General features: G+C 48.2%; 2 protein-coding genes across 2 annotated transcripts; both read right to left on the bottom strand.

The window, feature by feature from the left end:
* Positions 1–12,760: 12,760 nt before the first annotated feature.
* LOC130017869 (gastrula zinc finger protein XlCGF57.1-like) lies at positions 12,761–48,955 on the bottom strand. The gene is made up of 5 exons (XM_056108637.1): positions 48,938–48,955; positions 45,107–45,181; positions 24,625–24,735; positions 15,969–16,095; positions 12,761–13,989 (listed from the first exon to the last, which is right to left on the bottom strand). The coding sequence occupies exons 1-5, from the start codon at positions 48,953–48,955 to the stop codon at positions 12,761–12,763; spliced, it is 1,560 nt and encodes a 519-aa protein (XP_055964612.1).
* Positions 48,956–51,788: 2,833 nt separating this feature from the next.
* On the bottom strand, positions 51,789–52,718 carry LOC130017868 (olfactory receptor 7A17-like). The gene has a single exon (XM_056108636.1). The coding sequence runs from the start codon at positions 52,716–52,718 to the stop codon at positions 51,789–51,791; it is 930 nt and encodes a 309-aa protein (XP_055964611.1).
* Between the last annotated feature and the right edge of the window lie 19,371 nt (positions 52,719–72,089).

The raw sequence follows: 72,089 nt of genomic DNA, 5'->3' as shown, positions 1-72,089 counted from the left end.
TCGGGTCAGAGAATAAACTGGTGAACTGTGTCCGGGTGTCCGTGCTGCCTGGGGCTCACCCCCCTCACTCTCTGCGTGGAGGGACACCCAGTGGGCAGTGCTCCCGAGCCAGCTGCCCAAGAGGGAACAGAGTGACACAGGAGAGGCTGTGTCTTCCCGCAGTACAATGTCTCCAACCAACTCGGTTCTAAAGGTCTCCAACCCCTCAGCCCCACACCCCAGCACCCCACAATGCCGAGGGAGCCATTTTCCTTCCTGAGAGAGTTTTGAGGTTTTCCTAGACACACGAGAAGTCCCAATCCTCTGTTCTCCGTGGAGGAGGGTGGCAGAGGCCAGATTCAACACCAGCATCTCCAGATGTCTGGGGTGAAGGTAACAGCCGTCAGAGGAACTGGGGGTGGGTTAAGAAGAATTTTAATTAACACAGTATCAATGAGCCTAAGACCGGATAATCTCCTTCTGTAGGAATTCTAAATACATCGCTTCTGCCTAGGATTTTTTTGGGGGGGGGGTTTCAGGTCACACCCAGAGTTGCTCAGGGGTTCTCCAGGCTCTTCACTCAGGAATGACTACTTGCGGTGCTTGGGGGACCCTATGGGATGCTGCGGATTAAACCCAAGCGGCTGAGTGCAAGGCCCTATCCGCCGTACCGAGGATTTTTTTTGGGGGGGGGTTGGTGTGGGCTCACAGGGTTCTGGGGACCATTGAGTAGCTGGGATTGAACCTGGTCGGCCACGAGCAGGGTGAGATTATTTTGTTGTCGTTTTCTTCGCTTTGAACAAGAAGAGTTCTGAACCTACTTTGCTCTGTCTGGGACCCAGCCCTTTGGAAAGGTTTCCTGTTACGATCAACCCCACATGCCACTACCCCATGTTTTGAGGGTGCCTCAACCAACGCTCCTTTACGAGGAAGAGGAGGCATGGAGACAGCAGGATAGACCTCAGAACACCCCAAGCTGAGGTGAGGGAATCCTCCATCAAGACTCTGACACTGTTTTGCTTTTATTTGGTTTGCTCATGGTTTGGGGGGGGGGCACAAAACCCAGCAACGTTCAGGGGTTCTCCTGGCTCTGACTCAGGAATCACTCCGGCATGATGGTGGGACTGTATGCAGAGCCAAAGAAAGGACCAGGAGCCTGTGACTGCAGGCAACAGCCCTAACCACTCTGCTCTTCCTGCAGGCGCACCAAGCAGTTTGCCTGATCCTCAATGACCCCATATTGATCATTGAAGCCAAGAAAAGGGCTGGAAATCTTAAACGTGGGAAAGTCGCACCGCGGCATTTCCACTGAAACGCCACGGGATGGCGCTGTGGGGCGTTTCCGTTGCTCCCCAGGACCGTTTCTGGACAAATTTCCTTCCTTGGGTTCGCTTTAATGTTAGGTATAGGGTCATTAAGGATCAAGCCAGCAGCTTCGGCTGGTGCAGTGGTAGCTGAGCGGTTAGAACCCTTGCCTTTTCTTTCATAGGACCGTCATCCGTCCGTTGGATCTCTCCATATGGTGCCCCAGTGGTGTTCTGTGGGATTCCTGAGTGCAGAGCCAGGAGAGTGCCCTGAGCACCTCTGGGTGTGGCCCCAACCATAAACAAACAAGAAAATCAAAACAAAGCAGCCTCAGTCCCTTGATGGCGAATTCCCTCACCCGACTTTGGGGATTCTGAGTTGTATCTTCTTCCATGCCCCCCTCCTCCTTGCAGAAGACAGTTGGGGCACCCTCAGAATGTGGGTGATGGGGTGTGCGTTGCCCATAACAGGAAACATTGCTAAATGGCTTGGTCGCAGACCTAGCAAAGTGGGTTCAAAAGTTTTCTTGCTCAGAGCGAAGAGAACAAAAAAATAAAAGAAAATAACCTTGCCTTGCTCATTCCAGACTGGGACCAACCCCCCACCCCAACCCCCAGAGGAGATTCAGCTATGTACCCCACAAAGGTCTGAAGGCGGGAATCGAACCCCGGTCACCAGCGTGAATGACAAGCACCCACACGGCTCTCCTACCGCTGCACCTGTGGGAGCTGCGTGCTTGATCCTTAATTGCCCCATACTTAACATTGAAGCAAACCCCAGGGTGGAAAATTCTTAGAGAAACGAGCCTGGAGGGGGATGGACACTCCCACAGCGCCGTCTCGTGGCGTGTCACCGCAACTACCGTGGCCCGAATTTTCCCACGCTTAAGCTTTCCAGCCCTTTTCTTTGTTTCAATATTAAGTATAGGGTCATTAAGGATCAAGCAAGTCGCTTGGGCCTTTGCAGTGGGAGCAGAGCTGTTAGTGCTCTTGGCTTGCGGTCACCGGACCCTGGTGCTTTCTTTGACTCTCCAAAGAGACCCACCGTCATACTGGTGTGATTTCTTAGTGCAGAGCCAGGAGAACCCCCTGAGCATATCTGGGTGTGTCCTCAACCATAAACATCAAACAAGCAAAAAAATAAAATCAAAGCAGCTTCAGTTCCTTGCTGGCAGATTCCCTCAACCCGACTTGAGGGGTTCTGAGCTGTATCTTCTTCCATATTCCGCGTCTTTCTAAGGAGGGTTGGGGCACCTCAGAATGTGGGGTGACCTGGTGTGGGTTGCCCCTAACAGGAAACGTTTGTAAATGGCTCAGTCACAGACACCGCAAGGTGGGTTCAGAATTTTCCTGGCTAAGAGTGAAGAGAACAAAGAATGAAAGAAAATAACCTTGACTTGCTCATTCCAGGCAGGTATCAACCCCTGCACCCCTCGTTGTCCATAGACCAAGCTGGGGAAACCCACCCGAACCCCCAGAGGAGATTCAGCTATGAACTCCACAAAGGTCTGGAGGCGGGAATCGAACCCCGGTCACCCGCGTGAAAGACAAGCACCCACACGGCTCTTCTACCGCTGCACCTATGGGAGCTGCGTGCTTGATCCTTAATTGCCCCATACTTAACATTGAAGCAAACCCAAGGGTGGAAAATTCTTAGAGAAACGGGTCTGGGGAGAGACTGAAACCCCCACAGCACCATCTCGTGGCGATTCGCCGGAACTACCGAGACTTGATTTTGCAGCGTTTAAGATTTCCAGCCGGGTAGGGCGTTTGCCTTGCATTCGACTGACCCGGGTTCGATTCCCAGCATCCCATATGGTCCCCTGAGTACTGCCAGAAGTAACTCCTGAGTACTGCCAGGAGTAACTCCTGAGTGCAGATCCAGGAGTAACCCCTGAGCATTGCCGGGTGTGACCCAAAAAAGCAAAAAAAAAAAAAGAAAGATTTCCAGCCCTTTTCTATCCGTGCCTCCTCTTCCTTGTAGAAGAGGGTTGGGTCACTCTCAGAACGTGGGGTGATGATGGCATGTGGGGTTGACCGGAACAGGAAACCTTTTTAAAGGGCTGGGTCAGACAGAGCAAAGTGGGTTCAGAACTCTTCTTGTTCGAAGCGAAGAGAAGAACAACAAAATAATCTTGCCCTGCTTGTGGCCGACCAGGTTCAATCCCAGGGACTCAACGATCGCCAGCACCCTGCGGGCCCACACCAAACTCGCCCCCGCCAAAAAAAAAAATCCTCGGTGCCAGAACTCTAGCAGAGAGGGAGGGTGTTCGCCTTGCACTCAGCTGATCCGGGTTCAATCCCACACATCCCATAGGGTCCCCCAAGCACCGTCAGGAGTCATTACTGAGGGCAGAGCTTGTAGTAACCCCTGAGCATTGCTGCGGGTGACCGAAAAGCAAAAAAAAAAATTGTTGGCAGAAGTGATGTATTTAGAATTTCCACAGAAGGAGATTGCCCGGTCTCAGGCTCATTATTACTGTGTTTATTAAAATTCTCTTTTGTTTTTTTGCTTTTTGGGTCACACCCAGCGATACACAAGGGTTACTCCTGGCTCTGCACTCAGGAATTACCCCTGGCGGTGCTCAGGGGACCATATGGGATGCTGGGAATCGAACCCGGATCGGCCGCGTGCAAGGCAAATGACCTATCCGCTGTGCTATCACTCCAGCCCCTCTCTCTCTTTTTTAAAATGATCACCGCCCCCCCCATGAAATGCTAGACTATATTTATTTATTTAAAAAAATTTTTTTTTTCTGTTTGGGTCACACCCAGCGATGCACAGGGCTTACTCCTGGCTGTGCACTCAGGAATTACCCCTGGCGGTTCTCAGAGGACCACACGGGATGCTGGGAATCAAACCTTGGTTGGCCGTGTGCTATTGTTCCAGCTCCTAAAATCCTTCTTAACCCACCCCCAATCTGGAGATGCCGGAGTTGAATTTGGCCTCTGCCACCGTCCTCCATGGAGAACAGAGAACTTGGAACTTCTCATATTTCTAGGAACCCCCAAAATCTCTCAGGACGGAAGAAGGGCATCCTCAGAAATGTGGGGTTCTGGGGTGTGGGGCTGAGGGGTTGGAGACCTTGTGAACTGGGTTGGTTTGGAGGGACGGTCCTTTGGGAAGGCACAGCCTTTCCTGTGTCACCCTGTTCGCTCTCGGGCAGCTGGCTCGGGAGCACTGCCCACTGGGTGTCCCTCCACGCAGAGAGTGAGTGGGGTGAGCCCCAGGCAGCACAGACACCCGGACACAGTTCACCAGTTTATTCTCTGATCCGAGTCCCTGCAGGGCTGGACGATGCTGGACTCTCTCATTCCTCCAGTCCTTGGCGGGTGTCAGCGAGTCGAATCCACCAGAAGCGGCCTCCTCTTGGCACATGGATCCCTCGAGAATGAAGATAACACCACTGGGTTCAGGGGTCACCCCCCAACCCCCACTCCACCCCACCTGGACCATACCTCCTGATCTTGCCCGATGATTCTGGGGGTGGGGGTGTCAGAGACAGGGGTGAGGTAGCATCCAGAGTGGGGCTGAGGCAGGGTGGGGGACACACAGCTCCACCAGGGGGCCCCAGTTCCTTCTGGAGTCCGACTTTGTTTCTGTCTCTGTCCTAGAAGATAAGGGTTCCCTTTGCACAGGGGACTCCTCACGAAACACCAAGGTCTCTCTTTAGCAGATGCAGGAGCAAATATTGTGGCAATTAGTTCATCTTGGGCTAAGCAGGAGAAAGTCTTTGTCTTTTGATTTGGAGATGGGGGTGGTAGTTGGGCACACCCGGTGATGCCCAGGGCTTACTCTTGGCTCAGCACTCAAGAACAATTCCTGGTGGTGCTTGGGGGACCACATGGGTTGCAGGGATCCAACCCGGGTCACCTCCAAGTAAGGCAAGTGTGTAAGGCCAGCCCCCCGCCCCCCCGCAATGTGCTATCTTTCAGACAGGTCCTTCTTGCCTTCTATCTTTTATGTTTATCCTTTCTCTTTTTGCCTGCTGTTATAATTCTGACTCAGGACTGATGTCTTTCTGCTGTCTGGTCTTGGGAAGAAGATTCAGGCTCCAACCTCCACCTTCCAACCCTGCCCAGTGAAGACCGTCTGCTCAACATTTCCTTCTAGGTGCATTCAAACAGCCAGAGGAGCCTGTATTGAAGAGCCAGAGAGAACAGAAGCCAGAACCTTTCCCTAAGATCATCTGGTGCATTTACCCACCAACTCCATCCGTGTATCATTGCTTGAGGAGTGTGTGCTGGATCGAACTTCTCCTGAAGCCCACAAGCACCCTAGGAGACCCAGATGCCTCTACTTTTCACCTTTTTTTTTTTTTTTTTGCTTTTTGGGTCACACCCGGCGATGCTCAGGGGTTACTCCTGGCTCATGCACTCAGGAATAATCACTCCTGGCAGTGCTCGGGGGACCATATGCTGGGAATCAAACCTGTATGGGCCATGTTGGCTGCGTGCAAGGCAAACGCCCTACCCGCTGTGCTATCACTCCAACCCCTTCAGCCTGTTCTTATGTTGTGTGTTCTGATGCCTGGCTTTTTGTCTCTAGAAATACCATATTGCTTTGGTGCTTAAACAGTACTCATTTATTCCCCCTTGAGGACATCCTTTTGCACTTTATGAATGATTGTGTCAGATTTTTCCTATCAGTACATATGTATGCACTAACATTTAACTTTGGGGTACATTTCCTCCATTGTTCTTTTTTGTTGTTGTTTTTTGTTTTCTTTTTTTGAGTCACACCCGGCAATGCACAGGGGTTTCTCCTGGCTCTGCGCTCAGGAATTACCCCTGGCAGTGCTCAGGGGACTATATGGGATGCTGGGAATTGAACCCGGGTTGGCCGCGTGCAAGGCAAACGCCCTACCCGCTGTGCTATTGCTCCAGTCCCTCCATTGTTCTTCAAAGCAATGAAATTGCTTGTTTTGTCTAGGGAGGAGAGCAGGGGCATACCCGGTGATGCTCAGAGGTTACTCCCAGCTCTGCACTCAGGAATCACTCCTGGAGGTCCTCTGGGTGCCCTTCGACATGCCAGGGATTGAACCCCAGTCGGCTACATGCAATGCCAGCGCCTCATGCCCTGTACTATCTTTCCAGCTCTTAATCTATTATTTTTGTATCTTACTTCTTTTTTCTTTTTTTTTCTTTCTTTTTTTTTGCTTTTTGGGTCACACCTGGCGATGCACAGGGGTTACTCCTGGCTCTGCACTCAGGAATCACCCCTGGCAGTGCTCAGGGGGCCATATGGGATGCTGGGAATCGAACCCGGGTTGGCCGCGTGCAAGGCAAACGCCCTACCCACTGTGTTATTGCTCCAACCCCTATTTTTGTATTTTTTATTTCCAGGTCTTTAACACTTTAAATCTGATGTGTAGATGCATCTCAAGGTGACAGTTCTTGTTTTCACTGCAACATTCACCTGAGTTAACCAACATCCAGGGAAAATTGAAAGAAGTTTATTACAGTTCCCAGGGCTATGAGGAATGGGGTCAGGCAGCAATGTTCAACGTTGTTATCAGCAACGAAGGGATATCCCTAGTGCCCGAGGGAGAGAGATTCTCTTCTTCCATATCCGGAGCAGGAGAATAAACAAAGATGCTTTCCACTGGGAAATAAGAACATGACATTCATTATGAACGGACATTTATTGTAGATTCATTAACGTCTCTAATTATTATTATTATTATTATTATTATTTTTGCTTTTTGGGTCACACCCGGGGATGCTCAGGGGTTACTCCTGGCTCATGCACTCAGGAATTACTCCTGGCAGTGCTCGGGGGACCATATGGGATGCTGGGAATCGAACCTGGGTTGGTCATGTTGGCTGCGTGCAAGGCAAACGCCCTACCCGCTGTGCTATCGCTCCAGCCCAACGTCTCTAATTTTTGACACAGTATCCGATGCACAGGTCTAAGCTGTTAAGAGGATTATTGTCCAATTGACCAGTCACCGATGTTTACCATACTTGCTTAAGATAAAGAGACCCTCTGACATAACGAAGATTCCAAATGAAGGCGCCAGAGCAATAGTACAGTGTGGAGGGCATTTGCCTTGCATGCAGCCAACCCGGCTTCAACCCCTGGCATCCCATATGGTGACTCAAGCACCGCCAGGAGTCATTCCTGAGTGCCGAGCCAGAAGTAACCTCTGAGCATCGACGGGTGTGACCCAGAAACAAAAGCTGTTCACTTCTAGAGGCTCCAAAATCGGTTAAGGCTAGGGGCTGGAGCGATAGCACAGCGGATAGGGCGCTTGCCTTGCACGTGGCCGACCCGGGTTCGATTCCCAGCATCCCATAGGGTCCCCTGAGCACCGCCAGGGATAATTCCTGAGCGCATGAGCCAGGAGTAACCCCTGTGCATCGCCAGGTGTGACCCAAAAATCAAAACAAACAAACAAACAAACACCAAAATGGGTTAAGGCGTGGCGAGTGCCTGAAAGGCCCCTTGTCCTGGAGTTCGGAAAGGCCTATGATGGGTTAAGGTTAAGGTGATTGTCTTGCAGAAAAAATGGCCCGGCTTCCATCCCCAGCACCCCAGTGGGTCTCCACTGTCCTGCCAGGAATGATCCCGGATTACAGAATCAGGGAGAAGCTCTGAGCATTGCTGGGAGTGACCCAAGACAAATAAATAAATAAATAAATAGTTCATTTAGGGGTCGGAGCAATAGGACAGCAGGTAGGGCGCCTTGCAAGTGCCGCAGCCAGGTTCAATCCTCATGGTACCCCAAGCACCGCCAGGAGTCATTCCTGTGTGCAGAGCCAGGAGAAACCACTGAGCATCCCTGGATGTGACCCCCCCCCCCCCAAAAAAAAAGAAAGAAAAAAGAAAGTTTATTAAACAGTTCTGTTGTCAGGTCCTGATGCCTCGGGTATGACGTCACTCAACCCTCCCCCTTCCCCTCCCCCTGCTCCCAGCCTCCACCCTCACCTGGGTCCCCGATGACTCCTTTCTGGCCACCTGGGCGAACTCCTGGCCTGTCCTCGCGCTCCCTGCAGCGCTTCCTGACCTGGAATCTGTCTGGCTTAGCGCCTCTGCCCAGGAGCTGACGGCCCTTCCCGTCCAGCGGCCACGTTGGGCAGAGCTCAGGGCTCAGGGAGCCAAGAGCAGGCTCAGGGCTGGAGCATCCTTCCGCCCCGGGGTTATCTCCCCGCCCCCAGCCTCCCATCCTTTACCTCTGATTGGACGACGGTGAGGGCAGGTGAGATGAAAAGGGCCAATCAGACGCATCCTAGATGACTGGGCGCTCCACCCTCCCGCTCCCACTGGCTCAAGTCCTTCCAAGTCCTTTCTGACCTCAGGTAGCACAAGTCCCTGGAAAGCATCCAAACAGGCTCTCCTGAGACTGGTGAGATCCCACAGCACGCCAAGGCGGCCTTTGCCTTGCACACGGCTGACCTCAGTTCCAGCCCCGGCACCCTCCCCACGAGATGCAATCCAGGAGTGACAGATCCCTGAGCGCAAAACCAGGTTGGGGACCACAAAACCAAAGTTAAACCAAAGAGTTTCTGCTCAGTCAGTGGCTCTGGAAGAATCTAGATGCCCAGCCCCTTAGGGAGAAAATCCCTCCGGCTCCTGGTCTCCGGGTGCAATTCAGAACGTGAAGAATTACAGCTGCCTCAGACATTGTTTTCAGGGTTGGGAGCGGGGCCCAGTGGGAATCTAGGACACTTCTCAGAATTCTCTGGGGGAGAGACGGTCACACCGGGCAGTGACCAAGGGTAACTATAAAGGATTCTATGCATTGAACCCAAGTTCACTGCGTGCAGGGCAAGCACACCCCCAACCCAACTCACTATTCACCAGTTCTGAATTTTTTTTTTTCATTTTTGGGTCACACCCGGCGATGCTCAGGCTTTACTCCTGGCTCTGCACTCAGGAATTATCCCTGACAGTGCTCAGGGGACCCTATGGGATGCTGGGAATCGAACCCGGGTCGGCCGCTTGCAAGGAAAACGCCCTACCCGCTGTGCTATCACTCCAGTCCCTCCGGTTCTGAATTTTAAATAAATGGCAGCAGAGGATTGCTTGCAGAGAATACGGTAGCACACTCTTCACCTTAAACCAACTTGGTAAACATGAATTTATCAGTGATGCCCGAGAGGTAGTGGTACCCGCTCCGGATATGGAAGAAGAGAATCTCTCTCCCTCGGGCACTAGAGAGACCCCTTCGTTGCTGATAACAACGTTGAACATTGCTGCCTGACACCTCATTCCTCATAGCCCTGGGAACTGTAATAAACCTCTTTCAATGTTCCATGGATGTTGGTTAACTCAGGTGAATGTTGCAGTGAAAACAAGAACTGCCACTTTGAGATGCATCTACACATCAGATTTAAAGTGTTAAAGACCTGGAAATGAAAAATACAAAAATGGGGGCTGGGGAGCAACAACACAGCTGATAGGGCACTTGCCTTGCATGCAACTGACTCTGGTTCAATCCCCAGCACCCCCTAAAGTCCCTGAGCAAAGTCAGGAGTGATCTGTGAGCACAAATCCAGGAATACCTGAGCACTGCTGGGTGTAACCTACAACAAAAACAAAAAGTTTGTTACACTGAGTTCCTCTGGCTTTTACCAAATGGCTGCAGATTAGAAAGTGCTGGAAGATCTCACCTGAGCAACCCAGATCCAGCAGAGTCTGGACTCCCCACAGTAAACAGAAACAGCAGCATCAGGACCCAGGTGTGAGATGGGGCAGTTTAAAAACCCAGGGTCAGGGCTGGAGTGATAACACAGCGGGTAGGGCATTTGCCTTGCACGCGGCTGACCCAGGTTCGATTCCCAGCAGCCCATATGGTCCCCTGAGCACCGTCAGGAGTGATTCCTGAGTGCAGAGCCAGGAGGAACCCCTGTGCATCGCCGGGTGTGACCCAAAAAGCCAAAATAATAATAATAATAATAAAAATAAAAACCCAGGATCACCCCTCACTAGGCACAACAGGAATCAGGAAAGAGCAGGGACTGGGTAGGAAGGCCAGTCTCCCATGCAGCTAAGAGAAAGATTATTGTCCAAATGACCAGCCACCAATGTTTACCTTAGTGACCAAACCTAATGTAACAGTGGAGGTGCACTGGCCTTGCAGGAAGCCATTCTAAGCTAGATCTCCGGCACCAGAGGCTTCCCTGAACCACTGTCAGAAGTGACCCCTATGCACCGCCGGGTGTGGGTCCCCTGCAACCCCTTAAAAAAAAACCCTCAAAGTTGTTTTCAGAAACCCCAGGGAGCTGGGATGATAGTAGAGTGGTTAGGGAAGCTGCCCTGCACAAGGCTGACCCCAACTTAATCCCTGGAATCCCATAAAGCCCCCCGATTCCACCACAAGTGGTCCCTGAGCACCGAGGCAGGAGTCAGCCCTGAAAACAGTGGGTGTGAAACCCCCCCCCCCAAAAAAAAAGAAACCCCAGCACTCAATGACTGAGGTCAGGCTGCCCCACCCCAATCAAAGGGTTTCACCGCACAAACCTATGTGTAACTCAATGTGGCCATCATTTCACTTCAACACTCACCTGACTTAACCAACATCCAGGAAAAACTAAAAGGGGTTTATCACAATTCCAAGGGCTACCTGGAATATGGGACAGGCAGCAAGTTCTTTGGTGGAGACCCCCAGAGAACAGAAGCTGGGGGACTCTGCCTTTTGATTTTGGGTCACATCCAGTTGCTCAGGGTGGGTCCTGTGAAATGCCAGGGATCAGAAATGTGGTGGCCGCCTGCCAGACCAGCACCCTCCCCACTCTTCTGAAGAAATCCAATGAAGAAATTCCTACCACACTTGCCAGGAGAGCAAGGTGTCCCCATGGCACAGCGACCCACTCCATTCCTCATATACGGAAACGTCGCTGTGTTTAACATACACAGCGCAATGACGGGGTCTCTCTTGCTCCGGAGAGAGGAAAATTCTCTTCTCCCATATCCAGGATAAACCACGATGCTTCCACTGGGAAATGAAAACACTGACAGTCGATATGAACGGATATTTATTGTAGAGTCACTAAGTTCTCTAAATATTAGCAAAATAGGGTAAGCGGATGCACAGGTCTATGCAGCTAAGAGGATGATTATTGTCCAAATGACCAGCCACCAATGTTTACCTTAGTGACCAAACCTAATGTAACACTCTGACTTGACCAAGATTGGGACAGAAGAAAAACGAGCTTCTTCGAAGCCCAGATATATGAAGAGATCACACCCATCCCCGTCACCTGTCTGTCTTGCCTCCCCTGCAGACAGACCCGTTTCTCCTTGTCCGGGTCCCGGGGCAGAATATTGTCCTGGCCTCTCAAGGCTGCTTTTCGGCTGGCCGCACCTTGGGAGTCTTCACCGTAGTCAGTGCCGGCTTTGCCTCCATCAGTGTCGCCAGAGCAATAAGACAGTGGGCAGAGACCCCAGCTTGCATGCGGCCAAGTTGGGTTTGATACGCAGCACCCTGTAGGGTCCCCAAGCACCACTGGAGTGATCCCTGACTGCAGGACCAGGAGGAAGCCCTGAGGACCAGCCTGTGTCCAGCAATAAAATAAAAATAAAAAAAGAAAAATCTCAGAAATACTTGATGCTTTTTAAACCCTAGCTGAAACAGTCGTGGAAAGCACATGGCAGCTAAAATAAAATAGAATTTCAGAGCCGGAGTCTTGGTAAAGAGGAGGGCGCTGGCCATGCAACAGCTGACCCAGTTGGAACCAGGGACATATCACAGGGCCCCCCGAGGCCCGAAGGACTGATCTCGGAGAGCATAGCCAGGAAGTTGCCTGAAGCACCACCGGGTGTAGGCTTCAAACAAACAAATACAAGAAATATATCGTCACTCGAATATTCCCCACTAGGCTCTCTCCCGAGGCCCCCCCAAGTCACAAATGACTTCGCAGCAGCCGAGATTACGGTATCCGGTGTGTTGTGTGTGTTTGTGTGTATGGGTGGGTGGGGGGGTATCACACAATAGCACAGCACGTAGGGCGCTGGCCTTGCCTGTGGCAGACCCAGGTTCGATTCGGGCATCCCATAGGGTCCCCCGAGAACTTCCAGGACTGATTCCTGGGAGCAGAACCTCGAGTCATTCCTGAGCATCATCAGTGGTAGCCTCAACAGGATTTAAAAAAGAAATGCCTTGGGGCTGGAGAGATAGCACAGCGGGTAGGGCGTTTGCCTTGCACGCCGCCGACCCAGGTTCGATTCCCAGCATCCCATAGGGTCCCCCGAGCACCGCCCGGAGTAACTCCTGAGTGCAGAGCCAGGATGGCCCCCTGTGCATCGCCAGGTGTAACCAACCCCCCCCCCCCCAAAAAAAATAAATGGCTTTACTCTTGAATTTTAGAGAGATAAGAAATCGAGGCACGGGGTTGCACCCCACACGCTCTTGCAACCCCGAGATTCCTTTCCTCGCAGGTTGGCGGAAGATGGATTCAGCACGTCTCCCCGGCCGTGGGTCCGGCGGACGAGTCCGTGCAGGGCTGCAGCCCCGTCCGCCACACCGCTGCCCTCAGGGACACACGAACGGCTGCTCCTCTTGGTGCTTTTTGACGTGCCGGCGGAAGTTCTGGGGGTGGCTGAAGACCCGGCCACACTCCCCGCAGGTGAGGGTCTGGGGCCCCTGGTGGCTCTGCAGGTGGCCGTAGAAGTAGGAGCGGTCGCGGTAGGCCTTGCCGCACTGGGGGCACTGGAAGGGACTCTGGGTCGTGTGCGTTATCAGGTGGCCCTGGAGCTTGTCCAAGAAGCGGAAACATTTCCCGCACTGCGGGCACTTGTAGGGCCGCTCGCCCGTGTGGACCCGCATGTGCTTGGTCCTGGTGCCGCTGTGCCGGAACGCCTTCCCGCACTCGGGGCAGCTGTAGGGCCGCTCCCCGGCGTGGGTCCGGCGGACGTGGCGGTGCAGGGTGGACGCCCGGACAAACCGCTGCCCGCAGTGGCACACGAAGGGCTGCTCTTCCAGATGCTCCCTGATGTGCCGGCGGAAGATCTGGGGGTGGCTGAAGACCCGGCCGCACTCCCCGCAGGTGAGCGACTGGGCCGCCTGGTGCGTCTGCAGGTGGCCGGAGAAGTAGGAGCGGTCGCGGTAGGTCTTGCCGCACTCGGGACACTGGAAGGGACTCTGGGTCGTGTGCGTTATCAGGTGGCCCTGGAGCTTGCTGAGGAAGCGGAAGCCCTTCCCGCACTGCGGGCACGTGTAGGGCCGCTCGCCCGTGTGGACCCGCATGTGCTTGGTCCTGGTGCCGCTATCCCGGAACGCCTTCCCGCACTCGGGGCAGTCGTAAGGCCTCTCCCCGGTGTGCGTCCGGCTGTGCTGGCGCAGGTTCCAGCGACTGCTGAAGCTTTTCCCACACTGCTGGCAGGCGAAAGGCCTGACGCCCGCGTGCACCAGCGCATGGGCGCGCAGCTTACAGGGGATCCTGAACCTCTGGGGGCACTCGGGGCACTTAAAGGGCTTCTCCAGGGCAGCGTGGGTCTCGGCGTGAGCCTGCTGCATGGACATGTGGAAGCGGAAGTCTTTCCTGCAGAGCTCACACACGTAGGGCGTCTCCTGGTGGTGCTCCCTGCCGTCAGGCGTTAGCAGGTTGGTGACATGGAAGGTCTCCCCGCACACTTTGCATTCGTGGGACGTCGGGCTCTGGGTGCCAGCGACCCCCAGAGGGCCATGCCGGAGGGCACCCGGGTTGGGAGAGGGGGTCCCCTGGGCAGCCGGGCAGTAGATGTCCCCCTGAGCCAGGTCGCCTGGAGGAGAGCCACGGGGAGGTGCCGGGGGGTTCTGGGGGAAAGAACATTCCGCAGAAGCAGCAGCCACAGGACTCTGGGGCACAGGGAGGCTTCGAGTCCGCCTCGGGGTTCCAGGAGCTCCGTGACCGTCACCAAGACTGTCCGGCAAGAGGCGTCTGCCAAAAAATGAGACACACTGAGCAGAAAAGCAAGACCAGCCCGATTGTCGGGACCACAGGACAGCGGGAGGGCGGGGACCGTGCATGAGGCTGCCCAGGATCGGTCCCCTGTACCCCACCAGGTCCCCCGAGCCCCTCCAGGGGAGATCCCTGAGCACAGAACCGAGAGTCAGGGCTAGGCAATGCGCAAACACAAAATCGAAAAAAGTGAATATCAACAAGCAATCGCCACCCTTGATCATGAGTGATCTTTCTGTTTTGGTCTTTTGGTTTGGGGTTAATTTTTTTTTTCCCCTCCTACTTGGGGCCACACGCTGCAGTGCTCAGGGTTTACTCCTGGCTGTGGACTCGGGAACCACTCAGAAGTGTTGCAGGCCCAAAACCGTGCTGGAGATTAAATCCTAACACTGTGCTATAATTTCTGGACTGACTCTAGGGTTTTTTGAATATTCCTCTTAATTCATCATTCATGAAAGCCTTCCATGCAGGCCCCTGTTTTAACCCCACAAAGGGTGTGGTGGCATGGGGGGAGTTGGAGAAGGGACTTCTCACCGAGAAGGGTCCTGAGTGGAAACCACGTAAGAAGCCAGCGGGGGCTGCCAGCCTTGTCCGCAGGACCCTCCCCTTGCATGACGCCGACTGACAGTCAATCCCTGGCACCCCAAGGCCGGCAGGGAGGGATTCCCGAGCACAGAGCCAGGAGTCAGCCCTGCACATCATGGGTGTGGTAAATGAAGGAGGCTCACAGGGAGAGTGTGAAGGCAACACTACTTAGTCCTGTACTAGTTTGAGACCCTAGTTTTCATTCTGAAGATATGGGACACTCCCGCCATGTCCTCTCCATCCCCCACCAACGCCACCCTCCTCCCGCCCTCCCCTGGCCAATCCACTCACTTCTGTCGCCGCTTCTGGGTTTGCTGCTGGTCCCTGGCAGCAGGGAACATCCGCTTCTCTCCAAAACCATTCCAGGAATCGCTGCTCATGAACCCCACGGTGCTGTCTTCACCGAACAACTCGTTCCTGAAGAGACCTCCAAAAGCACCACTGGCTTTTCCTGGAAAGAAACCCTCTGGAACAAGCAGGGAGACAATTCAGTCCCAGAGGGAGACTCGGGAGGGGCAGATCGGTAGGATGGTGGGGATGGCGTTTGCCTGGGACACAGTTAACCCTAGTTACTCCCCAGCACCCAATAGGCTCCTCCAAGCAATGTCAGGCATCAGCCCTGAGCCTCGCCAGGTCTGTTAACCAGAGAAAAAAGATTCTCTGTGGGAACAAAAAAGAACTGGAAAAGGCCTGATGCCACTGGTTTACTTCAAAAGAAGAGGAAGCAGCTGCCTTGAACCAGGCGGGTCAGATCCCCGTACCCCGTGGCATGCCCTGAGCACAGAGTCAGGGGTCAGCCCCACAAACATCCAGGTGTGAGCCCCGTGTCCCCATGAAGAACCTGCAAGGCAACACAGTGACTGGCATGCTCGTGGCCCAGAATATAATCCTGGGCACCACCTCCCTCACCCAGCACTGCCAAGGGCGGCCTGGAGCCTCGAACACTGGGGGGACCAGCCAGCACTGTTAAGGTCACACCAAGAGCCAGAGGTGCTGGCAGTGGCCCTGACACCCCGCTCCATCCCGGTGTGGCCCTGAATCCGAGAAAAGGCAGTTAAGGCGTGAACCCAGCTGCCTGCCCGGGAAAGTCCCATGCCTGGGCCAGGGTACCCAGAGACAGGCCCCTCCTTCCCGCCCGTTCCGTGGCCCTGTCCGAAGCGCGAGCAGCTGGCTCTGTGCCCTGAACTGCGGGGAGGGGTCGCGCCTCAGCCTCACCCACGAAGGCCAGGTGCCTGCAGGCCTCCAGCATCACTTCTCTGTACAGGCGCCTCTGGGCCGGATCCAGCAAAGCCCACTCGGCCTGGGTGAAGGTCACGGCCACGTCCTCAAAGGATACCGACTCCTGAAACACACACAGTTTCCCATCAGCCCAGAACCCTCTGCATCCCCAGGGGAGACGGGGGACTCAGGAGGCAACTTTACGGTCCTGGGTTTTACTTTAATCTACTTTAAACCCTCAGGGTCCCCACGGGAAGACCCAGGATGTGTGCAGAAGGCAGAGCTCGGTGCCAAGTGCTGGGAGAGCCACGAACCATGACAGCACCCGGCACAGACACGTACGGACAACTCTGAGGGGGTCTGTCGAAAAGAGTGACAGAAGGACGTGGCTGAAGCAAAAGGACATCAGGGACAACACCTGCACTGTACGGGGCGGACTCGGATTTGAACTCCGGCATCCCTTAAGGTCCCAGCTAGGCGTGATCCCTGAACGCAGAGCAAGGAGTAAGCCCTGCGCGTCTCTGCGTGTGACCCCAAAAACAAAAGCGGGGAGTGACAAAGGAAATCTTGGTTCGAAGAATGTGGAAACTGTCAGCGGCCTGGAGACCAGCCTCTCTCCTTCACCCCCCAAAATTGGTGTGTGTGACCTCACTGCATCACGTGGGGAAACCCACTTCACACTGCGAAGACCAAGACCAAGGTTCCTGTGATATGCTGATGCCTAGGAGAAGCTTACGGGGGCTGGAGAGACAGCCCAGCGGGCAGGATGCTTGCATTGCATGGGGCCGGCCCGGGTTCGATTCCCAGTAAGTATCCCATATGGTCCCTCCCATATGGTTCCCGGAGAACTGCCAGGAGTAATTTCACAGTGCAAAAGCAGGAGTAACCCCTGTTGTATCGCTGGGTGTGATCCAAAAAGCAAATAAATAGGGGGCTGGAGCAATAGCACTGCGGGGAGGGCGTTTGCCTTGCACGCGGCCGACCCGGGTTCGATTTCCAGCATCCCATATGGTCTCCTGAGCACCGCCTGGAGTGATTCCTGAGTGCAGAGCCAGGAGTAACCCCTGAGCATGGGCTGGGTGTCACCTCCCCCCGCCAAAAAAAAGCAAATAAATAAATAAGAATTAAAAAAAAAAAAAGACGAACAAGTTTCTGGGCCACTCTTCAGATCCCAGGAGACTTGCTGCTCTGACAGCTGCACCAGGCCATCTGCAGGACTCCCTCAGGCCCGGGAGAGATCCTACTGTCTGTCTGTGCAGCATCAAGGTGCCTAAGGAAGGCCTCCAGGAAGATCTGCCTATGGGGCAGGAGCAATGGTACAGTGGCAAGGGCGCTGGCATTGCCTGCTTCCCTTGGCTCCCCGACATCCCAAAGGGTCCCCCGAGGACCCCTAGACTAGACATGAACCCTGAACTCAGAGCCATTCTTTTTTTTTTTGGGGGGGGGGTCACACCCAGCGATGTTCAGGGTCACTCCCGGTTCTGCACTCAGGAATGACTCCTGCCGGTGCTGGCGGGATGCCGAGGATGGAATCCGGGTCGGGTGGGCGGCATGCAAGGCAAAGACGCTGGCAGGCCCCCAATCAGGAGTCATTCTGATGTGGGGTGGGGGGGGGGACAGGCAGGAAGTCTACCCCCCTGGCGATGACAGTAAATTTCCTGGGGAGTAATAGCTCTGAAGTTGCAAAGGCCAACCTTGCAAAAAAAAAAAAAACACAGAAGTAAGGCCTTACAAGACCCTCACCTATCTACAGCAACAGACCCCAGAGGAGCTCCTGCGGAAACAAAAGGCCGGGAGAGGAATTTCAAAGAAGACCACCACCACTCCCAACCTGCCTAGGCAACCTCCTTAGCGACGGACTTTTACCTAGGTAGAAGCCCTGTATGGGGGCAGGTGGTAGAAACCCCATAATGGCCACCTTGAACAAAGGAGGTGCCCATGCTGCTGCCTGCACCCACGTGGCCAAGCAAATGCAGTGCCCGAGCACAGGTGTCGCCCGCCCGACTCCCCTCTTGAGATGTGGACGTTCAGACTTTTCTGACTAACTCTGGGATGTGTGTAGGGGCTCTCTCGGCCCTTGGAGTCTCTCTCTCTCTTTTTTTTTTTTTTTTTGCTTTTTGGGTCACACCCGGCGATGCTCAGGGGTTAATCCTGGCTCATGCACTCAGGAATTGCTCCTGGCGGTGCTCGGGGGACCCTATGGGATGCTGGGAATCGAACCTGTGCTGGCCATGTTGGCTGCGTGCAAGGCAAACGCCCTACCCGCTGTGCTATCACTCCAGCCCCGGATTCTCTCTTGAGTGCATTACTCTGCCCGCCCTCACACTCTCTCTCCCTACTCCCCCTTCAAAACCACAAATAGAAACTGTGTAATTTCACTGCCCGTCAACTCCTGAAATTCTTTTCTGCGAGAGGAGACAAGAACCCCATAACTCTGGGTCTCGGGTGGCGGAGGTGGATGGGGAGAAAGTGACTTGTCTTTCTCCTCCCTGTTCACATGAGCCAGGTGTGGAGCCCACGGACATCAAGCCCTCAAAACTGCTGGATGTGGCCCCCAAAACAGATACAAATAAACTGTGAGGGACAGACCCAAAATGGACCACCACCAGAATTAATTTGGCTTAGCTTAATAGGAACCTGCATTACAAAATAACTGTTTTTTTTTTTTTTCTTTTTGGGTCACACCTGGCAATGCACAGGGGTTCCTCCTGGCTCTGCGCTCAGGAATTATCCCTGGCGGTGCTCAGGGGACCATATGGGATGCTGGGAATTGAACCCGGGTTGGCCGCATGCAAGGCAAATGCCCTACCCGCTGTGCTATTGCTCCAGCCCCCAAAATAACTGGTTTTCTTGCCCCTGAGCAAGGAATTCAGAGACAGGTACTCGAAGGGTGGGGATCAGACCAGATAAATGGATGTCTCTCACAAGACCCATGTTGCAAGACCCAGGACTGCCCTAAAAACCAGGACGTTCCTAAGCACTGACGCAAATGCTGATCTTTAAACTATAGGCACCGACCTGAGTTCGATTCCTCCGCCCCTCTCGGAAAGCCTGGCAAGCTACCGAGAGTATCTCGCCCGCACGGCAGAGCCTGGCAAGCCACCCTTGATGTATTCGATATGCCAAAGACAATAACAACAAAATCTCCAATGGAGACGTTACTGGGCCCGCTCGAGCAAATCAATGAACAACGGGAGAGCCTTTACTTTTTACTTTACTTAAACTATAGGCTAAGAAGTGATGTACCCTTAATCGGATTGGTTAGGAAAGTATTTGTTATTACAAATCTATTGGCTATGAAATGCGCGGGCTCTGCTGTAACGGTCGGTGAAGGCCTATCTAAGATCTCCTTTGGAGAAGCTCAAGGTCTTGCCCAACCTGCTGGACCTGCATGTCTGTGTGGGCGGTGGGACCCTGGCTAGCCAGTCTTACAATAAGCTCTGCTTGCTGTTTGCAGTCTCTGGAGTCTCTTTGTCGTTAGAGGGAGATCTTGATCCGCGCCCTAACATAAACCACAAAGTGCCAATGATTCATCCTTCCTGTCTGCATCATGAAAGCCCCCATAAGAACCCCCAAAGGCAGGGCAGGGAACAATTTCCCAGCAAAACATCTGGACTTAACCCTGAGCACTGACTCCACCCATTCTCCTCAGGCAAGTCCTCTCTGCCTCCCTTCTCCTCATCTGGCTGCCATCAGAGCTCGGCATCAGAATCTGGAACCAATGACGTGGAAGGGCACCACAGACCTTCCACAAAACCCACCCACAGGCTGACTGGCATAGAAATCTCAGCCACTAACCGTAGTACAGAAGCTTGCAAATGAGGGGAAGGGCAGATAGGACAGTGGGGAGGCACTTGCCTTACACGTCACCAACCAAGTTCCATTGTCACCATCCCATATGGGCCCCCGGCACAGCCAGGGGTGATCCCTGATCACAGAGCCTAGGATCAGCCCTGAGCAGCGCTGCGTGAAGCCAACAACACACAATTATTAGAATATTATTAATAAATGAGCCCCAACTCACCATCTTTCTGAGCAGGTCAGAGTCAGGGCGCAGCGGATCTGGGGATATGAAGAAGCTATTTGGAGAAGCTTCCAGACTCACTGCAAGAAAAATAACAAGCACGATAGTACCACGGCAGATTCACTCCCGAGAGTTCTTCAGAACTGATCTGCAGACAAAGTTCAGATGCTTAAACAGCGAGGAGGGTGTGGCTACCGATCCATTCCCACATACTCTAAGGTGCTCAGGTGACCTATAATTACCAGGAGTAATTCCTGAGTGCAGAGCCAGGAGTAACCCCTGAGCATTACCGCTGTGGCCAAAAGCAAAACAATAGTTGTTCACTTTTAGGGGTCCTTAAGTGGGTTTTTGTTTTTTTGCCTGTTTGGGTCACACCCGGCAATGCACAGGGGTTACTCCTGGCTCGGTGCTCAGGGGACCCTATGGGATGCTGGGAATCGAACCCGGGTTGGCCACGTGCAAGGCAAACGCCCTACCCGCTGTGCTATTGCTCCAGCCCCCCTTAAGTGGGTGAAGGTGCTTGTATGCTGACAAATCACCCGGGTTCAATCCCCAGCACCCCAGTGGGTCCCCACTGCTTTGCCAGGAGTGATCCCGGACTCCAGAGCCAGGGACAAGCTCTGAGCATCGCCTGCTGTGACCAAGATAATAAAAATAAAAGTTCATTAAACACTTCAGTTGTTAGGTCCAGATGCTTCGGGTATGACGTCACACATCCCTCGCCCTCCTCCTTCCCCAACTCCCCAAGCCTCCACCGTCACCTGGTCCCGATGACTTCTTCCTGGCCGCCTGGTCTAATTCCTGGTCTTCGCGCTCCCTGCAGTGCTTCCTGACCTGGAATCTGTCTGGCTTAGCGCCTCTGCCCAGGAGCTGACGGCCCCCTGGGTCCAGCAGCCACGCTGGGCAGAGCTTAGGGAGCCCAGAGCAGGTTCGGGGCGGGGCCTCCTTCCACCCGCGGTTATCTCCCCGCCCCCAGCCACCCATCCTCTACCTCTGATTGGATGACGGTGAGGGCGGGTGGGATGAAAAGGGCCAATCAGATGCATCCTAGAGGACCGGGCGCTCCACCCTTCCACTCTCATTGGCTTACATCCTATAAGGCCCAGGAACACACCCAAACAGGCTCTCAGATGAGATCCCAGAGCAAGGCACACGGCTGACCTGGGTTCGACCCCCGGCACCCTCCCCATGAGATCGACGCCAGGAGTGATCCGATCCCTGAGCGCAGAACCAGGTGTGACTCAAAAAAAAAAAAAAAAAAAAAAAAGAAAATCAAAGAATCCCTGCTCACTTAATCGGCGGTGCCTGGAAGAATCTAGAAGCCCAGCCCAATAGGGAGAAAATCCCTCCAGCTGCTGGTCTCCAGGCGCGAATCAGAACGTGAAGAATCACAGCTCCCTCATACATTCTCTGGGGAAGAGGGGGTCACACTGGGCAGTGTTCAGGGCTTATTCCTAGCTCTGCTCTCAAGAGTCACTCTTGGAGGGGACCAAGGGACTATAAGGGATTCCACGCATCGAACCCAGGGCCACTGTGTGCAGGGCAAGCACCCCCCACCCCCCATACCACCACCATTCACTATGGCTCTAGCCCTGAATTTTAAATAACTGGGAGCAGAGGGTTGCTTGCAGAATATACGATGGTACACTGCTCTGTACCATAAACGAACTCGGTACACAGGAATTCTTCTGTGGTGTCCAGGAGAAGTGCAGCTGATAGGGCCTCGCATAAAACTGATTTTGTTTAATCCCCAGCACCCGCTCAGGTCCCCAGAGCAAGTCCAGGCATAGTGCCTGAGCTCTGCTGGGTGGAAATAACCTACAACAAAACAAAAAGTTTATCCAACTAAGAGTGCTTGTGGCTTTTACGAAACGGCTGCAGATTAGAAAGTGCTGGAAGGTCTGACCTCCAGCAACCCAGACCCAGCAGAGAGTCTGGACTCCTGACAAGCACCGGAAACAGCAGCACCGGGACTAAGATGTGAGATGGGGCCTTTTAACAGACCCAGAGTCGCCTCTCACCAGGCACAATGCCAATCGGGAAAGAGGTGACGCGGAGAGCAAGGCCAGAGCAGGACGAGGACTCGCCTTGCAGGCGGTCATTCCGGAGTTAGACCCCAGGTACCCATAGGGTTGCCTGACCACTGTCAGGAGTGACCCCTGAGCATCACCAGGTGTGGGTCCCCCACCCCCACCCTGAAAACGTTGTTTTCAGAAACCCCAGGGAGCAGGGACGATAGTGGTTAGGTAACCTGCCCAGTCTGTATGTGGCTGACCCCAATTTAATGCCCATCATCCTATAGGGCTGCAGATCCCACCAGGAGTGATCGATGAGCACAGGGCCAGGAGTCAGTCCTGAAAACAGCAGGTGTGCAAACCCCCCCCCCCCCCCTCCCACACACACACAAAAACAAGAAACCCCGGCACTCAATGACTGTGGTCAGGCCAACCCACCCTAATAGGCAAATCTGGGTCAGGTTTTCCCAGGGACTCCCTCCCTACAAACCTATGTGTAACTCAATGTGGCCCTCATTTCACTGCAACTCACTGGAGTTAGCCAACATCCAGGAAATACTGAAAGAGGTTTATTATAGTTCCGAAGGCTACATGAAATGGGGTGGACAGGCTGCAAGTTCTTTGGAGAAATTCAGAGAACAGAGGCTGGAAACTCTGCCTTTTGGTTTTGGGGTCACCATTCATTTGCTTAAAAGGGGCCTATGAGACTGAAAACTGCAGTTAATGGGGGGTATGGTGCCGCCAGCAGGTCAATCTGTACCTGTGAGGCGAGTGCATCAGCAGCCTGATGGCGCCTTCAGACTTCCAGATACCCCCCAAATTGCTGCTGTGCCTTTGGCCAGACCCCAAAAACTTGGAGCAAAGTTTCCAAAGAAAGTAAATGGCCACAAGTTAGGTATGTGGGAGTCACACCCACAAACCACCTCGGCACAGCTATATAATTGGAGGCATGGCCTCTCTGGTTCCTGATCAGACTGCCTAATGGACGTGATCCCAGAGACTCAGAAACAAATCTTGAAACTCAATGGCTTTTGGTAGAAATGCATCCAGTCCCTGCGGTAGGTTACTGGCTCTGGGCCACCCCAGATGGGAATAGGTTTCGTGCCTTGGCCTGTTCCCCCTGGCGACCGGGTAGCCATCATCCTCCAGAGGCCACTGGACAGTCAGGTTTGGGCCTGCAGTGATGAGACACGTGGGGCCTCACGGGATGGGGGTGGAGCCGGCCCTTTCCTCCCCATCCCTATGAGACCCTGAGTCACCGCCCACGAATAGCCTCTCTGGCTCCTGATCAAGCTGCTTAATGGCCATGATCCAAGAGACTCAAAAACAAATTTCAAAACCCAGCGGCTTTTGGCAGAAATGCATCCAGACCCCGCAGTAGGTTACTGTCGCCAGGCCACCCCCGGGAGAAAAGGGTGCTGTCCCTCTGCCTGCTCCCCCTTGACGGCTTGCTGGCTGCCATCCTCCCAGAGGCCACTGAACAAAGATTTAGGTTTATTCTCCCAACCCCATGAACATAGAATATCTTTCATTTGGTCTTCTAAGAAAAAAAGAAAACTGGGACTGGAGAGATAGCACAGCAGATAGGACGTTTGCCTTGCACATGGGCGACCCGGGTTCGATTCTCAGCATCCCATATGGTCCCCTGAGCACCGCCAGGAGTAACCCCTGTGCATCGACAGGTGTGACCCAAAAAGAAAAAAAAAAAGAGTTTTTATAAGCAAGGCCCTCCGTATGCAGGTTCTAGGACTAAATCTCCAGGGTACATGGCAGCAAAGGACCCTGCCCGCCCACAGACTGCCTGTCATGCCCACAATTTGCCTCGGGTGACATCTTAGCGCACCAACAGCCCTGGCTCCAAGACTCTCAATGGAATCCCCAAACGGATTAGTGCCATTTACACAGAGATGTCTGGGCAACCCGACCATTTACAACCTACAAATTTACACTTTACAATTGTGGCTGCCACGAGCTCTCCTGATAATTCAAAATGGGCAATGGAAAATAAATGATCGAGCATCTGCCAGCGAAAATTTGAGCAAAACACAGCGCCCAAAATGAGAGAGAGGGAGTATTGAAGAAATTGTGTGCCATCGAGGCAGGGTCAGGACTCAGATTGGGGGGCCAGGGGAGGGATACTTGGGACATCAGTGGTGGAAAAAGCGCACTGGTGGAGGGATGGGTGTTCCATCATCTGGGTGTTCCATCATCGTAGGGCTTTGTACAGTTACAAAGCAGGAAAGCTTTGTAACTGTATCTCATGTTGATACAACAAAGTAACAGTGGAGTTCATGCCCAATTCCATCAGCTAATGCCTGAACAAACCGCAGTACGTTATTTTTTTAAAAAAAAAAGAGAGACTAGGGGCTGGAGCGAGAGCTCAGCAAGTAGGGCGTTTGCCTTGCCCGCGGCCGACCCGGGTTCGAGTCCCAGCATCCCATACGGTTCCCTGAGCACCGCCAGGAGTAATTTCTGAGTGCATGAGCCAGGAGTAAGCCCTGTGCATCGCTGGGTGTGACCCACAAAAATAAATAAATAAATAAACAAATAAATAAATAAAAAGAGACAAGCAAGGGCCCCGCCTTAGGCCTCCGCTGCACCCGCCCCAGCCCACGCTGGCCGGCTGCCTCGACTTACCGTCTCGGGCCGTGCCCACGAGCTGTTCCCGCAGGGTCCCCATCTGCACCTGGGCGGACATGGTGGCCGATGGTGACAGCAGGGACGGCTGCAGTTGCAGGAGCGGGCGAGAACAGATCGCGACGGCCTGCAGCGAGCTGGGTTCCCTCCTGCCGCGGGGAACGCCGGCCGGAAGTGCGTCAGCGCTGACGCGAGGGCTGCTGGGAAATGTAGTTTCCGGGCGGGGATAGACTCTGCTCGGGGCCACTGTGGTCCACAAGCCAGCGTGCAGTGAAATCTGGGGCCAGAGAGAAAGTACGGGGGGAGGGGGGGGTTTCCTTGGTCTTCACACAATACAGTGTTAGGGTGCGGAGTCGGCCACGCCTCAAGGACAGAGAACAGAGCCAATTAGTACCAGGAATTTTGCCCCATGGCTTGGAGGCCAGCCACACACGCTAGGGGAGAAAAGGCAGCTCCGATAGAGAAGGGAGCACCAAGTAAAGGGTGTTGGGAGGATCCTCCCAGGGTGGGAGAAGCATGCTGAAAGTAGACTCTGGACCGAACGTGATTGCCACTAAATGCTTCTTTTGCAAACCACAACAGCCGAAAGGAGAGAGAGAGAACAAAAGGGAATGCCCTGCCACAGAGGCAGGGTGGGATGGGGGAATGGACGGGGGGGTGGAGGGATGCTGGGATCCGTGGTGGTGGAAAATGGGCACTGGTGGAAGGATGGGTGCTTGATCATTGTATAATTGAAACCCAAGCACAAAAATCTGTAAGTCTACAACTGTTATCTCATGGTGTTTCACTAATAAAAATAAATAAATAAAAATTAAAAAATAATTAAAAAAATGCAAATCACATAGCGAAGTTTATTGCTTCCAGCTAGCCAGGGTCCAAGTATCCACCCGAAGAAGCGGGTTTCAACAAGGACCCCGAGCACTAGGTTCAGCAAGTTCTTATACTTTCATTTTGGCAAGTCAGTGTTACTCAGCAATTTTCTATTACCTAGCCCAGCAAGCTACCGAGAGTATCTCGCCCGCACGACAACGCCTGGCAAACTACCCATGACGCACTCGATATGCCAAACACAGTAACAACAAGTCTCACAATGGAGACATTACTGGTGCCCACTTGAGCAAATCGATGAACAATGGGAGGACAGTGCTACAGTGCTACACTGTATATTTTGTTGTGGTTGTTGTTTTGGACCACAACATCCAGCCCACCGCCCTGACAGTTACATTCTGGAGACCTAATCTTATTCCGGAGATGTAATCTTTGACAAAAGCATCTGGTTTTTCTGCTTTTCTTGTTCCTGGAAGAGACCTAAGTCACTCAGAGCCTGTCATGGCAGCTCTCCGGCTAAGTGGGTCCTAACATTCCCCCCTTTACTTATTCATAATGAGGAATCTTCCTCATTCTGAACCCTCAAGTGTCGGCTCCCAGGTTTGGGAGTTTCTGGTATACTCCTGCTTGAGAACCATCAACTGTACCGTGTTTTTCCTACCTTTAACAAAAGATTTCATGTGTGCGGAGAGTGGTCTCAGCATGGTGGTGGCTGGTCCTGGAGGTCTTCGGCTGCCGGAGCCCTGGTCGGGGCGGGGAGGAAAGCTCAACCCGCTCCCCTCCAAGGGCCTCGGCGAGGAACAGCCAGGCGCGGGGGCAGAAGACTTCTTATCAGGACATCTTTTTATGACATCTTATTATCTCATTCCTACTTTGGACAAACTTGCAGGCTATCGAATGTAGCCTGCCCACAGGGCAGAGTCTGGCAAACTCCCCGTGGCGTACCCAATATGCCAAATACCAGTAACAATGATGGGTCTCATTCTCCTAAAGAGCCTTGAATATAATCTCAGGGCTAGGATGAAAGAGACGTTACTGGGGCCTGCTCGAGGCAATCGACGAATAACAGGATGATGAAATGAAAATGAAATGAAACAAAAGATTTAGGGGCTGGAGTGATAGCACAGCGGGTAGGGCGTTTGCCTTGCATACGGCCGACCCAGGTTCGATTCCCAGCATCCCATATGGTCCCCTGAGCACCGCCAGGGGTGACTCCTGAGTGCAGAGCCAGGAGTAACCCCTGTGCATCGCCAGGTGTGACCCAAAAAGCAAAAAAAAAAAAAAGATTCAGGATGCAGAAGTCCATGGTCAGAAGCAAAAATAGAAGTACTAGGGGCCTCTGGGTGGGATGGAATCAGGGTGACAAGTTGACTTTCCCAGCTCTCTTTCTATAACAGTATTCCTGTAGCACAATCTTTACCATTAAACACAATTCAGGGGCACTGGAGTTGGCGAAGTAGGAAGGGGACAAACAAGGGATTACATGCAAGACAATAGGATCAGTAGGTCCCTGAACAAACACACGTCCCAGCGTGGGGCATAACTGGCACAGATCAAGGCTAATTCTATTTCTTGTTTCAGAATCAGAGGGTACCCAGTGACAAAACTGGGCCATGTAAAGAGCTCGCTCTGCAGCTGTCACTACGAGCATACAGAAACAGAGAATAACCCGTGCCCTTCCCATAGTTCCTTTCAGCCACTTTCTTCAGTCTTATCTTGAGAAGGCTCTGCTGGGGTTGGGGGGGGAGAAACTCAACCGTCCCCCTCCAAGGGGCCCCTCGGTGAGGACAGCCAGGTGCGGGGGCAGGAGACTCTCCGGAGCCAGTCACGGCCATGCTGGGACCACTCTCCAAATGTTCGGATGGGCCCCATGCATGAAAGAACTGGCAGAGGAACCCAGGCATGCGGGTCCCGGGGCTGAGGTCTCCAAGCCTACTTGGATTGGGACTGGGCCTTCTCCACCCAGATCCCCCATCTTCCAGTATGTAGGCGTCACACCCACCAGCTGCAGCCAGCACCAGGTTGGTCCCATCAACGGCCAAGACGCAGAGACTATAAAATCCAGCTCCTGGAAGCACGCGGCAGCATTTGCGGCCGCATGACATCTTATTATCTTATTTTTCCTTTAGAGAACCTGGCAGGCTACCAAAAGTATCCTGCCCACACGGCAGAGTCTGGCAAACTTCCCGTGTCGTACTCAATATGCCAAATACCAGTAACAATGATGGGTCTCATTCTCCTAATCCTGAAAGAGCATTGAAATGGCTCTTGTAAAATTTAGGGCTAGGAAGAAGAAGACGTTACTGGTGCCTGCTTGAGGAAATCAATGAACAACAGGATGATCATGATTGTGATCGTGATCTTGAGTAGGGTCGTCTCCCGTTGTCTGGACATGCCACTGGTCGGTGTTATTCTGTCTCCAAAGGGGAGGCAGCTTTTACATGTGAAGCATAGACCCAACTATCCACCTTCAGAGCAGTTGGTCTGGTCAGGATCGTGGTGTAAGGACCTCGCAGGTGGCGGTCTCACGTCGCCTAATTCAGGCCAGATCTCCCGATGTGTATGGATGAGGAGATCACTCTGGTAATGTGCTCCAAGCCCCGCATGGAGCTGGACCTTGATACCTGTAGGGCCAGTAAGGACTGGAGGAGAGAGAGATCATAAACTCTAGCCTACACTTTCTTTCTCAAGGCTGAGTTGTTGGAGTAGTGGCAGTCAACCAAAAGAATTTGAAAGGGAGCAGAGTTCCTCCATAAAGCAGGTTCGCACTCACAACAGGCAATTGGAATTTTCGGGGAGCTTCCTTAATCTATGTACCTACATTCCCCAAATGCTAGGGTATTTGAGGAACTTCCTTTCATGGGGAGGGTTCCAATCTCTTCAGGGTCTCTTCAAAATCTTATCTGTATCCACAGGTGGATCAATCTTAGAGCTTTCCTTCCCAGGAAACTTGTTGACCTAGATTCATTACTTAGGGCCTTTTCCTGTCTACCTGCCTACAACATCATATCCCCCCTCCCCCCCAGAGCTTTCACCACCTTGAATCTTCAAGGGAAAATGGCCGAAGTTCTGTCTTCTGGAACTGCTTCCTGGTGACACAGGGACACTGATCCTGTCTGCAGAAGGCGTGAAATCTCAAGCTACTTTAGTATTTATTTATTTATTTATTTATTTATTTTGCTTTTGGGGTCACACCTGGCGATGCACAGGGTTCCTCCTGGTTCATGCACTCAGGAGTCACTCCTGGCAGTGTTCAGGGGACCACATGGGATGCTGGGAATCGAACCTGGGTCTGCCGCGTGCAAGGCAAATACCCTACCCGCTGTGCTATTGCTCCAGCCCCAAGCTACCTTAGTTTTAATGGGTCCCAGGCAATGAATTGGTTAGGTCCTGAAGATATCTGAAAGAGAAGATCACTTTGATAATGGTTAGACCCTGGAGGAAAAGGTCTTTTCTGATCCAGCAAGGACACAACCGTTTGCTGTCTTAGAAAACATAGGAGTTAGCATAAAAATTTGTAAGTCTACAACTGTACCTCATGGTGTTTCACTAATAAAAATAAAAAAACAGGGGCTGGAGAGATAGCACAGTGGGGAGGGTGTTTGCCTTGCACGCGGGCGACCCAGGTTTGATTCTCAGCATCCTATATGGTCCCCTGAGCACCGCCAGGAGTAACTCCTGAGTGCAGAGTCAGGAGTAACCCCTGTGCATTGCCGGGTGTGACCCAAAAAGAAAAAAAATTAAAAAAGAAAAAAGAGAAAAAATAGGAGTTAAAGTAACAGTATACCCATTCCTATTATTATAAAGTGGAAAGGAAAGAGAGGACCGGAGCGATAGTACAGCGGGTGGGGCGTTTGCCTTGCACGCGACTGACCTGGGTTCGATCCCCGGCATCCCATATGGTTCCCCCAAGCACTGCCAGGAGTAATTCCTGAGTATATGAGCCAGGAGTAACTCCTGAGCATAGCTGGGTGTGACCCAAAAAAGAAAAAAAAATTGGAAAGGAAAGGAATAAAAATGAAAAGGACATAGAAACAACAAGCCACATCTCTGGCTTTCTCAGTACAGTTTGGAAAAGCTTCTGCCCATCCACTGAAGCTATCAATAAGAACCAATAGATATTTATACCTTGAACATTTGAGCATTTGGTCATTTGCATGAGGTCAAGCTGCCAGTCCTCCCCTGGATAAGTCCCTGATATTGAACAGATGGTGTTAGGAGGGGAAACCCAAGATTTCCACTAGGTTCATTAATGGCACAGAAAGCACAGTTCCCTGACTGTCATATTTCTTTTTTTTTTTAAATAATTTTTATTTATTTATTTAATTCATTTATTTTTTTGCTTTTTAGGTCACACCCGGCGATGCACAGGGGTTCCTCCTGGCTCTGCACTCAGGAGTTACTCCTGGCGGTGCTCAGGGGACCCTAATGGGATGCTGGGAATCGAACCCGGATCGGCTGCGTGCAAGGCAAACGCCCTCCCCGCTGTGCTATCTCTCCAGCCCCATGTCATATTTCAACTTCTCTTGGGAAACCTCATTCCAATGCCCAACTATTACCTTCTGCAGAGTGTCTGGCTTAGAGGAAATATTCTCTAAATGAGGAGTTAATCCTGTGATGGACCAAGAATTGAGAGCTGTTAAAAAAATCTATTCTAGGGGCTGGAGCAATAGCACAGCGGGTAGGGCGTCTGCCTTGCACGTGGCCGACCCTGGTTCGATTCCCAGCATCCCATATGGTCCCCCTGAGCACCGCCAGGAGTAATTCCTGAGTGCAGAGCCAGGAGTAGCCCCTGTGCATCTCCGGTTGTGACCCAAAAAGAAAAAAAAATCTATTCTATCATTGTATAATCGAAACCCAAGCACAAAAATTTGTATGTCTACAACTGTACCTCATGGCGTTTCACTAATAAAAATTAATTTAAAAAATCTGTCCTTTCCAAATGACTATATATATTAGCTAAGAATGAATACATAGAACCAGGTTAGATGTCCACTCTCAGAACTTTAGCCAATTGCCTGGCTGGGGGAAGCAATTGATTCTGCATTTTAAGCTGAGGTTTCCTCTGGCTTCCGATACCTTGGTCAGGCTAGTGACAACATGTACAACATTGAATTCCTTTATAGGCTAGGCTTCTTTTCTAAAGGAGGTACCTTTTTTTTTTTTTTTTTTGCTTTTTGGGTCACACCTAGCGATGCACAGGGGTTACTCCTGGCTCTGCACTCAGGACTTACTCCTGCCAGCGCTCAGGAGACCATATGGGATACTGGGAATCGAACCCGGGTCGGCCGCATGCAAGGCAAACATCCTACCCGCTGTGTTATCTCTCTAGCCCCAACCTAAAGGAGGTACCTTTTAAACCAAGACTAGAATACATTTATTCAATCACCTTTGTAGAATTAGAATCTGATTCTTACAAAAAGAAGCTACAGAAACAAGGTTTTCTCTCCACCTTCCTTTTAAATTTGCCAGATGGTTTAACAAACCTGGCTAGTTCTTTTGCATAAACACAGCAAGATTAGAAAGCTCCCCATTTGGGGTACCCCATTATTTAATGAGTAGTCCTGGGAGTTGGCTGACGATAGGAGATACACCAATAACGGCATTGATCTAATCTGGCGCGTCAGAGTTACTCAGACCTGGCTATAAGATGTCCCATGATGAACTGGAAGTGCCTTGAGCCTTCAGGTTGAACTGGACGTGAGTGACCTTGGGCCTCATTTTCCACAGAGATTACCTGGCAGAAAGGAGTCCATCTCATCCCTTCTTCAGGTCTGGGAGAGGTCCTGGTTTCCAGGCTTTTACAAGGCCCATGCCGAGTCAGTCATTGCAGAGTCCCAGATTCCTCATTCTTCACTGCAGAGATCATTTCCAGTCTTTCCTTGATCTGGCCTGCCTCTAGGGTCCCTCTGAGGTTTGTAGGTACTTGGAACAGTGCCTGTTGAATACCTGTTCCTGTCATTTATACCAATCCCTTGACTCTTTCCCTGGAAGAGGGCTTTGGGGGCCCATAACTGGTTTTTCCTGTCTGCATGAGGGGTAGACCCTAATACAGAGAGGAAAGACTTTTATTTGGATTTATGCAAACCAACATAGTGCCATGAAGCTTTAAAAACATACTGAAGGTATAAAGAAGAGAAAAGCAAGCCTCTCACTTGACTCACAATGAGATGTAATACAACCGTTTGTTGTGGGTCCTTGTCAAAAGAAGCTAAAATCTGTAGAGATAAAGGATACAATTTAGCATCATGTTTAAATCTTGACTTCCCATTTTTAAGAGCACTGTACCAGGAGCCCAGTGTAGAGCTTAACCTGTCTAATTCCTTTAATCTCGTGTTGAAAAACCCCTGATTTCCTGCAACCTTTTGAAGAATCCAATTATCTAAGAGCACTGTAACAGGAGTCTGGACAATCTGTCCAATATCTTTTCCAAAGAGCTTACCAAAAAGGCACTAGAACAATTCTGCAGATGTAATTTAAAGAGTTTCTTGTAACAATACAGTTTGATCAGTTCCTTTTCTTAAAATACAACCTCAAACCTTCTACACATTCCTTAACATTCATTCTCTCCTGTAACTTTCCTTCATCTGGTTTCAAAACCATCTTCACTTTAACAGGACTCCTTTCCTTTTTCCCACTGATGATATCTCCATCCCTTATCTTTCTGACTTATAACATACATCTCTATTAGAACAACACGATCTCCCAGGTTTAGACACAATTTACCGACCATCTCACTTAACATGACAAAACTGTACTCTGCAGTGCTGTTTCAAAAGCATTCGATCAGTTCTATAGACATTCAAAAGGCCTTAAAATGCTCACAATTAAAGTTCTTACAAGGTATATTCACTGGGCATAAGATCAGCTCACATTAGAAATTAACTAGGAGACCTATTTAGAATTCTGATCTTTAGGAAAACACAGATATAAAAGGATTAAAACACTCATAGACTATCATGAATCAGTAAGTATTTCACACTTGTCTGAAGGTGAGGAATCGGTTGATACCCGGTGACAAAGCTTTGCATGAAATATAGTTATCATAATAATAGCATTTAGTTTCACATACTGGACAGACTGATTAACAATATAGTCAGGAAAAGTTGACTAGTTATTTTCCCATTTTCCATGAAATATTTCATTCTCAGAAACTATTGAGGCCAAAGGGGCTGTTCTTAGTTGCTTGGTTTTTTTTTTTTTTTTACACTTTTACAAAGGCTGACATCTGAGATTAACCCACTTTGTAACTCTTTGCTTAGTAGTTCTAGAAGTTTTAGTTACCAAAAGTCTCAGAGATCAGATAGAGCACTGGTAGGACAAGTTTTGCAAACAATTTTATAACTCTAGAGACTCATGTTTAAACTAAACCATTACTTTTTGAACCTGCTTTCATGTGTCATAATTACTTCAACTCACAAGATTTTCTAGGTCAAATGCAATCTAATCCAATGCAGATGCAAATATGTACATTGCCATAACAGCATAAGACCTTTGAGCCATCAATTTTTAGGAAACACAAGAAAACTTTTTTTTTACTTAATTTCAATATTTCTTGCACCTTAGTTATTTCAAATCATGAGCTTTCTACACCAGATACTTTTTTTTTTTGCTTATTTTTTGGGGGGGGGGGGGTTGGGTCACACCTGGCGATGCACAGGGGTTATTCCTGGCTCTGCACTCAGGAGTTACTCCTGGCGGTGCTCAGGGGACCATATGGGATGCTGGGGATCGAACCCGGGTCGTCCGCGTGCAAGGCAAACGCCCTCCCCGCTGTGCTATCTCTCCAGCCCCCTACTCATATTACTTTTTATTCTAACTTTTAGCCCTTGCATACTAAGTAAGCTTATTGCTTTTATTAAAGACAGGGTATCTTTAATATTGCTAAATGGCTTGGTCGCAGACATAGCAAAGTGGGTTCAGAAGTTTTCTTGGTCAGAGCGAAGAGAACAAAATATAAAAGAAAATAATCTCGCCCTGCTCACTCCAGACCAGGATCAAACCCCTGCACCCTCCATTGTCCAGAGACTAAGCGCTGGAGCGACCCACCCCAACCCCTAAAGGAGATTCGACCAAGTCCCCCCACAAAGCGCTGAAGGCGGGAATCGAACCCTGGTCACCGCAGGAATGACAAGCACCCACACGGCTCTCCTACCGCTGCACCTGTGAAAGCTGCGCACTTGATTCTTAATTACCCCACAATTAACACTGTAGCAAACCCAAGGGTGGAAAATTCTTAAGGAAACTGTCCTGAGGAGGGACGGAAACTCCCACAGCGCCATCTGGTGGCGTTTCTCGCAACTACCACGGCCCGAATTTTCCCACGCTTAAGCTTTCCAGTCCCTTTTCTTGCTTCAATGTTAAGTACAAGGTCATTAAGGATCAAGCAAGTCGCTTGGGCCTATGCAGCGGGAGCAGAGCGGTTAGGGCTCTTGACTTGCATTCATTAGGAATCGGGTCCATTCGTAGGCTCCCCACAGGGTCCTCCAGTCATGCATGCCCTAGTGAATCCTGAGTGCAGAGCCAGGAGAACCCCCTGAACATATCCGGGTGTGTCCCCAACCCATAAATAAACAAACAAGCAAGAAAATTCAAACAAAGCAGCTTCAGTTCCTTGAAGGCGGATTCCCTCACCCCGGCTTGAGGGGTTCTGAGCTGTATCTTTTTCCGTCCACCACGTCTTTCTAGAAGAGGGTTGGAACACCCCCAGAATGTGGGGTGACCAGGTGTGGATTGCCCCTGACAGGAAACGTTTGTAAATGGCTCAGTCACAGACATCGCAAGGTGGGTTCAGAAGTTTCCTGGCTAAGAGTGAAGAGAACAAAAAACTTAAAAAAAAAAACAACCTTTTGTCTATCTCTGTTTTCACTTGCTTGGCCAGCGGTGTGACATCTTTGAAGACACCATTAGCTTCTATGTCATGGAGGGTTTTGCCAACTTTTTCCTCAATGTACCTTATAGATTCCGGTCTGATGTTGAGGTCTTTAATCCACTTAGATCTTACTTTTGTACATGGTGTTAGGCAGAGATCTGAGCCCATATTTTTTTTTTTTGCATGTAGCCCTCCAGTTTTTTTTTATTAGTGAAACACCATGAGGTACAGTTGTAGATTTACAAATTTTTGTGCTTGGGTTTCGGTTATACAATGATCAGATACCCATCCCTCCACCAGTGCCCATTTTCCACCACCATGGATAATATCCCTCCCACCCCCATCCCCCCATCCCCCCTGTCTCTGTGGCAGGGCAATCCCCTGTGTTCTCTCTCTCCTTTTGGGTGTTGTGGTCTGCAAAAGAGGCATTGAGTGGCAAACATGTTCAGTCCATAGTCTACTTTCGACATGCATCTCCCCTCCTGGGAGGATCCTCCAAACACCCTTTATTTGGTGCTCCCTTCTCTATCTGAACTGCCCTTTCCCCTAGAATGCCCGGCTGGCCTCTAAGCTATGGAGTAATCCTCCTGGTGCTGATCTCAGCTATTCTTGGGTATTAATCTCATATTTTGTTACTTTATATCCCCCAGATGAATGCAATCTTTCTATGTCTATCCCTCTCTTTCTAACTCATTTCACTTAGCATGATACTTTCCATGTTGTACCACTTGTATGTAAATTTCATGACTTCATCTTTTCTGACAGCTACATAGTACTCCATTGTGTAGGTGTACCAAAGTTTCTTTAACCAGTCATCTGTTCTTGGGCACTCAGGTTTCTTCCAGTTTCTGGCTATTGTAAAGAGTGCTGCAATGAACAAACAAGTGCAGATGTCACTTCGACTATACGTTTTTGCCTCTCTGGGATATATTCCCAGGAGTGATATTGCTGGGTCAAATGGGAGCTCAATTTCTAATTTTTTGAGAAACGTCCATACTGTTTTCCAAAAGGGTAGCCCTCCAGTTTTGCTAGCATAATTTGTTAAAGAGGCTTTCCCTGTTCCACTTCACTTTTCTTGCCCCCTTATCGAAGATTAGATGATCATATGCGTGGGAGGAGATTTCAGTATATTCAACTCTGTTCCATTGGTCTACAGTTCTGCCTTTGTTCCAGTACCATGCTGTTTTAATTATTACTGCCTTGTAGTAGAGTTTGAAGTTTGGGAGGTTGATTCCTCCCATTTTCCTTTTCCCAAGAATTGCCTTAGCTATTCGTGGGGGCTTATTGTTCCATATAAATTTCAGAGGTGTTTGCTCCACTTCTTTGAAGAATGTCATGGGTATCCTAATAAGGATTGCGTTGAATTTATACAGTGCTTTGGGAAGTATTGCCATTTTGACAATGTTAATTCTCCCGATCCATGGGCAGGGGATATTTTTCCATAAAGAAGGGAACACCAAATAAAGGTGTTGGGAGGATCCTCCCAGGATGGGAGAAGCATGCGGAAAGTAGACTCTAGACCAAACATGATTGTCACCCATGGCCTCTTTTGCAAAGCACAACACCCAATAAGAGAGAGAGAACAAAAGGGAATGCCCTGCCACAGAGGCAGGGTGGGACGGGTGGGATGGGAGGGTGGGTGGGAGGGATACTGGGATCCGTGGTGGTGGGAAATGGGCACGGTGGAGGGATGGGTATTTGATCATTGTATAATTGAAACTCAAGCACAAAAATGTGTAAGTCTGCAACTGTATGATGTCTCACTATTAAAAAATTAAAAAAAAAATAACCTCGCTTTGCTGGTTCCAGATCGAGATCAAAGCCCTACACACATCCTTGTCCAAGAGACCAAGGAGGGGCAACCCACCAGAACCCCCAAGAGGAGATTCAGCTATGACACCACAAAGGTCTGAAGGCGGAATCGAACCCTGGCCACCTGCGTGAAAGACAAGCACCCACACGGCTCCCCTACCGCTGCACCTGTGGGAGCTGCCTGCTTGATCCTTAATTGCCCCATACTTAACATTGAAGCAAACCCCAGGGTGGAAAATTCTTGAGAAATGGGCTGGGGAGGGACGGAAACGCCCACAGCGTCATCTCGTGGAGTCTCACCGGAACTACAGCGGCTCAATTTTCCCACGCTTAAAATTTCCAGCCCTTTCTCACCACATCGGCACCAACACCTGTTGCTTTTGCTCTTTGGGATGTGGGCCAGTCTCTGTGGTATGAAATGATATCTCATTGTTGTTTTGATCTGCATCTCCCTGATGATTAATGATGCAGAGCATTTTCTCACGTGCCTTTTTGCCATTCGGATTTCTTCTTTGAGAAAGTTTCTGTTCATTTCCTCGCCCCATTTTTTGATGGGGTTGGGTGATTTCTCCTTGTGGAGTTCAATCAGTACCTTGTATATCCTTGATATCAATCCCTTGTCGGATGGGTATTGGGCGAATATCCTTTCCCATTCTGTGGACTGTCTTTGTATTTTGATCACTGTTTCTTTTTCTTTTCTTTTCTTTTTTTTATTTATTAAATCACTGTGGGAAGAGTTACAAAGCTTTCAGGTTTAAGTCTCGGCCATGCAATGATCAAACACATTTCTCTTCAACAGTACTTATTTTTCACCACCAAGAACCCCAATATACCCCCTCTCACCCCTCCCAATGCCTGTGAAGCAGATGAATTCTAATTAACACTCTATCTACTTTGATTAGATTCATTGTTTCGACAAAAGATGCACCATTATTGTTTAGAGTTTACACCCCAAAATCGGACCTGCTGAAAAGGCATTGTGAAATAATTTGTTTTCTACAGCTGGTTAAAAGAACCAAATGAGGGGCTGGAGCAATAGCTCAGCGGGTAGGGCGTTTGCCATGCACGCGGCCGACCCGGGTTTGATTCCCAGCATCCCATATGGTCCCCTGAGCACCGCCAGGGGTAATTCCTGAGAGCAGAGCCAGGAGTAACCCCTGTATATTGCCGGGTGTGACCCAAAAAGCAAATAATAATAATAAAAGAACCAAATGATTTTGGATTTCTGATATTTTACTTATTAAGCCTGGAAGTATTTCTGCCGAGAAGTCACTGTTTCTTTTGAGGTGCAGAAGCTTCTTAGTTTAAGATAGTCCCATTTGTCTATCTCTGTTTTCACTTGCTTGGCCAGTGGCGTGACATATTTGAAGACACTGTTAGCTTCAATGTCGTGGAGGGTTTTGACAACCTTGTCTTCAATGTACCTTATGGATTCCGGTCTGATGTTGAGGTCTTTAATCCATTTTGATCTTACTTTTGTACATGGTGTTAGGCAGAGATCTGAACAGGGCTTTCTTCTTGACTCTATGCTCAGGGGGACTTTATGGGTTGCCGGGGATCAAACCTGTGTCAGCCCCATCTAAGGCAAGAGCGCTACCTGCTGTACTATCACTTCAACCTGGTTTCTGTTCTGATTTTGACTTAAGTTTTCTTTCTTTGGACCCGTAGTGGGAACCCTGTTCTACGGGTGTCATTGTACAATTTCCCTGACTTATTTTCAAACTTACACCTCCCAAACAGTAGGCACATTTGAGCCCTTTAAATGTCTAGTGGATTAATTTGGTACAGTACCAATAAGTAGGGTTTGCCAGGAGTCAGCCTGAACACTGCCAGATATGGACCCCCAAAATACATTCATTCTACATCACTGAAAATAATTTGGCATTTGAAAATAATGAGATCTCAAATGACAACTTGGAACTGGTGAGTAAGAAAGTCATAACTGTGTAAAACTATTGAAAGCCAGGAAATGTGGTACCGGAGTTCATCTCAAAGAAACAGTTATTCTTCTTGTAAAAGAACAGAGTCTGCGTTTCTGGGGATACCAGGACTGTGTCCATCATAAATCAGTGCTTTGAAGACCCACAGGTGTCCTCTACATTTGGAAGAAAAGGGGAGGGGTGGAGACTAGGGAAGGGATTGGCACTGGAACATTGTATGCCTGAAACTCCATCAATAATAACTTGGGGCTGGAGTGATAGCACAGGGGTAGGGCGTTTGCCTTGCACACAGCCAACCTGGCCGACCCGAGTTCGATTCCTCCGTCCCTCTCGGAGAGCCCGGCAAGCGACCGAGAGTATTCAATATGCCAGACACAGTAACAACAAAGTCTCCAATGGAGACGTTACTGGGCCCGCTCGAGCAAATCGACGATCAACGGGAGGGCCTTTATTTTATTTATATTTTAAATTTATAATTCGAGTTGGTTCAACTTTTTTTTTCTCTTTAAGTCACACCTGGCGATGCACAGGATTTAATACTAGCTCTGCAGTCAGGAATGACTCTTGGTGGTGCTAAGAGGACCATATGGGATGCTGGGAAATGAACTCAGGTTGGTTGCATGCAAGGCACAAGTCATACCCGCTGTGCTATCGCTCCAGCCCCGTGATTCAACATTTTAAAAAAATTATTGACTCATTGTGATATAGTTACAAGCTTTCATGTTTGGGTTACAATCACACGATGATCAAACACCCATCCCTCCACCAGTGCACATTCCCCACCATCAATATCCCTGGTGGACCCCCCCTTTCCCACCCTCTGCTTGCTTTCATGGCAGACATGATTCCCCCAAAATCTCTCTCTACTTTGGGGCACTATGGTCTGCAACACAGACACTGAGAGGTTATCATGTTTGGTCCTTTATCTACTTTCTGCACACATCTCCCTTCCCGACCGATTCCTCCAGCCATCTTTTTCTTAAGTGATCCCTTCTCTATTCCAGCTGCCTTCTCCCCTTTGCTCATGAGGCAGGCTTCCAGCTATGGAGCAATCTATCTGTCCTGTGTATCTACTGTCCTTAGGTGTCAGCCTCGTGTTATGTTGTTTTATACTCCACAAATGAGTGCAGTCCTTCTATGTCTGTCCCTCTCTTTCTGACTCATTTCACTTAGCATGATACTCTCCATGTCTATCCACTTATAAGCAAAGTTAATGACTTCATCTCTCTTGACGACTGCATAGAATTCCATTCTGTAGATGTACCAAAGTTTCTTTAACCAGTCATCTGTTCTAGGGCACTTGGTTTGTTTCCAGATTTTGGCTATTGTGAACAGTGCTGCAATGAACATATAGGTACAAATTTATTGCGCTTTTCTACTTTTCTACTATGCTTTTTTGCATCGTAGGGATATATTCCCAGTAGTTGTATTGCGGGGTCATATGGAAGCTCAATTTCTAGTTTTTGAAGGACTGTCCATATTGTTTACCAGAAAGGCTGGACTACTGGGAATTCCCACCTACAGTGAAAGAATGTCCCTTTTTCCCCACATCCATGCCATGCGATTCAACTTTTAAAAAATTTCGGTTTTTTTTTAATCGAGCCACACCTGGAGATGCTCAGGGGTAGGTTATGTAAGGATCTGCTCTCGGGAATTACTCCTGGCAGTGCTCAGAGAACACTATGGGACCTTGGGGATCAAACTCTGAGTGGGAACATGCAAGGCACTACCCACTTCTCTATCACTCCGACCCCCCGAAAAAACATAATTTGAAGACAAGGGGAGGGATGAGTTAGTAATTTAAAAGTCTGGCAGGAGAGAAAGAGCACAGAGCAGGATTGAAGAATTTCTGTATGTAGACCCACTTCAGTTCTTATCCCCTGGGACTTGAGATCATTAAGAAAACAAAAATGATCCTCCCTTTCTCACTAGGCTAATTTCCCCAGGTAATCCCGTCCTTAGAGGCTGGAGTAACCAGTGGGAAATGAGTGTCATGAGCAGATGTAAATGTTACAGGGAGATGTAAATATTTCTCTGCCTCAGTCTCTCAACATGCCCCACGCTGGGTGAACAGTCTTTGGCTTCCTAAGTCTGGCTCAGAAACAGACCAGCAGCTCACGCCTGCCTGCCTGCCTGCCTGCCTGCCTTCCTTCCTTCCTTCCTTCCTTCCTTCCTTCCTTCCTTCCTTCCTTCCTAATCAGAGCATCTGGGCTCAGGTTTTCCAGGACCTCCCACCCCCACAAACCTATGTGTAACTCAATGTGGTCATCACTTCACTGCAACACGCACCTGAATCAGCAAATATCCAGGAAAAACTGAAAGGGGTTTATCACAGTCCCAAGGGCTACATGGAATATGGGACAGGCAGCAAATTATTTGGTGGAGACCCACAGAGAACAGAAGTGGGGGACTCTGCCTTTTGATTCCGGGTCACATCAAGTTGCTCAGGGTGGGTCCTGTGAACGTGGTGGCCGGGAGCCAGGCCAGCACCATCCCCACTCTCCTGGAATTGTGCTCAGGTTTCCCCAGGGCGTCCCATCCTACAAACTATGTGTAACTCATTGTGGCAATCATTTCACTGCAACTCATCTGAATTAGCCAACATCCAGGAAAAACTGAAAGAGATTCATTACAGTTCCGTGGGCTACGAGGAATGGGGTGGACAGGCAGCAAGTTCTTTGGAGAAGCTCAGAGAACAGAGGCTGGGAACTCTGCCTTTTGGTTTTGGGGTCACATCCATTTACTCAAGAGAGGCCCGTGAGATGCCAGTGATCGAACCTGAGGTGGCCCTGTGACAGGCCAGCACCCTCCCCGATGCACTGTGTCTCCAACAAAGAAACTCCTACCAGGCTTGCTGAGAGAGCAAGCCATCCCCATGGCACAGCAACCAACTCCATTTCTCACATATGGAACCTTTGCAGAGCTCAACACAGAGAGCAGCAATAAAGGAGTCTCTAGCTCTGGAGGGAGGGAGATTCTCTTCTCCCATATCCAGGGGCAGGAGAATAAACAAAGATGCTGTCACTGGGAAAACACTGACATTCATTATGAATGGACATTTATGCTAGAGTCAGTAACGGCCCTAAACTTTGCCACTGTAGGGTAAGTAGATGCACAGGTCTGAACTGCTAAGAGGATCGGGGGTCCAACAGACCAGCCACCAATGTTTACCGTAGTGACCAAACTAACGTGACACTCTGATGTAATGAAGATTCTGCATGAAGAAAAAGGAGCTTCTTCGAAGACTAGATCTGCAAAGAGATCTGAACTCGGTGCGTTGATCAAGACCAAACCCCACCACCACTGTCTCTGCCTCCACTGCCAGTCTTTCTCCACATCCAGATTCGTTGGCAGAGTGTCAGCCTGGCCTTTCAGGGCCACTTTGAGGTCGGCTATGCCGCAGGCATGGTCACCGTGGTCAGTGCCGGTTTTACCTCTATCAGTGTCGCCAGAGGAATAAGACAGTGGGCAGGGAGCCAGCTTGCAAGTGGCTAACCCGGGTTCGATCTGCAGCACCCCGTAGGTTCCCAAAGCACCATCAGAATGATCCCTGACTATAGGACCAGGAGGAAGCTCTGACTGAGTACCAACCTGATGAAGAAAGGAAGAAGAGGAAGGAGCAGGAAGGAGGAGGAAGGAGGAGGAAGGAAGAGGAAGGAGGAGGAGGAGGAAGAGGAGGAAGAGGAAGAAGAAGAAGAAGAAGAAGAAGAAGAAGAAGAAGAAGAAGAAGAAGAAGAAGAAGAAGAAGAAGATGATCTCTGAAATATTTTATGCTTGTAAACCCTACCCAGAACAGTAGTGGAAATCACACAGCTGCTAAAAAAAAAATAGAACTACAGAGCCAGAGGGCTGGAGCGATAGCACAGCGGGTAGGGCGTTTGCCTTACACTCAGCCAACACAGCCGACCGGAGTTCGATTCATCCGCCCCTCTTGGAGAGCCCGGCAAGCTACCGAGAGTATCTCGCCCGCACAGCAAAGCTTGGCAAGCTCCCCGTGACGTATTCGATAAGCCAAACACAGTAACAAGTTTCACAATGTTACTGGGCCCTCTCGAGCAAATCGATGAACAACGAGAGAACCGGACCGTGACCGTGACCGTGACAGAGCCAGATGACGCTGACCATGCAGCGGCTGACTCAAGTTGGACCCGGGACATATCACAGGGTTCCTTATGCCCACAGGATTGATCCTTGAGAGCAAAGCCAGGAAGATGCTTGGAGCAGCAAGGGTGTGACCCCCAAACAAAGATACAAGAAACATAATGTCACCTGAATATAATTCCCCAATAGACTCCCTCTAAAGAATAGCCTCTTCTCAAGGCACAAATGACTTCACAGCAGCGAGATTAAGGGCCCTGGCCTAGCATGTGACTGACCTAGGTTCGATTCCGGCATCCCATAGATTCCCCTGAGCACCGCCCAGAGTGGTTCCTGGAAGCAGTACCTGGAGTCACTCCTGAGCACCGTATGATGTGGCACCAACAGGATTTTTTAAAAAATGGCTTTACCTGTGAGTTGTCAAAGAAGGTGTGGGCTCGAGGGACTCGAGCATTTGGCTGTCGAGTCATTCTGTCTGTCCAGTGGGGACGGATGGATGATCTCTCCCCTTACGGCACAACCGTAATCGTAGTTTTGGTTGTAGTCCCGGTCAACATAGTTCCATCACTCTAGTTCCCATTGTAGAACCTCAAATTCCTCTAACCCTCTCACCCCTTGCAGCATAGTTACATAGAAATCATGAAGGGTGGGTTACACATAGGTGGGATTGAACATTGTCATAACAACAGAGATAAAGCCACTCCTTCAGGGGAAGTTCTAGGATATTAACTCAAGGACAAATCTTTTTTTTTTTCCCTTTATTTTATTTTATTTTTTTTAAAGTTGTAGATTTACAATTTTTTGTGCTTTGGTTTCAATTATACAATGATCAGATACCCATCCCTCCACCAGTGCCCATTTTCCACCACCATGGATAATATCCCTCCCACCCCCATCCCCCCATCCCCCCTGTCTCTGTGGCAGGGCAATCCCCTGTGTTCTCTCTCTCCTTTTGGGTGTTGTGGTCTGCAAAAGAGGCATTGAGTGGCAAACATGTTCAGTCCATAGTCTACTTTCGACATGCATCTCCCCTCCTGGGAGGATCCTCCAAACATCTCAAGGACAAATCTTATCTGAGGGTCCAGCACTCCAGATTACTAGGAGATCTGCTCAAGGGTGGGATTCCCCCTAGGGTGTTTTGCTTTCTCCTTTCCTCAGCTAGTTATCCCTTTAACCAATCAAAGTATATTTACTTCTTATAATATTTCTAGTCATTTTGTATGAACACAGTAGAGACTACTCCCTCGAAAAAGCAGGGGTGGCTATACTAGTATCCGACAACATAGATTCCAGGTTGAAGAAGATTAGAAGGGATAGCAAAAGCCATTTTTTCATAATCAAGGGATATGTACAGCAGGAAGAAATCACACTCCTAAACATATATGCACCCAACAAAGGACCAGCTAGATACTTAAAACAACTGCTAATAGAATTTAAGGAGGACATTGGGAGCAACACAATAGTAGTTGGAGACTTCAGCACCGCCTTGGCACCTCTGGATAGATCAACAAGAATAAAACTCAGCAAGGAAACACTGGCTTTGAAGGAAGAAATAGAAGAGAAAGGGCTAATAGATCTATACAGACTCTACATACCCCCCCCCCCCAAAGAATACACATTCTTTTCCAGTGCACACGGAAGATTTTCCAAAATAGACCATGTTGTGCACCAAAAAACATACCTCAATAGATCCAGGGGGTTGGAGTGATAGCACAGCGGGTAGGGCGTTTGCCTTGCACGTAGCCGACCTGGTCGACCTGAGTTCGATTCCTCCACCCCTCTCGGAGAGCCCAGCAAGCTACCGAGAGTATCTTGCCCGCACGGCAGAGCCTGGCAAGCTACCCGTGATGTACTCGATATGCCAAACACAGTAACAACAAAGTCTCCAATGGAGACGTTACTGGGCCCGCTAGAACAAATCGAATCGATGAACAACCGGAGGACAGTGACAGTGACAATAGGACTGTGGAGCCAGGGCCCTTAATCTCGCTGCTGTGAAGTCATTTGTGCCTTGAGAAGAGGCTCTTCTTTAGAGGGAGTCTATTGGGGAATTATATTCAGGAGACATTATGTTTCTTGTATCTTTGTTTGTTTTAGGGCACATCCCTGCTGCTCCAAGCATCTTCCTGGCTTTGCTCTCAAGGATCAATCCTGTGGGTATAGGGGACCCTGTGATATGTCCCGGGTCCAACTCGAGTCAGCTGCTGCATAGTCAGCGTCATCTGGCTCTGTAGTTCTATTTTATTTTAGCAGCTGTGTGATTGCCACTACTGTTCCAGGTAGGGTTTACAAGCATAAAATATTTCAGACATCTTCTTCTTCTTCTTCTTCTTCTTCTTCTTCTTCTTCTTCTTCTTCTTCTTCTTCTTCTTCTTCTTCTTCTTCTTCTTCTTCTTCTTCTTCTTCTCTTCTTCTTCCTCTTCTTCCTCCTCTTCCTCCTCTTCTTCCTTTTCTTCCTCTTCCTCCTTTTCTTCCTCTTCTTCCTCTTCCTCCTCTTCTTCCTCTTCTTCTTCCTCTTCTTTCTCTTCTTATTCCTCCTCTTCCTCCTCCTCCTTCCTCCTCCTTCCTTCTTCCTTCCTTCTTTCTTTCTTTCTTTCTTTCTTTCTTTCTTTCTTTCTTTCTTTCTTTCTTTTTTTCTTTCTTTTCTTCCTCCTCCTCCTTCCTCCTTCCTCCTCCTTCTTCCTCCTTCTTCCTCCTTATTCCTCCTTCTTCTTCTTCCTTTCTTCGACAGGTTGGTACTTACTTAGTCAGGGCTTCCTCCTGGTCCTATAGTCAGGGATCATTCTGATGGTGCTTTGGGAACCTATGGGGTGCTGCAGATAGAACCCGGGTTGGCCACATGCAAGCTTGCTCCCTTCCTACTGTCTTATTGCTCTGGCGACACTGATGGAGGTAAAACTGGCACTGACCATGGTGACCGTGCTTGCGGCATAGCCGATCTCAAAGTGGACCTTAAAGGCCAGGCTGACACTCTGCCAACGAACCTGGATGTGGAGAAAGACCGGCAGTGGAGGCAGGGACAGTGGTGGCGGGGTTTGGTCTTGATCAATGCACTGAGTTCAGATCTCTTCGCAGATCTAGTCTTCGAAGAAGCTCCTTTTTCTTCATGCAGAATCTTTGTTACATCAGAGTGTCACGTTAGCTTGGTCACTGTGGTAAACATTGGTGGCTGGTCATTGGTGGACAGTAATCCTCTTAGCAGCTCAGACCTGTGCATCTGCTTACCCTACAGTGGCAACGTTTAGGGCCGTTACTGACTCCTTCTTCCTCCTTCTTCCTCCTCCTCCGTCCTCCTCCTTCCTCCTCCTCTATGAAATAAAAGAGGACACGAGGAAATGGAAACATCCCCTGCTCATGGATCAGGAGAATTAACATTGTCAAAATGGCAATACTCCCCAAAGCATTGTATAAATTCAATGCGATCCCTATAAAGATACTCATGAAATTCTTCAAAGAAATCGATCAAGCACTCCTGAAATTCCTCCATGTGCACTTGGCAGCAACACACGGGCACGGGCAGCACATGGGTTTGGGCAGCATCTGTGCGTCTGGATATTGGAATTTTCTCTTTCTAGTTCTTTCTTGGGATTAAGATCTCCTTGACCCCAACTTCCAACAATGCATGCAATTCTTCTTACTTATCTTCAATAGTTTATTTAATTTTATTTAATTTGCTTTTTGGGCTGGAGCGATAGCACAGCAGTAGGGCGTTTGCCTTGCACGCAGCCAACACGGCCGACCCGAGTTCGATTCCTCCGCCCCTCTCGGAGAGCCCGGCAAGCTACCGAGAGTATCTCGCCCGCACAGCAGAGCCTGGCAAGCTCCCCGTGACGTACCCGATATGCCAGACACAGTAACAACAAAGTCTCCAATGGAGACGTTACTGGGCCCGCTCGAGCAAATCGACGAACAACGGGAGGGCCTTTATTTATTTGCTTTTTGGGTCACACCTGGTGATGCTCAGGAGTTACTCCTGGCTCTGCATTCAGAAATTAGTCCTGGCAGTGATCAGGAGACCCTCTGGGATGCCAGGAATCGAACCCGGGGTTGGCTGCATCAAGGTAAACGCCTTGCCTGTTGCACTATTGCTTTGGTAGTCTTGTCTGATGGTTGTTTCTTTTTTGCTTACCTCCTTGATTTTCAACCACAAACAAACAAACAACAAAAAAAGGAAATTCCAATAGAGACAGCATGTACTTAAAAGCATTTATGATACTACTTTTTTTTTTACAGTCTTTTAAGATCACTGGGTCTTATTTTCCTTATTGAGAGCTTATCTTTTGGTTTGTTGTCTAGAAGCAAAACCAAGTGGCTAGAAAAAGTAATAATCAAATATGTGTCTTAAAGGGAAGCCTTCTTTGCACTGGAGGGACTGAAATGACCTCGGAGACATAGATGACCTTAACTGTAAGGAAGTTAAATTTTAAATCATTTATTGAATTAATATGCAGGGAAACTCTTTTTCATATTGTAAAGCCTACTCCTTGGAGAATTAAAGCCCACACATAAGGAAATTGAAATACATTGATAAAGTATTTATTAACACTTTCAATAACTGATGCTTTTATTAATTTGATACTCAATAACTTTTCTTGAATTTTCTTCATTTTTATTGCTGTCCAAATTCTAGATTTCCTGTAGTTTTGGTGTGATTTGTTTTGCTTGCTTTTTGGGTTACAACCAACATTGCTCAGGGGTTACTCCTGACTCTTTACTCAGGAATTACTCCTGGCAGTGCTGGGGGACCATATGGGATGCAAGGATAGAAGCGGGGTTGGCCACGTGCAAGGCAAATGCCATCCTCACTACCCCCTAATTTTGTTCTTTCTATTGCTCTAATGAAAGTATCTCCACTTGCCTCGTTTTCTCTTGATCAGCAATAGGTTTTGAATAAACGTCATACCACTAAAGTGTTGTGGATAAACATAATCCAGTTCACCTCTCCTGTTACCTGGTTTACATTCTGGAGTCTTTCATCTTTGGGTCAAAGAAAACTTGAGTTCTTATCCCATCTGATAAATCTTTGTCACGAGTTTTCCTACACAAAAATGCATGTTCTTCTAATCTCTCCTGACCTGGTGAGGAATATGATGACACATTTTTAAAAACAAGCAAACAAAGAAAAATCCCTGAACAAACACTAACAAGAAATTACTGAACCAAAGTGTGGAAGCAGAAAATGATTCTTAATGTTAAGAAGTAGAAAACCCCAGACAAATGCTCCGGATCAGGGAACCACCTTCAGTTCATCCATCTGCTATTTCCTGAGCCATCTCAACAGCAAATGACTGGATCCCATTGCTGCTGATCGGAGGAGACACAGAGTGCTCTGGGCTCTGTTGGTGCTCTCCGGGGTCTATAATAGACCTTGGATAGGAGTCTCTAGAGAGAACTCATGATGTTCCTCCACATTGCAATGCTTGCCACAGTGCTCTCTCGAGTCTGCATGCAAACTGTTTATTTATTTATGATTTTTATCTTCTATTTTACATAAAACATATTAAAAGTGAATCACTTCAATTCACTTCTACAATTGCACCATTTTTGACACACTTATACTTTCCTCCTAGTCCAAGAATCCTCTCCTGTGGCCAGGGAGATAGGATAGCAGGGAGGACATTTGCCTTGCATGTAGCCAACCTAGGTTCAATCCCTGGCACCCCATAGGGTTTCCCAAGTATCACCAGGGGTGATATCTGAATGCAGAGCCAGGAGCTCTGAACATCACTGGGTATGCTCCCCATAAAAAGAGAGACCCAGAGATCTTCCTATCACCTTCAATGACTACCTGCCACTAGTTATTTTTGCCTTTCTAGTAATTTACTCAGAAGATTATCACTCAGCGATAACTCCCAAACAATTGCATTTCAAAATGTACAAATTGATGAATTAGAGGAGAGATATAAAAACTGACAGCAGGGTTCATTAATGAATCATTCAAGGGGGAAAATGTGATGAATTAATTCCTTCTTTGGGGTGACTCTTAAACAGTGCTCAGGGATCATAGTGTAGACCTTGTGATTCTTAGTCTGACTGCATGGGCAGATGGGTTGATGCTCCGGCTTGGCTATGCATGCCCCTTCAGTTCAACAATGCTAGACATTGCCAGGGTTTCCATCCCAGGTTCTGGGGTACCTGCGGGGCCAGGGATCAAAGTCAGGGTCCTGGCTATGCTGAGCATGTGCTCCATCCCATTAAGCTTTGTCCCAAGGTGACAGTTACTGTCTGCTGTAAGTGATTGTTCAGATACCACTTCTGAAAATATCTTTGGGGGCCCAAAACACAGCAGAATTACCATCTCTACCCCTATGTTCATTGCAGCATTATTCACAATAGTCAGAATCTGGAAACAACATGAGTGCCTAAGAATAGAAGACAAATGGATAAAGAAACTGATATATCTACACCATGGAATATGCAACTGTTAGGGAAAATAAAGTCATGAAATTCGTCTATAAATGGATGGACATGGAGATTATCATGCCGAGTGAAATGAGTCAGAAGGAGAGGGACAGATATAGAATGACTGCCTTCATTTGTGGCATATAAAACTAATCGAAGAATAATACCCAAGACCAGAGAAAAGAGGGGCTAGGAGGACTTGTCAGAGGTTGAAATCTCCCACAAGTGAGTGTGGGACGAAGAGTAGGTAAGATAGAGAAGGGACCAGTATGACAATAATAGTTGGAAATGATCACGCTGGACAAGACCTGAGTGTTAAAAGTGGGAAAAGGTATCACGATCACGATCACGATCATCCTGTTGTTCGTCGATTTCCTCGAGCAGGCACCAGTAACGTCTCCTTCTTCCTAGCCCTGAGATTTTAAAGGAGACATTTCAATGCTCTTTCAGGATTAGGAGAATGAGACCCATCATTGTTACTGGTATTTGGCATATTGAGTACGACACGGGAAGCTTGCCAGACTCTGCCGTGAAGGCAGGATACTTTTGGTAGCCTGCCAGGTTCTCCAAAGGAGAAATAAGAGAATAAGATGTCTTCCAGGAGCTGGGTTTTATAGTCTCTGCGTCTTGTCCGTTGATGGGACCAACCTGGCGCTGGCGGCAGCTGGTGGGTGTGATGCCTACCTACTGGAAGATGGAGGGTCTGGGTGGAGAAGGGCCAGTCCCAATTCGAGTAGGCTTGGGTAAAGGTATATATATGATAATATATATACCTAGGGTAAAGGTATATATATATGATAATCTTTTAGTATCTGCATTGCAAACTACAATACCCAAAAGAAGAGAGAGAAAAAGAGAGAGACAGAGACAGAGAGACAAAGAGAAGAAAAGAGCTTGCTATAGAGTCAGGCTGGGGAAGGAAGTGGGTGGGGTGATGGGAGGGAACCTGGGAACATTGGTGCTGGAAACTGTACACTGAAGGAGGGATGGGTGTTGGAACACTGTATGACTGAAACCTAATCATGAACAACTTCATAAGAGTCTATCTCACAGTAATTCAATTCAAAAATCACGATCACGACCATCCTGTTGTTCGTCGATTGCCTCGAGCAGGCCCCAGTAACGTCTCCTTCGTCCTAGCCCTGACAGTTTTTAAAAAGTGCCATATTCAAGGCTCTTTCAGGGTTGGGAGAATGAGACCCATCATTGTTACTGGTATTTGGCATATTGGGTGCGCCACGGGGAGTTTGCCAGACTCTGCCATGTGGGCAGGTTACATTCGGTAGCCTTCCAGTTTGTCCAAAGTAGGAATGAGATCATAAGATGTCGCATGGCCGCAAATGCGGCCACGTGCTTTCAGGAGCTGGGTTTTTATGGTCTCTGAGTCTTGGCCGTTGATGGGATTACACGGAGCCAGGGGGCCAGTTGGTGGGTGTGGAATCTGGAGGATCTGGGTGGAGGATGCTCAGCCCCAATCCGAGTAGGCTTGGAGATCTCAGCCCCGGGACCCGCATGCCTTTGTTCCTCTGCCGGTACCTTCATGTGTGTGGAGAGTGGTCTCAGCATGGTGGTGGCTGGTTCTGGAGGTCTTTGGCTGCTGGACCCCTGGTCAGGGTGGGGAGGGAAACTCAACCCGCTCCCCTCCAAGGGGCCCCGGAGAGGACAGCCAGGCGCGGGGGCAGGAGATAATTCAATTCAAAAATATATTGAAAAAATAATGCAATCTGGGGGCCTAGATTGATTTCATAAGACAATATTTAAAATCATGCTAGTTGCTGCTCCCTGGAGGAATCTAAGGGTACTATGCTGAGTAATGGAGAGGGACAGGTACAGACTGATCTCCCTCATCCATGGGATATAAAGAAACATAGTAGCACTGTAGCACTGTCCCCCTCATTGTTCATCGATTTGCTCGAGCGGGCACCAGTAACGTCTCCATTGTGAGACTTGCTGTTACTGTTTTTGGCGTATCAAATACACCACGGGGAGCTTTCCAGGCTCTGCCGTGTGGGCAGGATACTCTCGGTAGCTTGCCGGGCTCTCCGAGAGGGATGGAGGAATCGAACCCAGATAGGCTGTGTGCAAGACAAATGCCTTACCTGCTGTGGTATCTCTCCAGCCAGGACAGTGCTACAAAGAAGCATAATAAGGAGATAAATGGGGAGTGAGGGTGGGAGATAGGGAGACATTGGGGAGGGAACAGACAGGCTGGTGGAGGAAGTGGTGGTAAAGGGTTGTGTGCATTAAACTCTGTCATTGATAGAATCATAAATCATGATGAATAAAATTAAATTAAGAAAGAAGAGTCTGGGCTGGAGTGAAAGCACAGCAGGAAGGGTACTTGCCTTGCACACTGCCAACCCGGGTTCAATCCCCAGCATCCTATAGGGTCCCCAAGCACCTCCAGAAGTACTTCTGAGGGCAGAGCCAGGACTAACCGCTGAACATTACCAGGCAAGAATTGCCCCCAAAATATTTTTTAAGGAAGAGAGTGTTAGACATAAAATGATAAACTTTTGTCAGATTTTGATTGTATAAAATGGTATAATTAGTGTGGTTGGTGAGCAAAGGTGCTTTTTCCCGAGACAACTGTTACAAACTATGGTTATTTTATAAAACAATTTTTATTTGTTGTTACCTACAAAACTATCATCATCTAACATTTTCAGGTCACATATGAAAGTCCGTAAAATAAAGTTCTCAAATATTGACCCAAATGTTGGGATCAGGGGAATGAGAGATTTTAAAGTGAATAAACAAAATAATCCCTGAAGTCCAAAAAGGTTTATAAAGAGAAAAATAGAAATATATATTAATAGAGTTGAAATAAAAATTATATTTGAAATTTAAGGGAACTCTAGGGCCAGTGTGACAGCACAGAGACCTTGGACATGGCCCCATGTTTGATCCACAAGCACCTCATTTGGTCAGTCCTCTGGGCCTGCCAGGAGTGACACCTGAGCGCAGAGCCACAAGTAAGCCCTGACAACTGTCAGGCGTTTCTACCTCCAGTCCCCTCAAACACACACACACACACACACACACACACACACACACACACACACGAAATTCTAGAATTAAAGTCACATCATAGGTACATTTACCCAGCTCTGGGGTGGGCAGAAATTGTGTATTCATGGTGTTTAACCTGAAATCCAAGAATCTTCACCCCCAAGGACAACTCAACTTTCATTGTTTCTTCCCAAAGAATGTTTTCAGGGCCCTTTTCAAGTCTTTGTTCCTGAGGCTGTAGATGAAAGGGTTCAGCATGGGGGTGACCACGGTGTACATCACCGAGGCAGTGGCGCTGGAGTGCGAACTGTGGGACCCTGAAGAGCTCAGGTACACGCCAACGCTGGTGCAATAAAACAAGAAAACCACGAAGAGGTGAGACACACAGGTGGAAAAGGCTTTATACTTGCCCTGAGCTGATGTGATGCGGCGGATGGAAGAGACGATCTTCGAGTAAGAGTAAAGGATGTAAACCACTGGGCCTCCTCCCAGAAACACCGCCTCCAGATATATGACCAGGTTGTTCAAAAACGTGTCAGAACAGGACAGCTGGACCATCTGGTTGAGTTCACAGAAAAAGTGGGGGATTTCTGTGTCTGCACGATAGGACAGCCGAAACACCATCAAACTCTCTAATAACGAATGCAGGGCACTGGTGACCAAGCACATGAGAACCAGCAGCACACAGAGCCGAGGGTTCATGATGACCGTGTAGTGTAGGGGATGGCAGATGGCCACCAAGCGGTCATAGGCCATTGCGGTCACCAGAAAGCCATCCATTGCTGAAAACAGCAAGAAAAAATACAGCTGAATGAGACAACCCTCGTAGGAGATGGCCTTGCTGTGCGTCTGCATGTTGGCCAGCATCTTGGGTATGGTGGTGGAAGTGAAGCAGATATCCACCAAGGACAGATTGGAGAGGAAGAAGTACATGGGCGTGTGGAGGTGGGGGTCGGAGATGGTGGCCAGGATGATGAGCAGGTTCCCCAGCACTGTGACCAGGTACATAGAGAAGAAAATCCCAAAAATGATGGGCTGCAGTTCAGGCTCCTTTGAAATGCCCAGAAGTAAAAATCCCAGAATTTCAGTCAAGTTTTCTGGTTCCATGTGGCACGTGGGGTCTAGGAGAAATGAGAAGATATTGGAACTGAACTTCTGGTGGTGTCACAGCCCAAATATTGAAGAGATGGAATAACAATCCTAGACTATGTGAATAATCTCAAAATTAAAAAAATAGGCACGTGTGAGAAGAGATGAATAGATTTCTCATAGGCATGTATAAAACGCGTAACAATCCTACACTTCACAGCCTGTTGTCAAGAAATTAATTTCAGGGGCTAGAGAGATTGTACAGAGGGTAAGAAGCTTTCCTTGCTTGATCTGATCCAGGATGAATCGCTCACATCCCATAAGACCACCGAGCACCACCAGTAGTGATTCCTGAGCCATTTATTAAGAGTTGATCATGGACAAATGCTGTCATGATCCAAAAGTAACAACAAGACTAGGACCCTGCTAGGGATCGGAAAGACTAATCTGGCCTGAGCACTGTAGTCTGAGATCGGGATGACCCCAGGAGAACAATTCTATGAGCTTAATGCATCTCTTATCGTGTCCATACAAAATGATTAATATTATGAATGCTTTATGTTTGGACAAGGTGAGGAGAAACACACCCATGGGATTCCACCCTTGGGTGGGTGGTCCTGCTGAAAGAGAATCTGTCCTAGAAGCAGCATCCCCTGAGGGAAAGAACCTTACCCCTATTGATTGTGACCACACCTTTGTGTAGGCCCAACCCCTCATGGTTTTGGGATTTAATGAAACTGTAAGAGTGGGCTGCAGGATCAAGAGCAGCCAGAGCCAGGAAAGAGGGGTTCCAGATTGGGGCCCGGGAGAGAAGGAAAGAGAGAGAGAGAGAGAGAGAGAGAGAGAGAGAGAGAGAGAGAGAGAGAGAGACAGGAGTGAATGGGGATAAGAATGGAATAAACAGCATCTGATCAATCAATCTGCTCGACCCTCGCTTCCTCTGCCATCTGCCCCATGGCCTGGGCGGCCCCAGCTGGAGGAGAGGCCCGGGCCCCCCAAAACCTGGGCGGCTAGGGGAAAAGCCTTTGGGGCCACACCCTGGCCACCCTCCAAGATTTTATACAACTGGCATCCCTGGAGTGAGAATGAGCTACCAACTAAAGGTAAGAATATCATTTGGAGCACCCTCATTCTAGAAAGTGAGTGGGATGATGGGATTTTTTAGTGTGCTGGGAGCTAGAATCCTAACAGCAATCCCCCACTAAGATGGGGCAGATTTTGGGCCTTCTCAAGTTCTTTCATAGTTTCTCGAGCCAGACTGAATGGGCCAAGGCAAACGCCAAATCAAATGGATTTGATTCAGTATCTCTCCCGCAGAACAGGGGACCCAGAACACTGCATTTCCAGAGATCAACTCCGGTTCTGCTTTAAAGTAGTTTATGAGGTAAACCCTGCCAGTTTGGACAAACTGGCAGGCTACCGAATGTAACCTGCCCACAGAGCAGAGTCTGGCAAACTCCCCGTGGCGTACCCAATATGCCAAATACCAGTAACAATGAAGGGTCTCATTCTCCTAACTCTGAAAGAGCCTTGAATATGGCACTTTTTAAAAAAAAATCTCAGGGCTAGGATGAAGGAGACGTTACTGGGGCCTGCTCGAGGCAGTCGATGAATAACAGGATGGTTTTGATTTGTGATTTGATGAGGTAAACCCATGGTTCCCGGATGAAGGGACTCTAGAGACCAAGATTTGGAAAGAAGCTAAGAAAAATGTCTATAAGGGACCTAAGGAAGGGACTAAGATCCCCATGGAATTGTGAGTTACTTGGGATATTGTTAATTCTATTCTCCTGTTTTGGAAAAAACACAGTTGAGGAGAAAGAAGATATTAGGGATAATGAGACCTCAGTTCCTCACGTGCCTAAGTTTCTAAAGGGTTTTCATAATAAAAATATTTCTGAGGCTGGTGAATATAGCTCTACTTCCAGTCCATCAGATAAAAGTGATGCGGATTTTGAGTCTGCTGGCACTTACTCGAATTATGAGTCCAAGAATAGCTCAGCAAAGCAGCCTCTAGACCACTTGGGACTTGCTCCCAATCGTCCAGTCCAGCCTGAGAAGAAGCAGCCTCCATCTTATCGCAGGTTAAGAATGGATTCTCTCAGTCATTTCAAAAAGGCCTGTGCCTGCCCCCTCCCCACCTAAACTCGCGACCCTGAATGCCAGCTGCCGCCACTGGGACACGGGGCCTGGAGCACCTGCCTCCACTCCTGCAGACAGCACCAGCCCAACTAGTCACCCACCACCCCACCCCGCCCCAGGTCTGTGGACTAGCATCTGGACTGGATGGGGGCGTGGCCTCCACTGTAGGGGCGTGGTCTCCTCAAAGTGGGCGTGGCTTTCTGTGTGGCAGGCGGCCACCCACGCGGCCGTAGTTCTATTTCCCACTCCTAGCACTCTCGACTCACATCCAAACCTTCATCACCTACTTCTGTGGAAAACATCCTGGCTGCCTCAAACACAATAGGACAATAATCCGCTGGCCTACTCCCATTCCAACAAAAAAACAGTGTACCCCACAAGCTTTTCTAGCCCAATATAAAGGAGCGTCTCCTCCAATGCTTCACTCATTGCCTATCATAAACCACAGAATAATGTCTGAGAGGAAGGACATATTCTAGAAGGGGAGAAGGGTGACCACCATCGACCGACCTTATTCAGAATCCTTTCCTACAATAAGAGGGAACACTGCTAGTGAACTTCAAGGTTTTGCCACTATACAACCACAACAGCATGAAGAAACAGCGCAAATCACTATGAGGAGAGGAAGAAGAAAAGAGTCCTGAATCCTCAACAGGGGCTAACCACAAATATGAGCTCTCCAATAAAGAATTCCATGATGAAATGCTGAGGATGTTCATGAAATTCAAAGAATCAATGGCGCAGACATCCAGCAAATTAAAGGAAGAAATGAAAGAAACAGTGGAACGGAGAGCCAAGAAAATACAGGAAGAAATGAGAGCAGAAATAAGAAAGCTACAAAAAGAAATGTCACAAATAAAGGATTCGGTAGATGAAATTAAGAACTCACTGGGTGCCCTCAGCAGTAGAATGACTACACCCGAAGACAGATCAGCGAGCTTGAAGATGAGCAACAGAAATCGCATAGGGAACAACAAACAATGGGAAAAGACCTCAAAATAGCTGTAAGGCGAATCAGAGATCTAGGGGATGACACCAAGAGGAACAACATTAGAACCATCGGAATACCAGAAGGACAGGGAGGCAACCCCAATGAAAAGCCACAGTCAAATAAATCATTGCTGAAAAGTTCCCATATTTAAAGAATGCAGACATCCACATCCTAGGAGCCAGAAGGGTGTCAGCTAAAAGAGACCCTAATAAAAACACTCCAAGACATACCATAGTCAGAATGATGGATGCCGTGGATAGAGACATAATACTGCAAGCAGAAAGGTCAAAGAAGGAAATCACATACAAAGGAGCACACCTTAGATTTACAGCAGACCTATCAGAGGAAACTCTCCAAGCCCAAAGACAATGGTGGGATATAGTGAAAAAACTCAATGAACTGAACTCCTCACCAAGAATACCTTATCCAGCTAAACTCTCACTCAAATTCGATGGAACAATACACCATTTTATAGATAAACAACAGCTCAGGAACTTCACAGACTCAAAACCAAACCTAAAAGGATTAAAGGGGCTCCTGTAAGATAAGAAGGAAAACACTTATAAGCACAACCAACTTGTACAGAAAGATGGCACAAAACCCCATGACAATAATCTCTCTCAATGTCAACAGTCTAAATGCACCAATAAAGGACATAGAGTAGCAAAATGGATCCAGAAGCTGAAGCCAACATTCTTCTGTCTACAAGAAACTCATCTGAACAGTCAGAGCAAACACAGACTCAAAGTTAAAGGATGGAAAACAATCCTGCAAGCAAACAGCTCCCTCAAAAAGGCTGGGGTGGCCATACTAGTATCCGACAACATAGATGTCAGGTTGAAAAAGATTAGAAGGAATAATGAAGGCCATTTTCTATTTATCAAGGGATATGTACAACAGGAAGAAATCACACTCTTAAATGTATACGCACCTAATGAGGAACCAGCTAAATACTTAAAACAACTGCTAGCAGATTTTAAGGAGGACATTACTAGCAACACAATAGTGGTCAGAGACTTCAACATCACTTTATCACTTCTGGATAGATCAAAAAGAACAAAAATCAGCAAGGAAACATTGGCTTTGAAGAAAGAAATAGAAGAGAGAGGGTTTATACAGGGCTTTACACCCCCAAAAGAAAGACTACGCATTCTTCTCCAGTGCACATGGAACATTTTCCAAAATAGACCACATGCTAGGCCACAAAACATACCTCAATAGAATCAGGAAGATAGAATGGTATCAATAATCTTTTCAGACCACGATGTGCTGAAGATAGAAGCGAATCACACAAAGACACCGAGAAACAAATCAAACAGCTGGAAAGAGAACAACTCAATGTTAAGCAATGAGTGGGTCAGGAGGGAAGTCAAGAACAAAATCAAAAGATATCTGGAAACAAATGAGAATGAAGACATGAGCTACCAGAACCTGTGGGACGCAGCTAGAGCCGTGTTAAGAGGAAAATTTATAGCTTTGCAAGCATTCCTAAGAAAGGAAGAAAGGGCCTACATATAAACCTGACCTCACAGCTCAAGATCTTAGAAAAAAACAACAAAAAGAACCCAAACCTGGCCGAAGGAAAGAAATAATAAAATCTAGAGCAGAAATTAATGACATGGAAACCCAAAAAACAATCCAAAAGGTCAATGAAATCAAGAGCTGGTTCTTTGAGGAAATAAACAAGATTGATAAACCACTAGCAAGACTCACAAAGAAAGAGAGAGAGAGAGAGAGGACCCTAATAAACTGAATCAAAATGAAAAAGGGGACATCACAACAGAAACCAATGAAATTCAAAAGATCATCAGAGACGACTTTGAAAGTCTGTATGTCACAAAACAAGAGAACCTAGAAGAAATGGATAAATTCCTGGATTCCTATAATCTCCCAAGATTGAACTAAGAAGACTTGGGATACCTGAATAGACCCACTCACATCAATGAAATTGAAACTGTAATCAGAAGTCTTCCCAAAAACAAAAGCCCAGAGCCAGATAGATTCAATAGTGAATTCTTCCAAATATTCATTTATTTATTTTTTACTTAGGAGTACTGCTATTTATTCAGCCACTGATTAGCTGATTGAATTGGGCATGAACTCCACCTTAATTTTTTTCTATTTTTTATAATTTTATTTATTGAATCACCGTGAGAGCAGTTACAAAGCTTTCGGGTCTAAGTCTCGGGCATACAATGAAACACCCGTACCTTCACCAGTGCCCATTCTCCATCCCCAACAGCCCTAGTATACTCCCATCCCACACCCTCCCCCTACCTGTGGGGCAGATGATTTCCACATTACTCTCTCTCTACTTTGATCACATTCAATATTTTGACACCAGACCCACCATTATTATTTGAGATTTTATCCCAACACTCAGATATGCTGAAAAGGCAACAGTAGATAATTTGTTTTCTATTGCTGGTTATGAATAATATACGATGTCACGTGACTGAAGTAGTGGCCATGCAATTTTTAAATTCCGAAATTTTAACACTTAAATCTGGAGGTATTTCTACTAAGATCTGCTGGGTTCCGAGATTTGCTCCTGATTCTCCAGGATCATGGCCATTAAGCAGCTTGATCAGGAGTCAGGCTGTTCGTGGACGGAGACTCAGGGTCTCATTGGGATGGGGAGGAAAAGGCCGGCTCCACCCACATCCCCTGAGGCCCAAATGTCTCATCACTGCGGCCCAAACTTGACTGTCCAATGGCCTGTGGAAGATGATGACCACCGAGCCACCAAGGGGGAGCAGGTGGAGGGACAACACCCTTTCCCCCATGGGGTGGCCCGGCAACAGTAACCTACTGCGCAGTCCAGACCCATTTCTGCCAAAAGCTTCTGGGTTTTGAGATTTGTTTCTGAGTCTCTTGGATCATGGCCATAAAGCAGCTTGATCAGGAGCCAAGAGAGGCCATTCGTGGGCAATGACTTGGGGTCTCATTGGGGTGGGGAGGAAAGAACTGGCTCCACCCCCATCCTGTGAGGCCCAACATGTCTCGTCACTGTGGGCCCAAACCTGACTGTCCAATTGCCTCTGGAGGATGGCGGCCACCAAGCCACCAAGGGGGAGCAGGTGGAGGGACATCACCCTTTCCCCCCTGGGGTGGCCCGGCGACAGTAACCTACTGTGGGGTCCCGATGCATTTCTGCCAAAAGCCACTGGGTTTCGAGATTTGTTTCTGAGTCTCTGGGATAATGGCCATTAAGCAGCTTGATCAGGAGCCAGAGAGCCTGTTCGTGGGTGATGACTTGGGGGTCTCATTGGGGTGGGGAGGAAATGACTGGCTCCACCCCCATCCCGTGAGGCCCTGCGTGTCTCATCACTGCGGGCCCAAACCTGACTGTCCAGTGGCATCTGGAGGATGATGGCCACCGGGCTGCCAGGGGGAATAGGCCAAGGCAACAAACCTATTCCCACCTGGGTTGGCCCAGCACCGGTAACCTACTGCAGGTACTGGACGCATTTCTGCCAAAAGCCACTGGGTTTTGAGATTTGTTTCTGAGTCCCTGGGATCATGGCCATTAAGCAGTTCAATCAGGATCCAGAGAGGCCATGCCTCCAATTATATAGCTGAGCCCGAGGTTGTTTGTGGGTGTGTCTCCCACATACCTAACTTTTGGCTGTTACTTTCTTGGTAAACTTTGCCCCAGTTTTTGGGGTCTGGCCAAAGGCACAGTAGCAATTTTGGGGTATCTGGCAGTCTGAAGGCACCGTAAGGCTGCTGATGCACTCACCTCACAGGTACAGATTGACCTGCTATATGCGGCACCATACCCCCTCTTCCAAACACTTAAAGAAGACCTGTTGCCAGTTCTCCTCAAGCTTTTCCAGCAAATTGGAAAAAAAAAAAACCAGGAACTCTCCCAAACAGCTTGTATGAAGCACATATCTCCCTAATATCAAAAGCAAACAAAGACACCACCAACAAAGAAAACTGTAGGCCAACATCTCTGATGAACACGGATGCGAAGATCCTCAACAAAATATTAGCAAATAGAATCCAACAACTCATCAAAAAGATCATACACCATGACCAAGTGGGATTCATCCCGGTTGTGCAAGAATGGTTTAACATTTGGAAATCAATCAATATAATCCATCATATGAGCGATAGCACAGCGGTAGGGCGTTTGCCTTGCACGCAGCCAACATGGCCAACCTGAGTTCGATTCCTCTGCCCCTCTTGGAGAGCCCGACAAGCTACCGAGATTATCTCCCCTGCACGGCAGAGCCTGGCAAGCTCCCCGAGACGTATTCAATATGTCAAACACAGTAACAACAAAGTCTCCAATGGAGACGTTACTGGGCCTGCTCGAGCAAATTGATGATCAACGGGAAGGCCTTTACTTTACTTTATCAACAAAAGTAAAGATAAAAAACCATATGATCATATCAATAGATGCAGAGAAAGCTTTTGAGAAGATTCAGCACCCATTTATGATGAAAACTCTCACCAAAATGGGTTTTGAAGGACTTTCCTCAAGATGGTCAAAGCCATCTATGACAAGCCCATGGCAAGCATTTCCTCTAAGATCAACGACAAGAAAAGGATGCCCACTATCACCACTTCTGTTCAATATAGTACTGGTAGTACTTGCAATAATCATTAGGCAAGAAAAAGACATTAAAGGCATCCAGATAAGAAAGGAAGAAATCAAGCTCTCACTATTCACACATGCACAGCGGGTAGGGCGTTCGCCTTACAAGCGGCCAACATGGCCGACCCGAGTTCGATTCCTCCGCCCCTCTCGGAGAGCCCGGCAAGCTACCGAGAGTATTCGATATGCCAGACACAGTAACAACAAAGTCTCCAATGGAGACGTTACTGGGCCCGCTCGAGCAAATCGACGATCAACGGGAGGGCCTTTACCTTTTACCTTTATGATACTATATCTCAAGAATCCTAAGTCCTCTACCAAAAAAATCCTAGGAACAATAAACTTGAATAGTAAAGTCGCAGGCTATAACATTAATACCCCAAAATCGATGGTTTTCCTATACGCAAATAATGAGAGAGAGGAAAGTGACATGAAAAATACAATACCATTCACAATTGTGCCCCAGAAAATCAAATACCTCTGAATCAGCCTAACTAAAGAGGTAAAGAACCTCTACAATGAAAACTACAAACCGCTACTCCATGAAATAAAAGAGGACATGAGGAAATGGAAACATCCCCTGCTCATGGATTGGGAGAATTAACATTGTCAAAATGGCAATACTCCCCAAAGCATTGTACAAATTCAATGCGATCCCTATAAAGATACCCATAAAATTCTTCAAAGAAATGGATCAAGCACTCCTGAAAATCATATGGAACAACAAATGCCCACAAATATCTAAAACAATTCTTGGGGAAAAGATGTGGGGAGAAATTACCCTCCCCAACCTCAAACTCTACTACAAAGCGGTAATAATTAAAGCAGCATGATACTGGAACAAAGGCAGAACCTTTGTTGGGTGGAATATCCGTACACACAACCCCAAATGTATGAACATCTAATCTTTGATAAGGGAGCAAGAAATGTGAAGTGGAACAAGGAAAGCCTCTTCAACAAATGGTGCTGGCACAACTGGACAACCACATGCACAAAAAATGGGCTTAGACCTTGACCTAACACTATGCACAAAAGTCAGATCAAAATGGATTAAAGATCTCAATATCAGGCCAAAATCCACAAGGTACATTGAAGACAAGGTCGGCAAAATCCTCCACGATATTGAGGCTAATGGTATCTTCCAAGACAGCACTCCACTGAGCAACCAAGTGGAAACAGAGATAAACAAATGGACCTATCTTAAATTAAGAAGCTTCTGCACCTCAAAGGATACAGTGACCAAAATACAAAGACAGTTTACAGAATGGGAAAGGATATTCGCCCAATATCCATCTGATAAGGAGTTGATATCAAGGATATACAAAGAACTGGTTGAACTCCACAAGAAGAAAACATCCAACCCCATCTAAAAATGGGGTGATGAAATGAACAGAAACTTTCTCAAACAAGAAATCCGAATGGCTAAAAGGCACATGGTAAAATGCTCTACATCACTAATCATCAGGGAGATGCAGATAAAAACAACAATGAGATATCATCTCACACCACAGAGACTGGCCCACATCCAAAAGAACAAAAGAAATCAGTGTTGGCATGGTGAGAAAGGGATTCTCCTTCACTGCTGGTGGGAATGCCGACTGGTTCAGCCCTTTTGGAAATCAGTATGGATGATTCTCAAAAAATTAGAAATTGAGCTCCCATTTGACTCAGCAATTCCACTCCTGGGAATATATCACAGAGACACAAAATGTATAGTCGAAGTGACATCTGCACTTGTTTGTTCATTGCAGCACTGTTCATAATAGTCAAAATCTGGAAAAAAAACCCAAGTGACTGAGAACAGGTTAAAGAAACTTTGGTACATCTACACAATGGAGTACTATGCAGCTGTTAGAAAAGATGAAGTCATGATATTTACATACCAGTGGTACTACATGGAAAGTATCATGCTAGGTGAAATGAGTCAGAAAGAGAGGGAAAGACATGAAAGATTGCATTCATCTGGGGAATATAAAGTAATAAATTAGGAAAGTAACACCCAAGAATAGCCGAGATAAGTACCAGGAGGTTCACTCCATGGCTGGGAGGCCAGCTGCTCATGCTAGGGGAAAGGGCAGCTCAGATAGAGAAGGTATCATCAAGTAAAGAGTGTTGGGAGGATCCTCCCAGGATGAAAGATGCATGCTGAAAGTAGACTATAGACTATAGACCGAACATGATTGTCACTCAATGGAGGTTGAGGTGGCGTTGGTGGCTGAGGTGGTGGCAGGGGAGGTCGAGGAGGTTTTGGAGGCCAAGGAGGCTTCTGAGGAGGCAGAAGAGAGGAGGAGATCAGAAGCCACAAGGAAAGAAGACGAAATTTGAAGAGTTTATTCTATCCTTCACTTTTTCCTTCCATTTGAAAGGACTCTGAGGATTTTACTCTGTTACCTGATCAATGACAGAGCCTTCAGAGGACATTCCAAGACAGTATACAGTCCTGTGGTCTACTTGGAAGTCGGTATAGATAACATTTCAAGGGAGAATACTGTTGGTTTTGACTGGATATTCGTATAAACTTTTTTTTTCCCCACCCAGCTCTGCCACTCGGGACACAGGGTTGCTGGGTTCTTGTCTCGCCTCGTGGAAAGGAATTTCAGGAGTAGACAAGCAGTGAAGTAAATAGATTTTATTTGGAGGATTTTTAGGTATGGAGGGAGGGAGGGAGAGTGAGAGAGTAAAGTTAGACACGAAAGCATGAAAGTACACATCTCAAGAGGGGAGATGCGGGCGACACATGTGCTCGGGAACCACATGTGCTCGGCCACGTGGGCGCAAGCAGCACATGGGCTCGGGCAGCAAATGCGCCTCGTATAAACTTTTTAAAGAGATGAGTGATAGAGCTAACCCTTATCTGTAAGTTTTAAATTTATAGTGTTTCTAGCCATGTACAAAACCATTTTTTCCTACAAATAGTCCTGAACTCTGTGCCTGAGAACAGATGACTGGTTAAAGGAACTTTGGTACATTTACACACTGGAGTACTATGTAGCTGTTAGAAAAAGATGAAGTCATGAAATTTACATACAAGTGGTACTACATGGAAAGTATCATGTTAAGCGAAATGAGTCAGAAAGAGCGGGATAGACACAGAAAGATTGCATTCATCTGGGGAACATAAAGTAGCAAAATGGGAGACTAACAGCCAGGAGTGGCCGAGATTACTACCAGGAATTTTGCTCCATGACTTGAAGGCTAGGCACACGTGCTAGGGGAAAAGGAAGCTCAGATAGACAAGGGAGCACCAAATAAAGGGAGTTGGGGGGATCCTCCCAGGATGGGAGATGCATGCTGAAAGTACACTATAGACCAAACATGATTGCCACCCAATGCCTCTTCTGCAAACCACAGCACCCAAAAGGAGAGAGAGAGAGAACAAAAGGGAATGCCCTGCCACAGAGGCAGGGTGGGATGGGGGTGGGTGGGAGGGATGCTGGGACTCGTGGTGGTGGAGGATGGGCGCTGGTGGAGGGATGGGTACTTGATCATTGTATAACTGAAACCCAAGCACAAAAATTTGTAAGTCTACAACTGTACCTCATGGTGTCTCACTAATAATAAAAAAAAAGTCCTGAACTCTGGAAAAAAAATAAAAGCATGCAGGAATGTTTGTTCTGTTAAACATAAGGTGCAGATGAAGGCTTTGAGGCCTGTACTGTACAGAGACAAGCTCAGAAAAGATGTTTTAATTGTGGAAAACCAGGCCACTTCTGTAAGGACTGCAGGGCACCTCCCAAACGTGCTACTGTGAGAGCACCTCCTGGGCCCTGTCCCAGGTGTAAGAAAAGAAACCACTGGGCCAGAGACTGCCAAGCCAGGCTTTCACCTCCCGGGCCCTGTCCCTAGTGTAAGAGGGGAAATCATTGGGCCAGAGACTGTCGCTTCAATTTTGATGCAGCTGTTGACCCCAATTTGGGAAACCTGCAAAGGGGCCAGCCCCAGGTCCCGCAATATCAGGGGATGTTCCCAGCTGCAGCCCTTCTCCCCTGTGTGGAGTTTCAGAGTATAATCGCTGCAGCCAGTGATGGAAGGAAGTGCAGCTTGGCTATTTCCTGCCCTGATACTATTACTATAACCCCTGCCCATTGTCACTACAAATTAAATTCTGGTATAAGGGACCCAATCCCACAAGGCGCTGTAAGGCCTGCTCTTTGGGAGAAGCATTTTGACTTTTAAGAGAACACTGCGACTTTAAGCCCACCACCTCTCCACATTCAGTGGATATATGACATGGCAAATCAAAAAAAAGGAGGTATTTTCCTACCTGAGTGTAGCAGGGAAACTCCTCATTCGTGGAAAAGGCAATGCTTTTGTTTCAACAGATGATAACCCCACTGAGAAACTTTGCGTCCTGTTACGTCTCATCAGAAGTCAAATTCATCCACCTAACTTGGATCCTCAGACCGCCAGAGACTTACAACCCTTCAAATTCCAGCCCCAAGCCATCGCCAAACTGATTTCAGCTGGAAGTCACAAGGGAAAGAAGAGGAGCCACCATCAGAGGACCTGAAACAAAGGCCTCTAGCTCCTTCAAAACCTCATGATTCACATTAAAGCATTCCTTGTACCTCTCTTTTACAGATTGTGGATTGGACAACGCCAGGCCTCCATATTTTGAATTAACAATACTTTACTTTTACCCTTTCCTTGGAATTCACAGGTTCCTGAAGGGGAAAGGAATGACTTGACAGGAACACCTTTTCATTTTTCTCTAGGATGTCCATTTGTATTGGAGCTTCCCTCTGTCTCTTTCTCTACCTCCAGGCATGGAGAACCAAACCCTGATGGTCAAAGCCTCTGATAACTTAAAAAGTGGTTTTCTCGAACATAAGCTAGGTTGCATATCTATGACTGTCGATGAACCTGACCAGAGAATGGCTGCATTTCCCTGCTGACGTACTCCTGCCAGAAGTTGTGATGATCCTGTTCCAGTGCTCCCAGACTGACCCAGTGCTTCCAGAAATCTATCGGACTCCTAATAGCTGCTCCCCTGGGACTCAATACTGCAACCACTTCTGACGCTGTTACAGGAACAACTCTTCAGTTTTGATCCAGACACTTCACTTCTTCAGAACCGGCTAAATGACTCTCATCATTGGTGACCCTGGATAGTGCAGGACAATTGGATGCTTTACTACAAGCACTGCTCTGGGTCCAGGGTTGGACCGAAATCTTACTACGACTAAGACTGTATTGTGATTTGGAATTGTTTCTCTGTTTCAAATTTTGTGTTTTTTTGTAAAAAGAAAAAGGGGGAGATGTAGGATAACATTGCTTTGTCTTTTTTCCCTTGCCACAAGGATCTTAGGTTTATAGGGTCACACCCATCAAAGTGCTCCCGAGTCACTCCCATTCTTTTGTTTATCTGTAACCACTTCTCTATGCTCTCTTCCCCAACCTGTTAATCAGCTCTTTCCCCTAAACAGATTCTGTTAATTGGTAAGGTCAGATCTTTCTAGAACACCGAACTTGTATTATAAGTTAATATTGCCTTTCTCCTCTCCTTATGTCTTTTGAAGAGTTTACCTTAAAGCAATGTCCTTTTGTATAAACACAACAAGACAATAAATATTATGCTTTTGTAACTTGGATTTAATTGTCTTCGAATATTATTAATTCCCAGGCACCTGCTTTCTCAACTTAAGCCTCAGTTGCCCTCGCTTCCTCCGCCATCTGCCCCATGGCCCGGGCCGCCCTGGCTGGGGGAGTAGCCTGGGGTCCCCCAGAACCTGGGCGGCCAGGGGAAGAGCCATCTGGGCCACCCCCTGGCTGACTTCCGAGGGTGGGCGGGGCAGCCGGGGCAGCCCGGGACATGGGGCAAATGGTGGAGGAAACGAGGGCCAAGCCAGTTTATTGATCAGAGGCTGTTTATTCCATTCTCCCCACGCACCTGCCCCAGTCTCTCTGAGCCTCACATTCTAGTCTCACACTCCCTTCATTCTCATCTCCTTCTGTCTCTCCCTCTCATCTCTCCGCTCCATCTTGCAGCCTGGGCTCTCTCTCTCTCTCTCTCTCTCTCTCTCTCTCTCTCTCTCTCTACGTGCCTCCTCCTGTATTCTTCTACATTCTTCTCTCTCTGTCCCCCTTGCTATTCTCTCCGGGGTCCATCTTGCCGCCCCGCCCCTTCTCACTCTCCCTGATCTCTTGTCTCCCCAACTCCCCAGCGCTCTGGGCTGACACTGCACCCAGTCTGGTAGCCAAATCAACATAAGCAAGCCCTTCCTGAGGGCCCACCAAATTCAAAGGGAACACCACCTAAAAGTTATTCCAAAGCCCTTCCTGACGGCCTCAGGCAAAATACCTCCTAAGGTGTTTTTCTCCTTTCCTCAGTCCAATATCTCGATCAACATCTCAATACTAGTCATTTTTGTATGGACACAGTAAGAGATAACATTGAGGCTTGTAGGGCAGCTCTCTTGGGAACATCTTGCCACAGACTTCGACTACAACACTCAGGCCAGATTAATCATTCCTAACCCTAGCAGGGTCCAAATCTAGTCATTACTTTTTGGATCATGACAGCATTTGTCCATGACCAAGCTCTTAACTTATAGTTAAACATTATGGCACTTTGGCCTGGCCCATCTTGATGCCAGGGTAGCACATAGCTTACCGCTTTCCCTGGTTCCATCAAGTCCCTCGTCAGGACCCTGTTTTTGAGGGCACTAGGACGAAAGGGCAGCTGAGGCTTAGGTGAGAGAACAGATGCCCAGGGGGAAAATATCACTGAGAGTCACATAACAAAAGCATAGCATATACTGTCTTCTTGTGTCCATACAAAAAGGACATTGCTCTGAATAAACTATGCAAAGGACATAAGGAGAAGAGAAAAACAACATTTACAAGTCAACAGAGCACAAAGAAAGAAGTTACAAATAAACAGAGGAATGGGAGCAACCAGTAGCCCTAACTACCTGAGGCTATGCAGGAAGGACAAAACAGTGTTATCCTACACAGAGCCAGGAGTGAACTCTAAGCATTGCATTGTGCATTCCCCTATTCTCAAGATAAAATGAATAGGGAGCCAAAGCAATAGTCCAGTGGGTAGGATGTTTGCCTTGTGCAGGGCCAAAACGGGTTCCATCCCTGGCATCCCATATGGACCCCTGAGAATCAGAAAAAGTAATTCCGAGTGCAAAGTCAGGAGTCAGCTCTGAGCATCACTGGGTTTGGCGTAGAAAACAAAGCAAAACAAAAAACCCAAATAGATTAAAAATAAATTTAAAAAATGTAATTAATTTTATTCTTTGACTGTGGATCTGATTTCTCTTTGAAGTTTCCGACACCGTCTCTACTATTTCGGTCTCTCTTCTTCTGTCCATTTTTTCAAAGGACTCACTTATACTACCAGCTTTATCTGAAGTTCAGTGTCTTTGGGACTATTCACAGACTGTGAAGGTGCTAGAGAAGAACGAAAGCCATGAACCAAGATGATCAATGATGATGATCAACAATCTAACCAAGGGGAAGCAGGTTCACACATAAAGTGCGCAACGAACAGTTCAGATCATGAGAGATACAAGGATGAGAACGGGAGATGCTTGAAAGAGGAGAAGAGGGGACAGGAGTGATAGTACAGTAGGGACGGCACTTGACTTGAATATGGTCGACCTGGGTTCGCTCCCCAGCACCCCATAAAGTCCCCTGAGTTCCACCAAGAGTAATTATTGAGGCAGATCCAGGAGTCAGATGGAAGAAGTGCTAGGTATGGTCCCCAAAAAAGAGGGCAAGAAAGAGAGTCACACACACACACACACACACACACACACAGTGCACATTTTTCTAACTGGAGTTCAGGTAATAGCAGCAAACAGGGCACTTTCCACCACCAACAACAGGGAGTTCTGGGTGGCCCGGGGAAGTTGCCTGCAGAAATGTCTGAATGCAGAGTTGGCAAAGCTCTGGGGCTGTTGCAGGAGTCACGTGTCCCGAGGACCCAGGATGGGAGATAAAGAGACTGTTAGAGAATGAGAGAGGAGATCTCACTGCTGCGGGGTTCTCCTGGAACACGAGGCTGAGGAGAATGCAGCGGTTTGGGCATCTGCAGGCAGGCCCGTAATCTTGTTTTCATTTCCAGAACCACATAAGCTGCTAAGCATCATTCGGTGCAGTCCTGGGGACCCCCATTACGGTTGGGTTGACATGGGTATCCTCAGCACTGCAGACCAAATCAGAAGCCCCTCTTCCTCAAGCCCTGGCACCAAACCCCTAGTCAGGCGGGTCACCTAGGGGTCCCTGGACCTCCTTACCACCACTTTGGAGCCCCCCATGCACACACACACACACACCTTATAAACAAAGACAGGAACCCTGGGCACACCACATGCTTTCAGGGTCTCTCCATGAAACCACCTACTTGCTGACTTTCCTCTATTGGGTAATGCCTCAGTCTCTGCTACATGTGACCCTTTTTAGGATGCTCTTCATTTTAGGGAAGTTCTGCCTCAGTGGGGGTGCGTATGCACAACTCATACATACTCTGAAATATCTACACATGATCTACACACACATGCCAAACATCTATACACAGTACACGCACACACAATCCAACTATATAGATAGTCAAACGTACCTCAAAATATCTCTGCACATACACACATAGTCTGAAACATCTATATACAATCTACATATATGCCAAATGTCTACACACAATATACACACATACTACAAAACATCTATATGCACTTCAAACTCCAAAGCATCAACACACTCTATATACACATACACACATGTCAAACATTAATATTCAAACATTAATATACAGTATATACACATCCAGACATACTGAAAATGTCTACAGTGTACACACATACCGCAAATCATCAGTACACATATATTTATACCTTGGATAAAGCATGAAAGAAAAGCATCAAGTCAGTAAGGCTTGGCCACATACTAAAATAGTATGAACCGTCCAAATAACGAATCAACAATGTAAGTTGATTAGACGACTCATCCTCATGTACAGACTGATCGATGAGCAAGGAGGATCATCTTAAAACATAAATTTAAATGCTATGTCCTCAAGAGATTGAGAGATTTCAGAGAGATAGTACGGCGGGGAAGGCACTGGTCTTGCATATACCCAACCAGGGTTTGATCTATAGGATATACCTGAAAATCGCCTGGGGGGATTCCTGAGAGTACTGTTGGGTGTGTCCCCCCCCACACACTTTTTTCAGATAAACAAAAATTTCATTTATGCATTTTCACTCACAACGGTCAAAATAGGAACATGCTCAGTATAAACAGAAAAGATTGAAGAACATGGAAACAACAATGATAGGAAGAAGAGCAACGCATGTATTCATGATGCAACAGAACTGTCTCAGCTGATCATGGCTGGCAGGATCCAAGAGGCACCAGGTAACTATTCTTACCTTCCATTCTCTCTAGCCTCCTTCTGAGCGTCTACACCACAAGTGGTGTCGATATCCTGGGTAGGAATGCTGAGCGGAAGACCTCAGAATGAAAATGAAAACTCCACCTGGTTTGATGATAGTCAAAAAATCCCAAACAAACCAGCTGGATGGAAGTCGGCATGGATACCCCAGCCGGACTCAGACTCCCAAAGCAACAGCCACCAGCCTCACGAGCCCACAGGTGGAACAAGGGGAGGAACAGAGCTGAGAAGATATTTACAGCTCGCAGCGTCTATTCATTAGGCAGACTGGCATCTAGTTATTTGGCCACTAACTATGCAGTGAGTGTCCCTATGGGTCACTGATCCGGACAAGTGGAAACTCTCTCTTCTGATTCTCTGATCCCAGGAGAGCAGTTAGGATTCAGGAACGAGCTGATCTTATTCATGATCATGATCACGATCACCCTGTTGTTCTTTGATTGCCTCAAGCAGGCACCAGTAACATCTCCTTCTTCCTAGCCCTGAGATTTTAAAAGAGCCATATTCAATGCTTTCAGGGTTAGGAGAATGAGATCCATCATTGTTACTTGTATTTGGCATATTGAGTACGACACGGGAAGTTTGCCAGACTCTGCCGTGCGGGCAGGATACTTTTGATAGCCTGCCAGGTTCTCCAAGTAAGAACGAGATAATAAGATGTCGCTGATCTTATTATTCCTACTTAATGAGTCTCACAGCTCTCCCCAACACCTTCCCACCATGAGCGTTGGGCTTGGTCAAGATTCTAACACCAAAGGGGCTGGAGAGACACAGTGGGGAGGACACTTCACTTGAACGTGGCTGACCTGGGTTCAATCCAAGGCGTCCCATAGGGCTCCCCTGAGCACTACCAGGAGTGATGCCTGAGCACAGAACCAAGAGTCACCCCTGAACACTGCCAGTTTTGACACTTTCCCCACCCCCCCCCAAAAAAAACCAAATCAACATTAAATCTGGCTGGACTTACAAATCTGTTGCCTCAGAAAGAGTAGGCTGCCATGGGTATATAGCCCCCTATTTCTGGAAACTGTTCTCTTTGAGGAGGAAGAGAACCACGTTCATTCATCAGCCATCAACCAAATTGGAATTTCATCTTTAATTTTTATTTCTATATATTTTTGTTTTAGGGTCACGCTCAACGATGCCCATGTGCTCCTCCTTGCTCTTCGATCAGGGATCACTACTGGCAGGCTAGGTGCCGGGGATCCAATTCAGGATGCATGAGTATAAGACAAGCTCCCTTCCCGCTGACTTGGTGGTTGGGCTTCTTAAGTTGTTTTTTCTCTTGGGGTGAAGTAGGGTGGTGGTGGTGGGGGTGGGGTGGGGTGGTGGTGATGTGTGGGTGATGATGGGGGTCTTATGTTATTTTTAACATGATTTTCATCATTCACATTGACTGTTTACACGTGTTAAATTAGGAGGTATTGGACTGTGGGTGTAGCTCTGTGGCATTGCATGTGTGAGGTCCTGAATTCAATACAAACCAGTGAAAAATATATGTCCCCAAAACTGACTCTAAGGGCCACAGAGATAGCTCAGTGGGCTGAGTGCAGGCTTTGTATGAAGGAGACCCAGGACTGAACCCTGGGACTACATGGTCTTCTAAGCAACCTCCAAGAGTCACAGACAAGCTGTTGGTTTCGGTGTGACTCCAAAACCAAGAAAATTATTAATAACAATGAATTAGATGATACTTTAGCATAACCCTTGGAAGGGTTAGTGAATACTGAGGTCAGGAATTGTGATAATGCTTCCTTGGTCTCTTGTGTGTGTGTTATTGTTTTGGTTCATTGGGCTCTTCTAGGATTCTGGACAAGTTTTGGATTGTGATATGTCGTACTTTGAAAACTGTCCTTGGATTTTGGTAATAATTCAGACACTAGAGAGAATTTGGGTATTAGATTTATTTTAAAAACTTTTAGCCATCCTTGGACCAGAGTGATAGGACAGTGAAACGGGCACTGACCCTGCACACAGCTGACCAAGATTCAATTTCTGATAGCCCATAGGGTCCCCCAAGCCTGCCAAAGAGTGATCCTTGAGTGCAGGGACAGGAGTCTGCCCTGAGCACTGCCAGGTGTGGCACAAAAACGAAAACATAAAGAGTCAAGACATTTTAGGGACTGGAGAGGTAGTAAAGCAGGTAAGGTGCTTGTCTTGCACACAGCATATGAGATCCCCGGCATCCCATATGGTCCCCCAAGTACCACCAAGACTAATTCCTGAGTGCAGAGCAGGACTACCCCC

Source organism: Sorex fumeus, unplaced genomic scaffold (genome assembly GCF_029834395.1).
Source record: "Sorex fumeus unplaced genomic scaffold, SorFum_2.1 ptg000227l, whole genome shotgun sequence".
Classification (NCBI taxonomy): domain Eukaryota; kingdom Metazoa; phylum Chordata; class Mammalia; order Eulipotyphla; family Soricidae; genus Sorex; species Sorex fumeus.
This window is presented reverse-complemented; position numbering and strand designations above follow the sequence as displayed.

Excerpts from the sequence above, each read along its gene's own strand:
- LOC130017868 (XM_056108636.1), bottom strand. The coding sequence starts at position 52,718 with ATGGAACCAGAAAACTTGACTGAAATTCTGGGATTTTTACTTCTGGGC.
- LOC130017869 (XM_056108637.1), bottom strand. Across the intron at positions 24,736-45,106 it reads CCGCAAGCACGGTCACCATG|CCGTCCCTGCTGTCACCATC; the intron begins GTCAGTGCCAGT and ends CTGCAACTGCAG. Across the intron at positions 13,990-15,968 it reads CAGGCACCTGGCCTTCGTGG|GCGACCTGGCTCAGGGGGAC; the intron begins GTGAGGCTGAGG and ends GCTCTCCTCCAG.